The sequence below is a fragment of the Drosophila ficusphila genome, unplaced genomic scaffold, assembly GCF_018152265.1.
Source record: "Drosophila ficusphila isolate 14025-0441.05 unplaced genomic scaffold, ASM1815226v1 contig_580, whole genome shotgun sequence".
NCBI classification, from domain to species: domain Eukaryota; kingdom Metazoa; phylum Arthropoda; class Insecta; order Diptera; family Drosophilidae; genus Drosophila; species Drosophila ficusphila.
Genome location: NW_025064510.1, coordinates 949,618 through 1,014,363, shown reverse-complemented (window position 1 = coordinate 1,014,363; position 64,746 = coordinate 949,618). Strand labels below are relative to the sequence as shown.

Sequence of the window (64,746 nt, the reverse complement as noted above, 5' to 3'; positions counted from 1 at the left end):
AAGCACACGTCTAACAACATCCACGTTTGCCGATGACACAGCTATTCTTAGCCGCTCAAAATGCCCGATTCAAGCAACTGCGCAGCTAGCTCTTCATTTGGTCGATGTTGAAAAATGGCTGTCAGATTGGCGAATTAAAGTGAACGAACTAAAATGCAAGAATGCCCGCCGATTACATTAAACAACACCCTACTCCCACAAGCAAAGGAAGTAACATACCTAGGAGTACATCTCGACAGAAGACTCACATGGCGCCGGCACATTGAAGCCAAAAGAACACACCTAAAGCTAAAAGCCAGCAGCCTTCATTGGCTTATCAACGCTCGGTCATCTCTTAGCCTTGAATATAAAGTCCTGCTGTACAACTCGGTCCTAAAACCTATATGGATGCACGGCTCCCAGTTATGGGGGAACGCCAGCAATAGCAACATTGACATAATTCAAAGAGTTCAGTCGAAGATCTTGAGAACTATCACCGGGGCACCGTGGTACGTTCGCAACGAACACATACACCGCGACTTAAACATCCTACCAGTCAAAGAAGTGATCGCTGAACAGAAGGCAAAGTACTTAACCAAGCTATCGGTGCACCCTAACCACCTGGCGAGAGGTCTAACAAGGTTGAGCAACCAATCACGCCTTCGTCGCAACGACTTACCCACCCAGCGAACGACCTGAGGGACGCGCAACCAGAATGCAGTCTTAGATGTAGAGTAGATTCAATAAATAAACGCAAAGCTATAATAAAAAAAAAAAAAACTATAATCTGTAAAATTTTGAAAAGAAAATATTAAAAAATGAGCGAGTGAGAATGCCTGAATGTTGACCCCATCAAGTGAACGAAGGTTTTTTTTTTTATAAAAATTAATTTTTTTATTACGTTTTTTATAAAAACTGACGTTTTTTGCATACATTTCGGCCCTATTTCATCCTATAAAATAAGTTCTATTTAAAAATAAAAAAAAATCCTTCGTTCAAATACGAGAAAAACGTGTCTTAAAGAAGTGTTCAAAAGGAGAAGTCGATCGATGCAATAGTTTTCGAAAAAATTTGACTACCGACTTTGAAAAAGTCGTTTCGAGAAAAACGCGTTCAAAGTTTCAAACCCTTTGAAACACTCTGGAAAAACGGCGCTTTAAATTTCCCCCATTCCTACAGTTTTCCTCCGATCGACTTGAAATTTTCGGACAACATTCCTTACACTTTTTACTATTATATAAAAAATTTTGAAAAAAATGAATTTTTTGAAAGGTCAGGAGTAGGATAACCCCTTAAACATTCTACATGTGAAAGAAATTATCGCAGAACAGAAGGAAAAGTACTTTACCAAGCATTCTTTGCACCCTAACCTCCTGACGAAAGGTTTAACAAGGTTTAGCGACCAATCACGTCTCTGTCGCAATGATTTACCCATCCAACGACCGACTTGAGGGACCCCCAACCAGAATGCAGTCTTAGTATTCTGTTAAACTTTAAAGTTAAAGTGTTCAGACCTCGTAGTATTATTTAATATTTCTTTGTATTTATGTATGGATATCAAATCTCAAATCTCAATTCTCATGCGTTTCAAATATGTACACTTCAACACTCTTCCACTTGAACTATTTACCTTAGCAATTATCTTGTAAGCAACATATATTCCTCCCTTTGTAGAGTGCGAAGACTTTAATCTTCGACTCGAAACCAATTTTCCACCGACCAATTTCTACCAATTCTCTAAAAGACTTAAAATCAGACCAGCAAACATACATTTTGGAGACCGTGACAGGACATCGGTTCTATAATAAAGGTCAAGTTCAAGTAAAGGCTTACAATTTGCATAATTCTCAAGTTCGTTTGAGAAAGGTTAAATATAAATTTGACACAACGTTTGCTGCAAAATATCGGTCGCGCATCTATATTCCTATATCTAATTCGTGACATTTCGCCTTCTAAAACAAACTCATCACCACTGAGATCATTTCATCGTGGAGCACTCCAATGCATTTCTCACCTCGTATTACCTCAAACGGCAATTTACTTAACAATTTGATTTGATAACGATGTCGGATCTCTATTCAATACTCCATATTTTGACGTTATAATTTTTTTTCATTACTTCTATATATACTTTTCGATCTTTCCTATCGCAGCTATATGATAGAGTTATCCGATTTTGATCAAATTTAATCCGAAATTCAATAGTAGTTAGAAAACGCCATCTGGAAGAAATTAAGTCGATCTGATCAAAAACAACGGCGTGGAAATTTTATTTTATTCTCTTGTATGGGAGCTATCCGATATAGTCGGCCAATCCGTCCCGTTCCGACTTATATACTGCGTGCAATAACTACACAACTTTTGGGAAAGTTTCAGCAAGATAGCTTTAAAATAGGAGAACAGACGGACAGATGGACAGACGTAAAGACGTATTTCGATTCAGATCGTGATGCTAATAAAAAAATATATACTTTATGGGGTCTGAGATGTTTCCTTCACTGCGTTGCAAACTTCTGACTGAAATTATAATACCCTTGGCTCTGCAAGGGTATATGAGTGGCGGAGGGATAGATTCCACGCAAGTGCTCACATTTCAAGCAAGCGCCCCAAATCCAAACTGTTGGTTCGAACGAGCAGACTTAAAACCAAGGACAAAAAGAACCTCGATTAGCTTTTCGTAATGACCAAGGCAGCAATTAGCAGTAGCGCCGCCAAACTAAAAAGAGAGAGGATGGGGGATGGGGAAACTGATATACTGAGTGCAATTCTTATTGAAAGTGGATCAAGATACTCGACACGCCTACAATTGATCTCAAGATTACGGCACGTTGCCACTTTGGACAACTGCTAAAAAACGCTAAGCGAATTTCTGAAATGCAGCTCACCATGTACCACCAAAAGTCATTCTTCAAAAAGGCGCCAGGACATTAGTTACGCTCAGAAAGGCTGTCTCAAGTGCAAATCGGCATTTGCCCCTTGTTTGCTGCACATATGTAAAGTAGTGTTGCGTATACCAGGGGCGTACGCAGGAGGAGTTTTGGGGGCTGAAGCTTCCCTGAAGAAATTATTACACATACACCATGTAACATGAACTAATAAAAACATTGGAGACACGTACACTGTTGGGTCAATGAGCTTTTACATTAACCATTACCTTTGGTGGTGCCCAAATAAAATATACCCGCACAAATTTCACTTAAATATACACTTATTTATTTGAATGGCACCAAGGCTTCAAGCGAAAGTATATATAACGAAAGATTAGGCAGGCGATCAGCGACCGTGCCTTCTGCAAGCGAGTGCCGAATCGAACTCTATAGAAGCTGCTTGCCGTGGATAAAGGCAGCGATAAGCAAAAGTGCAAAAGGAGTTAGCAATTACAATATATGACAGTGTTGCCGCGCAGGGCAAATAGAAAAACAAGAAAGGAAGCTAGCTTCGGCAAGCCGAAGCTTATATACCCTTGCAATCATCAAATATGTCGAGCAAAATGCATAAAGGTTAAACAACATCGAAGCTAAGACGATTTTTCTATTCATTTTCCATATTTTCAACTATAGATCATATGGGAGCTATATGATATAGTTGTCCGATTTTGATCAAATTAATTCGTAATTTAAGAGTCGTAAGAAAACTCTGTATTCCAAAAATAATACTTGTCTGATGAAAACTAACGATGTTATAATTTTATTTCCGTTATTTCTATATAGATTTTTCGATCTTTTCTATGGCAGCTATAAGGTATAGTTGTCCGATTATTATGAAACTTTTTTCTCAGTATAAGAGTTGTTAAAAAACTTGATATTCAAAAAATCATGCTCGTGGGATAAAAAACAACGATGTTATAAATTTATTTCCATTAATTCTATATATATTTTTCGAACTCTCCTATGGCAGCTATATGATAGAGTTATCCGATTTTGATCGAATTTAATCCGAAATTCGCAAACAAATCGAAAACGGCATCTTGAAGAAATCAAGTCGATCTGATCAAAAACAACGGCGTGAGAATTTTTTATTTCATTCTCTCGTATGGGAGCTATCCGATATAGTCGGCCGATCCGGGCCGTCCCGACTTATATACTGCGTGCAATAACTACACACCTTTTGGGATAGTTTCAGCAAGATAGCTTTAAACCTGAGAGACTAGTTTGCGCGGAAACGGACAGACGGACAGATGGACAGACGGACAGACGTACATACATATTTCGATTCAGATGGTGATGCTGATCAAGAATATATATACTTTATGGGGCCTGAGGTGTCTCCTTCACTGCGTTGCAAACTTCTGACTGAAATTATAATACCCTTTTGCTCTGCAAGGTTATAAAAAGGCAAACATCGTGAATTTAATTTAGGTTACGATTTCAATTTAATCATTGGAGTTGGGCTGCGGCATGACCGAACATACACCATGTGTTAATAACCACCTTCTTCAACAAACCATGCAAGATTGACTCTCTAATCAGTACGAACTTTTGGAAGAAGAAAAAAATAACCCAAAATTTCTCACTTAGATGGCTGATTGGCGGCAAAATCGGGAAGCCTTTATGAAAAATGTGTACAATGAATTCATTCTATCACTCAACCGCATCCGATGTATAGATCGTTGTGACCTCTCCAAGCCACACTACTTTATCTTCCACCACAGAAGTATTCGACGCATCTGCTACCACATCGAGTTACGCGTCTCTCAATAATATTTTTATGGGCGGCCCAACCATCCAACAGATCCTCTTACTTTCCTTCTTTTGTTTTCCCTTCATAGATACGGGCTTATTGATGAAATCTTCAAAATTTGCGAGCAGTTTATTGTTCACCTCAGCGATCGCTAGTATCAACTTATATTTGGGAGGGCATCCCCTGAGCACCCTCTGGAAATTAACCAACTCAATACGGGTACTTATGACATGGCACTCACACTGTTCTTGGCACCCAACGAAAACAAGAGCATTTTTCTATTGGTGCATTAGAGGACATGTACGTCGGCGATCTGCTGAAAGGGGCAGATTTAAGTGAAGAGGTGCAGCAAAAGGTCATTGAAGTCACTTTCATATTTTCTGAATCTCGTTAAAGCTTGCTAAATAAAACAAAAGCCCCCTCTTAGAAACAATTATCGCGAAATTTGTGTTTTTTCAAAAATTATTTAAAATATCTATTTTACCCCCTTCAAAGTAATCCCCATGAGATATTATGCACTTGTGACAACGGTTTTTCCAATCTTCGAAGCACTTCAAAAAATCATTTTTTTTATCTCGTTCAGCTCCTCCTTTGATACCGTCTTTATCTCTTCAAGCGTAGCGTAACGTCGTCCTTTCATAGGCCTCTTCAGTTTAGGAAACAAGAAAAAGTCACAGGGGCCAAATCTGGGGAATTCGGTGGATGCGGCATCATTAGTGAGTTGTTTTTAGCCAAAAAGTCGCGCACAAGCTATTTTCGCTACTTATTGTCATCAGACGAAGAAATTACTTAGCGACGAATATTTTCGATTCTAGCTCGTCTCTACGATCGAGTTGTTGTTCGCTTCAAAAACTCTGGCTGCAAGGTCGTAGAAGGGATGATACATAACCATTTAACCTCAAAAAGAACTGGCGCCGACTTGAATTGAATCTTGATAACATAAACAAAATCAAAATACCGAGACTCGTCAACTCATCCCCCCAGCAGCCAGTACAAATTCATGGGTTTTTAGATGCATCAGAGAAAGCATATGGCTGTTTTATTTATGGAAAAGTCATACCACGATTGATAAATTCAAAGTCAAAAGTCGCACCAGCCAAAGGACTATCGCTACCAAGATTGGAGTTACGTAAGGCAAGCCTGTTGCCAAATTAAGCATATTCAATTCAACATTCTTTTGGTCAGACTCGCCAATTTATCTTTATTGGATAAACCCACATGCATCTTAGCTCAAGTGCTTTTTTGCCAATAGAGTATCCAAAATTCAACAAATTTCGGGCAATGTTACTTGCCGACATTTACCCGGAAAGAACAATTCCGAAGACATCGCGTCTCGAAGAGGCGTAGCTGCAAGATTTTGTTCTCTGGTACTCAGTTCCTAAATTCGATCATAAAGACTACTATCATCAACAATCTGTAAATTAGATTACCTCGACCAAGAGAAATGAAAAGCAGTTTCGTTCACACGCAGCAATATTGGATCTGCAAGTGACAAAACAACGACGTCGCCTAAGAATGATCAAAATTTCGGAAGCGCCATACTTTGTCATCTCTCACTTTGGATCCTGTCGGCGTATTTTGAGGACATCGGCTTAATTCCTTCGCGTATTAAATAGAGTTTCAGCCAACTGGAAATTCTCCATTCAATAAGCAATGAGAATCCCACCCAAAGAACTGCAGAAGGCGTTCACAATCAATGTTGTTGCAATTCAACATATTTCGTTCTCAATGGGAATCCCCCAACTTTCGTAATTTTAAAAAGTTTTTTATTATGAAAACAGATATTTTCTGAACAGCTTCGAATAAAAAATAGTATTTTTGTAGAATGCCCTTTCATCCAGTTAATGAAATGCAAAAAAAACTTTTCATTTATTGCCTTTTATTTCTGATTGCAACGGTAACACTGTCTTACAAAGATTTTGCAACGAAGATAGGGTGTATTTTTTTGTTTTGGGGACTACAAAAAACATCAAAAAAAAAAGGGTTAGTTAGTTGTAGAAATTTCGCAGTAGAGGCAATTTTTAATTTTTCCCCTTTTTCGAAAAAATGAACGTTATAATTGAAAAATTTTACCTAGTGAGATATATGGGGATGTTCGTAATAGAATTCTCTACGACACCAGAAAAGAATTTTTTTCACATTTCTTGCCCCACGGTACCGTTTTACAACGTCAAACGAGAATAAAAATGCTAAAATAGCGATACACCCCATCTCCGTTGCAAAATTTTTTTTTAATTTTGTAAGATTGTGTAATTGGTGATTCTTTTTTTACATTTTACTTGGAATTACTTAGGACTAGGCTTCGATGTGCTTTTTTTAATTCTTTTTTTTTTTTTGTGTTAGTTTCGCTGCGTTTATTAATAAGATTAGAAAAAATGGAACGTAATCAGGATTTATCCTTAGATTTGCGAAAAACTATCTTAAAACTGCATTTGGAGAAACGTAGCTACCGGGAAGTTGGTAGAATCATTGGCAAATCACCTTCCACAATACATAGTGTGATAAATAATTAACTGGACACCGGAGATATAGCTGCAGATCACAGTAAAGCTCGTAGGCCCAAAATACTGACACAACGCGAGGAGCGGAAAGTTGTATCTTCAGTCTTACAAAATCAGAAAACAACATCTTTAACATCAACAGCTTTGAATGAAAAAAATGTAATACCAACTATTAAGCATGGTGGCGGAAATGTGATGGTTTGGGGGTATGTAGTCGGCAAAAAGGTCTTCATAGATGATAAAATGAACAAAATTATGTATAAGGATATTCTAAACCACAATTTGATTCCCAGCATTATAAAACTTGGACTTGATCCAAAGAAATTCTTGTATCAACAAGATAACGACCCAAAGCGTTATTCCTATTTGGTGCAAGAATGGCTCTTGTATCACTGCAAACAGCTCAAAAACCTCCCCAATCTCCAAATTTAAGCACAGTATATCCTCAAAGGAATCCCTAAAAACAGCATTGCAAGCGGAATGGAATATAATAGGCGCTAACGAGTCATTCAATTTGGTGAACAGCATATTTGTTGAGTTATTAATGAACAAGATTGGAAATCACGGGTGTCCGAACAAATTGTGTGCTGACTTATTAAGAAGTCAAGAATCTGCATCGGACCAACATTCACGCCAAAGTCGAGGCGGATGGAAGGAACTGAATCCACTGCTACCATTACAAACCTGGACTTGCTAACTAAATAATGGTTTCGCTTACGCAGCAAGGTGCCATAAACTTATCTGGCAATCTATGCCTGCTTCTCATCAAATTCTGTACTTTCAACTAATACTTTCAAGCTGACGATCGCAATCAAGGCCGTAGACTTTCTGAATTCTCGGCCAATTAGTCAGCCACTTTGAGGATCCCAATCGTCAATCAAGGCATTTGCTAAACCAGCAATGTATGACAGCAAGTTGTTATATCTCATAAGTTTGCAACGCACCGCAATTACAAAACCGCACATATAGGGCCTGTGGAGACGTAACTACCTACACAGGCTCCAGATACGATCGAAATACATAGATTACTGCAGCAGCAATCATTAAGCTTGCTCTTTATTCCTTTGAATGCAAAATGAAATTGAATACATTTGTTTCACTTAAAGCTAACATAAGTTGAAAAATCATAGTGACCACTGTACTTGCCGGTTATGCACGAGCATCCGTTCAAATGCAAATGCGGCGACTTGGCCATTGCTGGGTACATCTCAATCATCGACTTTGTCTGGTTGACTTTAGTTAACTTGTACACTATCAACATTTTAGAAATTATGCTTTCGGCCACTTTTTTATTAATGTATAAGTTAATTAAGTTAACCGGGCGACGGCGATGGCCGATCGTACGAAAGACAGCACCAGCCAAAATGCTGACACAGCGTCTGGCCGGACGCTCGGTCATAGTCGCAAACACAGCATATTTGCGTGGCCGCTATGAAGTTCCATTTATGTAAGCTTTAGGTTCAGTTTACTCTGGATTTCCATACAACAAAGAGCACAAGCTAGTATTAATGAAACTCCGGCTACCAGCCGTTAAAATCTTATTATTTGAATACTGTCTGAGTCGCTACGCCTGCAGCTAAGAAGGGCAGTCACCCTTCCAACATAATCATCCTTATTTCTGGATTAGAAGATCACTGGCTAACCGGTGATTCATTACCACCAACCTTCATCCAAGGAGTGATACGAAAAGTGCGACCACTGCGTGGGACCCCCTGGCATTGACAAGCGTATCACACAAAATACAAACACACAATTATACTAATTTATAGGGCCCAGGCAGATCATAAAAAAAATTCTAGACCATGTTTAGCAAAAGCCCCTAAGCACATTTTTACTGAAATTACTTTTATTGTCTTAAAAAGGTAATGTGTATTTGAACAAACACTTAAATGGTTATAAGAGAAAAACAGCTATTGCTAGCTTAAGGGAACGTTCTCTTTGTTTCGGTCGAAATGAAGGCAAATATCGTCAATTTTTTGTGGGATAATGAAAAGGCGTACGAACTTCGGGTTTTGCTTTTTGAATTCGTTTATTATTCAAGATTTTTTAAAATTGGCTGCAAAATGGCGGCTTTCGTCTGCCACCGCGCGGCAAACATCGTCCAAAAATTCCGAGCCTGCAGCCTTTTGTAGTCAACTGAAATAGAAAATTGTTATCATTAGTTAAAGTTAATATACTTTTGTGATGCACTAACCTAATGGCATCAAATTGCGGCCATAAATTGACCGCGTAATGAACGTTCGAATTTTAAAGTTAGATTTTCGTACATTTTTTTTTCCGTTAAACCACGTTGAAAAATTATAAATAAATTATTGTTTATTTCCGGAGTAGCTTAGTGCCCAATAAAAAAAACATGGTTTCGAGAAAAACGCGTTTAAAGTTTTTAGAGCGTACCATAGCGCGCGTGACGCAGGTGTACTCGAGACGCTCTCATTCACAAACTATTCATCGTATCGAAAAATCCTTTCACACACATATTCTACATTTAATTTTTGCAAAAAAAAATTTTTGATCCAAAACAAAGAGAACGTTCCCTTAAGTAATAGGTTTGAAATCATATGATTAAATGTATTGTTTGTTCATTACCTGGCTGCATAGTGTGAATAAACTGAAAATTTTTAAAAACAGCAGTGACGTACTGACGTTAACTTGACTTTTTTTCGATGATTTATTAAATGGCGTTTTGACAAAATAAATTTACGCAGTTTAAATAAAAGTAAATAAAACATAAATGAGATACACGTATCCATATTTCCTCAATTTACGATCTATTAGGTAAAATCAATATACAAAGTAAAACATTTATTTTTTTAGTTTTTTACACAGAAAATGTGTAAAAATCAAACTCGGGGTGTGACATATGCATGTAAACAATATAATCTCAATATGCCAACGAAGAGTTTTTAATTAATATAAACAAGTATTAAAAGTTGCAGAAGTATAAGTGTAAAAAATGGCGGAATCAAATGCGAACGTATCACAAATTGAAGGAACCTTATCTATGGAAGCTCCTCATCCTAATGCTGAAGTTATAAGGGGACAAGTTTTTGAAGTGGGTCCCAGATATACTAAGCTGGCCTATATCGGCGAAGGTGCTTATGGCATGGTTGTGTAAGTTACTCAGAATATGCACCCTCATACTGCAGTGTCATAAAAACTATTGTTTGTTAGCACCAGAATAAATAAACTTGGCTTTTTTTTTAATTTTTTTAAATTTATACTCCATATGTAATTGTAAATGTTTATACTGTGCTATTATTAAAGTGTGTATTCTTGCAGAGGATGTTATAATTTTAAGCAGCAGTTGTAAGATAAGCAAATTTTTACCGAAATTACTTTTTATTGTCTTAAATAAGTAATGTCAAAGTAATTTTAAAAGTCTTGTTCAAAAGCTGCTAAACTATTTTTTTTTATTTTTAGGTTGATTCACAAACATTTTTCAGCTTAAGTATTTGTTAAAACTATCTAATAAATATGCATTTAATAAAGACAATTAATAACAACATAAAAACAAGAAAGGAAGCTATCTTCTGCAAGCCGAAGCATATATGTATACCCTTGCAGCCATCAAATATGTATGTATTTCCCACAAAATTCAAAAAGGCTAAACAACAACGGAGCTATGACGATTTTTCTGTTAAGGAAAGCCTGCTTTAGAGAGTTCAAAAAAATTGAATTTTTTTCAAATTCATATTATTTTTGGAGTTACAGTAGAAATAGTGAGCAGGCATCAAAGAGTATTGAGTCCTGAATATCTCGTTTCGATAGAAAGTTAAATTTTTTTTCTTATCCTTCCCGCCAATTAGGAAGAATAGAGAAATATAAAGCCGAGAAATTGCACATCAAAGTTTTAGTTGATACGTATGCCTGCTGCTTGATGCTTGCTCATTATTTCTTCTGTAAATCCGAAAATAATTTGAATTTATTTCTGAAATTTTATTAAAAAAAAAACCCATTTTTTTAAGCCTCTAACCAGGCTCCCCCTTTATTCTATACTATATTCGATATTCTATAAAATATATCAATGGCTGCCATAGGAGAGATCAAAAATCGATACAGAATTATCCGAAAAATAATCAAAATATGGTTGTTTTTTATCAGACAAGCAATATTTTCGATATATATAGATTTCTTACGACTCTCGAATTTCAAAATAAATAACATAAAAATCATAGTCTTCCAATTTTCATATAATTTCATCATATAGCTGCTAGATGATCGAAAAATCTATACAGAATTAACGGAAAAAAAAATTATAACATCGTTGTTTTTCATGATCATGATTTTTGGAATTAAGAATTTTTAATAACTCTTGAAATTTAAATAAAATTTAATCAAAATCGGACGTCTATATCGACGAAACATTGAAATTTAATAGAAAACACGTCATATCTCCGATGTTGCTTAGCCTTTATGTATTTTGTTCAACATATTTGATGACTGCAAGAGTGTATAAGCTTCGGCTTGTCGACGCTAGTTCCCTTCTTGTTAACCTAAGAAGCATGAAAATCAAATAGTTTATATTTATGTATACTTTTTTTGTATTCAAAGAAACAAAAGTTTAAAAAAAGTTTATTTTTGTTTGAACTTGTCGCTTTTTTTTGTCAAATATTTTCCAATTTTTTTTGTAACATAACATAACATAAAACTGTTCAAAATGTGCAACAAAGACTAGACTAAAATAAAACCGTGGGGCACGTCAATTGTCTACAATCGTTGATTAAAATGTTTGTTTGCCCCACGGTTTTATTTTAGTCTAGTCTAAGCATATGTTTATAATTCCCACGTCTGTATCTATTTTATACATATTATAAACATTGCAATGTATGTTTTACATAAAGCGGTTTAACTTAAAAATTTTGTTTACCTATTTGTTCCTATTATTATTCCGATTCTCACAATGTAAACGATTTTCATGAAATTCAGGATTCGTTAAAAAGCTCTATATTGAAATAATGCTTGTATGATAAAAAAAACGATGTTATAATTTTGATCGAATAATTAATTTTTATGAATTAATTATTATTAATTGTCGTTAGTCTGGTTGAGAGAAGGTTCAATAAATAAACACCGTAATTAAAAAAAAAAAAGTTTAAATAGATTTTTCAATCTTTTTCATGGCCGGTGTATATATAGTCATATATATAGTTATCCGTTTAAACAAAATTTCATTTCACATTCAAGGGTCGTAAGAAATCTCCATCGTGAACAAATCATGCCCGTTACTTAAAAAAAAAATGGCCTTATAATTTTAGAGCCGCTATATTTCGATCGTTCCTACTGGAGCTATCCTATGTAGTCGTCCGATCCGGCGCGTTCCGACATATATACTGCATGCAAAACTACAATATATGTATAGCTTTATCTAAGAGACTAGTTATAAAAACAGACAGGCGGAGCGACGGATCAAAAACATATGTATGTACATTATGGGGTTGAGGTGTCTTCTTCACCGAGTTGCGAACTTCTGACTAAAATTATAATACCCTTTGCAAGGACATTAAACAATGTGCATGCTCTTATCTAATGTCGTACCTTTTTACCTTATTAAAAAAAGTTATTTTGTTTCAGGTCTGCTGATGACACAATAACTAACCAAAGGGTTGCAATAAAAAAAATATCACCTTTTGAACACCAAACTTATTGCCAAAGAACTCTCAGAGAAATAACTATATTGACAAGATTTAAACATGAAAACGTAATATTATATGTATATATTAGTAATACAACAAGTTCTAAATATTAAATGAAAAAAGTTCTCCCGAAACGAAAATATGATTTTTAATTTTTCTTTCTTTTAAATAAAACTAATTTTTTGTAATAATTTTTACTTTTACAATCTTCTAAAGCATAAAAACTTAAACTTTTGTCAGAAGCTCCCGCCTTACAAGGATGCTTAAATTGTGTTTGCTGGTCAAAATGGTCATAATGTTTTGAAATTTTACATCATTTTTTAAGAACAATATCTAAGCAATCTTCTAAAATGTGTTAAAATGAGTGGGGAGATTTTAGTTATCAAGATTTGAGGAAATATTTTTGTCAATTAGTCCAAAATAAACGATTTTTACTGAATAAAATTTTTTGATACCTCGCACCGTTTACGAGGTATCGAGCCTTAAATGTCGCATTACAGTGCATGCGTTACACGTCATATTGCACATATTTTTCGCGGTACTTAGTTGTTTTTTTTTTTTTTTTTTTGATTTAATTAACTAAAAAAAATTACAAAGATTTTACTTAAAAAAAATCTAGTTGCCCGCCCGACGTGACGTGTAACGGACGCACTATAATCCGACATTTAAGGCTCGCTATCTCGTAAACGGTGCGAGATATCGAAAAATTTTAATTATTAAAAAGTGTTTATTTTGGGCCAATTAAAAATAAATAAATAAAATATGTCATCAAATCTTGGCGCCCGGGAAACTAAAACGTGCCAAATCAGTAAATCACTCCTTCTTGCAGATATTCTAAACAAAACGCGACGAAAAAGGTTTTTTGACCCCAAAATAGTTTATATGTATGATAGGAATTAGCATCTGAGTCGATGGAGATATGTATGATATGCCTGTCCGTTTTTAAGCAAACTAGTCTCTCAGTTTTAAACCAATGCCTCTTAAACATTATCTAAATATGTACATGTTGCTGCTAGAGGAAAAACACTTGGCCCACGCTTAACACGGGGGTTACGTTCCTAGAAACCCTTTGCTCTGCAATAATAAAGTCACGTATATGTTGTTAGTCAATCATGCATTTTGACACTTAATAATTTGTTACGATTATATTGTTATTGTTATTGTTATATAAGAATCAGCTTACTATATTTTATAGCTGCCATGCATTTGTAATACTATCATATATAGTATTTCTAATCCTATACAGTGTTTCTATTACTATACAGTATTTCTAATATTATACTGTATTTCTAATACTATACAGTATTACTAGTTACTATCTATTAAACTAACTATTGAAAAGAACTATATTACTATGGATTTGTGATTAATGTAGTACAAATTTAAATCCTAACGGTAATAATATATAGGCCAAAGTTTGCTGAACATAGCTTTCTTTCTTGTTTGAAGAAACTTCGGTTAAATATATGTTCGGTTATACATTATTGGGGTTGCCCGCGCCAAATCTTGGATTTGGACACGACAAGTTGTTGCAAAATACTTTTAAAAAAATATTTTAAATAGTTGTTTTTTCATTATCCTATTAAACTGATACTAGTATATCAGAACAAATCACATTTTCGTTTTAAAGGGAGTTTTATCATTTAAAAAAGGATTATTATTAATATATAATATATATGATGTTCCTAGATAATTGATATCCGAGACATTCTGCGAGTTGAGAGCATAGACCAAATGAGAGATGTTTATATTGTTCAGTGTTTAATGGAGACTGATTTATATAAACTACTTAAAACACAGGTAAGAACGTTCTCTTGTATTTAATAGTATTCATTTAAATTTGATAAAAAGATTAAACCGATATATTTTTAAATGGTTTTATCATCTTAATAAGGGTTTCACAATGATATGAATTCGTAAAGAGCATGGGAGAAGGGTATAAGCTTAAAATTGAAACAAAAGCAAATTTAAATGTGGTCGGCCTTTAAAAAGAGGGTTTTTACTCAGACTCCATTTTAAATAGAGTGCCATTCGTACATAGAATATTCATCTTTTATCCCAAAGATCACTGTCGGCGGACGTTGTTTTTCATGATCTGAAGACTGTTCACGACTTTGGCCCTCTGTGCCTGGACCAGTCGCTCAATCGCTGTTTGATTGCTAATAATTGATGCCATTTCTGCAAGAATGTCTTTGGATGTTTTTTTTGCGCGTAATCTCAAGGCCTACCATCCACAAACCGAGCGAGGGACGTAGCCGTGTATTGAACGGAAATTTTGGAAATTTTGACACCATGTAAAGAAGAAAAAAAATTGAAAAACGATACAAAAATATTAGCAAAAGTAATTTAAATAAGACTTGTAACGATCTGAACTTAACAAGTAAGCACTGCCAATAATAATTGCAATATATTGGAATTAGGGATTAAGTATAGGATTGCATTCCAGTTTAGGCGGGCTGGGGCAAATATCAAATTGTTTTTTTTTTTAACTGATACTGTTTAAAATATTAGAAGAAAATAAATTCTTGTTAAGGGGCACAACTAGTGTGACGGCCAAAAAAAAGGTGATTTTTGGGAATTTTTTTTTAAAAAACTACTTGATCAATTATTTTAAAATTTTCAGAATATATTTATACATGTTTGAAGAATATACAGTAAAATTTTTTAAGAAAAAAATTAAATATTTTATAAGTTAGAGCCGATCTCTAACGGCGCTAAAAAAAAAGTGCCTCAACTACTGCAGTGATTCCGGCCCTCTCCGTGGATGAAATCAAAATATGAAAAATTCTCGTTAAACTAGATGATATTGTCTATACAATGACCTACGATAAATAAAAAATATCAGAAATTGACAAAATGGCGGTGTTTAAAAAAAAAAAAGGAATTTTACCAAAAATTTTGGTCGTTTTTGGCCTGCCAAAATTCGATTTTTGATCGGATAAAAAAATCGATAGGTCATTGTAGGGAGAACTATATATAGAACATGTAAAAAAAATTTGATAGTGATCGGATCATTAGTTTTTGAGTTATCACTGAAGAAAAACGCGTTTAAAGATAAAATGATCGCTTGCACTGTTATGAGAGCGGCTGCTCTTAAAATTGCTATAACTCAAAAACTATTTGAGATATCGATTTGAAATTTTAATATGTTATTTTTAAGGCCAGGTTCCTCTGAACAATTTTGAAAAAATGAAAAATTTTTTTTTCATAAATTGCTACTATATACTTGTCGATATAGTATAGAATTAGTCCAGAAGGTCAACAAGACCGAGAAGTATGTATAAAAGAGTAAGGAGCGCTGCTGGTAGTCCGGCCGCTCGAACGCCTTAGAAACTTTAAACTGATTTTTCTCCGAACCACGTTTTTTCGCATGGGTGACACTCTCATTTCAAAACTATTGCACTTATCGATTTGACTCAAACGGCATTTTACTCTTAAGATGTCTGGCTATGGCCGGTACCAGAACCAGAAATATTCATTATTTTTTAAAAAAGTTATAAACAATTAAAAGTGAAAAAAAAGGTTAAAAAATTCAAAAGTCCGCCATTTTTTGATTTTTCATGGAAAATTTTTCATTCTGTTACCGGCCATAGCTACTTCGATGCAGAACACGAAACTATTTTGGTTTTTGCATTTACAATGGTGGCCGTAAGTATTTTGTCAAAATAAAAGTGAAATATACTCGAAACCTGAACTTGCTTCTTTTAACTTTTGATATCAATGGAAAGGTAATTCAAATGCCGTTTGAATGATACCATACTTTTCTCAACTCATTCGATATTTATTGAAAAGGGCAATTTAAAAAAAAAGTCAAAAAAACTTTTTCCCTCGGCTTTAAAACTAAAATTTTTGGATGCAAAAAGTTTCTTTAATCAAAAATAATAGGAACTGCAAAAGGAATTTTTCAAAAATAATTTTTCTTCTATTTTTGATGATTTTTTGAAGGTGACAATGTCGGAAAAAATTTGTATGGAAAAGAGATAAATATGGCTGAAATGCGTATTTCTAGTCATTTTCAAAAAATCATAAAAAATAGAAGAAAAATTTTTTTTTAAATTCTTTTTGCAGTTCCTATTATTTTTGATTAAAGAAATTTTTTGCGTCCAAAAATTTTAGTTTTGAAGCCGAGGGAAAAAGTTTTTTTTTTTACTTTTTTTTTTTAAAATTGCCCTTTTCAATAAATATCGAATGAGTTGAGAAAAGTATGGTATCATTCAAACGGCATTTGAATTACCTTTCCATTGATACCAAAAGTTAAAAGAAGCAAGTTCAGGTTTCGAGTATATTTCACTTTTATTTTGACAAAATACTTACGGCCACCACTGTAGATAATTATTTTTCAAGTAATCGTGTCACCCATCTACGAATCGGACGAGTTCAGCAGCCATTTTCAGGACCGCCATTTTGAAAAAAAAATTAAAAAAAATTTTTTAAAGTAATTTCATATACATACTTTCATATATAAAAAAATTGAACACTCAACATTTTTTGTTATAAAAATAAAATTAATTGAAAAAAGTACGTTTTTCAGAGGAACCTGGCCTTAAAGGTGTAATCTACCGAAATATGAAAGAAAAAAAACAGATTTTTTTGAAATGTCACACTAGTTGTGCCCCTTAACGTACAGATCATCAAATTATTTTGACCATCGTTTAAGAAATTCAAGCACTCTCCTAGCTTTATTAACCATGCTCAAAATAAAATGGGAGAACTTAAGTTTAGGATTGTAACGAACTGATTTTGTTACTTTGTGCTCGCTACGGAATCGTGCGGCTAGCTCAGTAGATTTTGTGCGTTGGTCCCACCAAATTTGTATTACGTGATTGAACCGGTAAATGAGAAAACATATTTTGTTTTCCGATCTCAGAGTATTTATTCGACCACTGCTTGATAGAATACTGTTCTCGATGTGTTTCTCCGGACGCATCCTCTGGGTGTGCCAGCTTTCTCGATGATCTCGCTGGAGTAGGGTGAACAGGTGCCGTATTCTCCAGGCGTATGCCTTTCGCAAACGCGACCTCTTGTCCCGGCCGGTCCACCGGGCGCTCACTTAATTTTCATCGGGGTCCTGGCGTACGCCAGGTATTCCTCGAATGAACCTTGCGTAAGACGACCATTTCAGACGAACGTTGCACCCCAGTCCCTATTACTCCGTGCTGGACTGTTCAGTCCTCTGCTCTCGGGGTTCAGCTGCTCCACAATTCTGGCGGACACTGCAGGGTTCTCGACGTATACGCCTTTAACACCCGTGTAGTTTAACTGCGCGTCCTTCGCGGCTTGTCATACCACAACAAAAACCCTCGACACGAGACGGACCAAGCGTACGGCGGATCACAATCTGGTAGACTTTACGGTGTGCGTCTGGTTCTTGACTCTTCCCCGCCGAGGCCATACTTTCTCAAAAAAAGGGTTCGTATGTTCAGACTCGGTTAGGACCCGCCGCACAGTGGTCGGTCTTGTATGGAGAAGGCGGCCACAAATACTTCCAGTAGGAATATCGACTTGAAATTTTTTTGTAGGTATATAATAGCGTAGGGGAGGGTGGTGCGATACCGACCCCCTAAATGGCAAAGGCGATAAAGGTGAGAAAAAAAACAATTTTTCAGTTCAGTTCAAAAATTTACTATGTAGAGGGATCAGTTTACTATACACCTAATTGATTAGTAAGTGCGTAGGTGGTTTGAAGCGTTAGATATCCAGGCAAATATAAAACTCCACTTTTTGGTCGTACTCAAAAGTAGTGGTCCGAAACCGACCCCCTATTTCTTAACAGAAAATTTAATAACATAAAATAGAATTTAATGATTTTGACGTTTATTAAGAAATATATTGAAGGTTCGTTCCAGAAAATAAAAATTAATGTATGAAATAAAGGACACTGTAGTCAATTGATGAAGTCTGAGTTGTCCTCTTTCTCATAGTAAGTTTTCGCGTTGTTTTTCGAAAGCCGCTCGTTGATGACTGTCTCTTCGCTTTCTTCTGAGGTTTTTGCTGTTTCTGTTACTTTTCTTTACTGAATCTTGTTTACTTTTTCATATTTTCCCTCAAAAATACGCTATGACATATTAAGCTGCCAATAAATGGGGGTCGGTTTCGGACCATCACTTTGCGGTCGGTTTCGGACAACCACAACCTTTTCTAATATACTGCTCGCCATTATCTAATGACGCAAAGAGCGATGTAATTCTTATAGCGTGAATGACAGCTAGGACTACCAACTATCAGAAAACCTTATCCGTATGGTACGACCGGTCGGTATGGGACCACTCTCCCCTATGAATATTATATTTTAAGTATCAGCACCATTAACGCCATATTTATCCCCTACCATCGTGTTTACAATAAAATCTTAAAAATTTGACTAACAAATGCATACTACACTTTTTTTTAAGTGTTACTGACAAAAATTATATTTTTTATACCCTTGCAGAGCAAAAGAGTATTATAATTTCAGTCAGAAGTTTACAGCTACCGAGTTACTAACTTAGGGACATTTTCGTTTGACTCTCTTATAAAAGATCTTCGCAACAATTAGCTCCTAGAATTTACTTTAGATTTACTAAAAATTATATTCCTTAGGTTAAAATCTTTGTATATCTAATTATAACGTGCATGAGCCTTTCAGAGTACTTTGTTCGGACTATAATAGACTGTTTGCTATAGTATCTACTTCTGACTCTCTGCAGCTCCTAAAGCGATCAATACTAACATTTCTGGTACGAAATTAGATCGTTAAACTTATAATTAAAATTTAATTTAAATGTTATTTCGTTTTTAAATTTTTTTCCTTTTTTTCTTTTAAATATCGCGTCCAAATTTTCGCGAATCGTGCCGTACAATACACGGCTCGACAGCCCCTCGGTCGGTTGGGCGGGTGGTGGACCGTAGGACGACGCGCGAAAAAAAGGGGTGTGTCCAGCCTACGCACGAAGGAAGAGAAACTTCTTCATCACTACTCATTTTTAAAATTGAAATTCTGTAGGAAACCGAATAAAAGCCTTTTTAGACGCTTAATTTTAGAGGTCTCGAAATGTGCTGGCGACTCTCAAAAGTTAACAAACCGATTGAGAAGAAGAAGACAAATTCATTTCGATATGTGTTTTCATTTCTAGGTCAAATAAAATGGATAGAAATTATGGTGCCAATTAATATCTGTATGCAACCTGTTCGATTTGAATTCCTTTTGACATTCACACCTCTCACCCCTTTTTCAACTGCAACCGCATTCTATTTTAAGATTTTTACGCTCTCAACTTTGTGCGAGCGCGCTGAGAGCGAGAAAGGATATAGGAGGATAGAGACATCGTTCGTCAGCGGTTAGAAAGGGATGGGGATCCTCGCTTTTTCGTGACGGTCATGAATCGGTTTTACTCCGTCCCCGAAAATCCATAACGCATAACAACACCGAATAAACAAAAAATATTTTTAATTCAATATTTAAAAACAATAATTAGTTCTTATAAGACATGCTGTGCTTTCTGGGGTAAATACAATACCTTGGTTCAACATTCATTGCGTGAATTGGGGAAAACCCAGAAAAACCCAATCAAACCAAGTAGATTTATGTATATACAATGGTGGTCATAAGTATTTTGACAAAATAAAAGTGAAATATACTCGAAACTTGAATTTGCTTCGTTTAACTTTTGGTATCAATGGAAAGGTAATTTAAATGCCGTTTGAATGATACAATACAAAAAGAATTTTTAAAAAATAATTTTTCTTCTATTTTGTATGGTTTTTTGAAGGTGACAATGTCGGAAAAAATTTGTATGGAAAAGAGAAAAATATGGCTTAAATCCGTATTTCTAGTCATTTTCAAAAAATCATAAAAAATAGAAGAAAAATTATTTTTGAAAAATTATTTTTGCAGTTACTATTATTTTTGTTTAAGGAAACTTTTTGCAACCAAAAATTTTAATTTTCAAGACGAGGGAAAAAATTTAAAAAGTAGATTTTCACAAAAAACGCACTTTTCAATAAATATCGAATGAGTTAAGAAAAGTATGGTATCATTCAAACGGCATTTAAATTACCTTTCCATTGATACCAAAAGATAAAAGAAGCTAGTTAAAGTTTCGAGTATATTTCACTTTTATTTTGTCAAAATACTATTGACCACCATTGTACTTATTTAAAAATGAAATAAAAATGAATTCAATTTATTAAAAAAAAAAAATCCAAAATAAGTCTGTATTTCATAATATGGGAGTGTTCTTCTATCTTGGCATTATGTTTGTTGTTCATCGACATCAATAAACTTTTGGTTAGAACATCAGCTAATTGGTTGTCTGTAGAAATATACTCAAGAACAAAAAATTTATTTTCAATCTGTCCCTAAGCAAAATGATACTTGGATCGTTTGTGACATGGGGGGTTGTTTGCTATACAAATGCATCATAACATTTTATACAATGAGAAACCGAATAAATTTCGACAGGGTGCATCATAACTTTCTTTTGAACTAAGGGCCTCATAATTAAATTTGCTTGGAAGTGGAGTGCTTACTGGGTTACATTCTTCCATGTTCAATTTCTTTAAAATGTTTTTAATATAAGAAGCCTGACAAGTTTGAGCTTGTTAGCTTTTCTCGCTATTTTTATTCCTATAAAATAAAGGATTTCAAATAAATCAGTCATTCTAAGTTTTAGTGTACCTTTAAGTCAAATTGGTTTGAAAGTGATAAAATCAATCTGAAACTGGAAATCCTAGGTACAGGTGCAAATGTTTCATCATAGTCTATTAAATGCTGTTGCGTGAAGCCTCTTGCAACCAGTCTTGCCTTGTACCTTATAATTTCACCAGCTCATTTTGTTTTATGGTAAAAACCTATCTACAATCAACAGTGATTTTACCATCTGGCTTCTCAACTTCTCACCTTCCGTATGCTTTCTCTGAAGCTCACCTTCCGTGTGCTTTTTCTGAATCTCACCTTTTATACCATCCTCCATTTCGTTGAGGATAAATGGCTTATCATTCTCAGTGCAGTTCTCTTCAAATTCAGAATTTTGTATTTCAGTCCTAGAACTTTTCATATTAGTCTCATCGAAAATTACATCTCTTGCTACAAGAAATTTTTTAGACTCAACATCCCATATTTTGAACCCATTTTGTTTATACCAAACGTGTATAGCCTTTTTAGATTTTTCATCAAACTTTCGTTTACGAACTTTATTATGTATGTATACTGTTGCAGCAAATTCCTTGAGGTATTTTAAACATGGCTTTCTTTCACGCCATAATTCATAGGGGGTCTTTGTTATTTCTTTCAATGCTTTGGTAGAGCTTCTGTTAACCAAAAAAGTTGCAGTTAAAACTGCTTCACCCCAGAAACGTTTATTTAAATTTGCACCATGAACCATGGATCTAGCCTTTTCTGTTAGAGTTCTTATCACACGTTCAGATACCCCGTTCAATTGAGGTGTATGTGGAACTGTCAGATGATAAGTAATACCTTTCTCCACACATAATTCTCTCAAGTCATTTGACAAATACTCTCGCCCATTATCAATTTACAAATTGACCACCTTTAAATTAAAATGGGCTTCACCTTTCGAAACGAAATCTTTGAATACGGAAATACTTCGGACTTTAATTTAAATATAATAATATGTAAAGTTGTTTTGCGGTGAACATCATAGGCCGTTAACGGATCATCTTAAAAATAAAAAGTGATATTGAAATTCCCGAGGTAATCAAGAAGAGTTTTTTTTTTGAATTTTTTTTCTAATTTTGAAAAAAAAAATCGCTGTTAATTTATTTTTTAAAAATAGAAAAATAAATAAAAATTAAAAAAACTCTTCTGGATTACCTGCGTATTTATGTGGAGCATTTGTTTTCAAAATTTGAAAAGGATCGGTTTTAGAAGATTTTGAGTTCTGATGTTCACCGACTTTCAAAATAACGTTTTCGTTAACGTGAGAATACGTCCAAATTCGGTCATTTAAAACGCTGTAACTCCGTTAGTTTGACTCTAATTGAATTAAAATTTGTACACAATATTCTCAACATATTGGTCTTTAGGAAAAAAAAAACACCGGTAGCACTCCGGGAGTGCCGGCAGAAGTGAAAACTTCAATATTAACGTTGTGTTTAATTATAAGTATAAAAGTATGTACTATCATTTATGAGGTAGAATACAATGTTTATTTATTGCGCTATCGTACACAAATATGACAATTTATATGTTGTTATTTATAATATTATATCGTTATTTATATATTAGGGTAAGATGGGGTAAAACCGCCGGTGGGTAAAACCGCCATTTGGATTTCAAATTCAAATGAAGCGCCGCAACGATTAACCGTTGATAATGTAGATTCTGATTGATAATGCGCGGTTTTTGCAGTCGGTCGGAATACTGCAGCTTTGTCGTGAAAATTTCTATTGCGCCATTTTTGTTTCACTCGACGGCAGCAAAAAATTTTTGTTATCAACATTGCTCAATCAAGTGTAAATAAACGGCTTGAAAAAAGAGGTAAGTGTCCGCTTATAGTAAGAACCTTGATACTGATGTACATACATCAAGTTAGCCAATATTTCCAAAATTGTACAAACTAAGTGACCTCGAAAAAAAATTGGCGTGTGGGGTAAAAACGCCGCGAAAAGGTATTGCTCAGAAGTTTTAATTTTTTAAACTCTTTAATATTTTACTTTTCTATAATATTGAAGCGGACACTTTGGAAATTCACTAGGCACTTAATAATTGTGAAATTGACTGTTGAAATTGTTAAATAAAAAGTTTTTGCAACATTTCAATGGATATAGTTTTTAAATAAAAAACTTCTGAATCCACATGTTGGAAATTTTGAAATTGAAGATTTTCTTCTATTCGGTATCAATATCTAAGATTTTAATATTTTATGATAATAATCTACTTGTTATTGACATTATTTGGGTACTTAACTACACTGAAACCAGAATGGCGTTTTTACCCCACTAGGTGGGGTAAAACCGCCGTTTTAAACTTTTCTTCTGAACGATCACAATTGTTTTAAAATAAAAGCTACATAAAAACTTTCTAAATGAATTATGTAGCCAAGGGATTAAACTTTCAGAAATATGGGTTGGTTCATTGATCATTTTATAAATGATAGCTTGACATCGTCAAATATACATTTTTGGCGGTTTTACCCCATCTTACCCTACATTAAATTTTATCTCTCAGAAAAATCAACTTCCATCCATAATTTCGACGACTTTTACACCATCGTTATTATCAGAATCATCATCGCAAATTTTTACAACTGATCAATTGGTTTATGATAACTGAAGTAAGAAACAAACAGTTTTGATTGGAACCTATTTAAGGGGGAAATACAATTAGAAGGCCTGAAATGAGGGCTATCTTTGGGAGTGGATTGCAAGTAGAGTATTAAATGAATCTTAGTGATTCTTTTTGCATGTTATTGGGTAATTATTGAGCAATAAAAATCAGTCAAGTTTTTTGAAAAATATTGTAATTAAGCCCATTTATGATCAATAATGTGGAGTCGTGTTTTTAGGGAAGGACTTTGCGCCGTGCAGTCTCCAGGTCCAGGATCACGACTTAAACAAAAAAAAGCAACTGGGCTTTAAACTTAAAGGTACAGCGCACACCACGAATTAAACCATATTTAAAAAAAATTATTTTTCCATTAAAAAATTTTAGGTTAAAAAAAATTTCAAAAATAACGAATTTTTTTTGACTTTGATTGTAAAAAAAACATGTTATAACAAACAAATATGAAAAACCGTTATATTCATGGCGTGGAGAATTTAATTTCAAACATAATGCAAAAAACCGCATTCGATTAAAATAAAATCTCTGACCTGTACATTGCACGGCGACTTTGAAAACACGACTTTTCAGGAGAAGCGTTTAAAGTTTACTTTTGTGCATGTCCGCCATATGACACACCCTCACTAAATTGCGTATAACTCTGAAAATAAGTACCGGACGGCTTTATGCTTTTAAAGGCTTACTTCCAGATATATTTGGAGTACATTAAGCCAAAAAAAAATTTTTCGAAAAAAAAAAATTTCTAATTGTATTTCCCCCCTTAAGTGTAAGTACAAGGTAGTCTCGTCGGCTTTTTTTTCCCCCTATTGGGCACTACAATGAGTGCGAGTGAGAGGGTGTTTTCCCGTAAGTGCGAAAGAAACAGAAGAAGATGATGTCGTTTTACCCTTGTGCTGTGCACGGGGTTTAAAAAGGACTGTTATATGACCATGAGTATTAATTTTTGCGAAATTTTTGGTTTTTACACAAAGCTGCCCTTCAGGACTCGTTCCCATATTGTTCACATTTCAAAATATTTTTCTGCAATATTACATGTTACGCCTTGTATGTGCTTGCTGCAATAATTGCAACAAGTATTTTTCACAAGCACTCAAGGGTTAACGTTTTGAGAAAAAATCGTCCGCAGACAACCTCTAACTTCGAAATCCCGAGCGCAATGAACCATAGGGGGAAAAAACCCGAGCGATTTTGCAGCCGACGAGACTACCTTGTATAATTGTACCATGAAAGAGTGGGAGATACTAGTTCCTCTCCCTTCCCCTCGATCTTACGCTTTTTCGATCAGCATAACGGGTCCCAAAAAAAGTGCTCAGCGCCGCTAAAGTTTTCACTTCAAAAATTAAATAAAAAAAAAAAAATTTTTTTAACCCTTAGCCCTCCAAACGGAAGATCAGTCGGAATCATTAGTATTCGAGGAATACAAACATTTTCACCTGCGTACTTTCCGTTTATAATGGTTGCTTCAATGAAATTCGGCATAAGTCTTTTTACCGAAAGTCCTGTCTTGTTAACTTTTGGAAATTAGCTGTAACAATTAGACCATTTGTTCTTGCTTGCCACGTGTTCTTTGATTTAATCGACAGTCACGGACCAGTTGCGCATAATAAGTACGTCGCCCAATATTTTTTCTTCCTCTGCGAAGACGCGGCATTTTATATCTTTGTAAACGTACTCTTCTGGTATTCACTGTACTACGACCTATGTCCGAACAACGTCGTCTTCCAAACATGATTTCATAATTTCTGTACAAAACTTACTCAGTTCTAGACTTGTATATGTGTGTATGTATGTTTAAGTTATTTTAATTGCGCCTGGCATAAAATGAATCAAGGTTATTATAATCACAACGTGCATTCACGCGATTGGCAAGTGCGCTTCCGGAAGCCTCTCCGCCCATAAAGTAGATTTGTAAGAATTTATGTGGTTCATTTGGCATTGGCAGCAGTGAGCCCATTTTATGATAAACTTGGCCTATAATTTTGAATGTAGAATTGTAATTTTGACCATTTGCATTAGTATTTCATTTGAAAGCATGAATTAAATGTTCGAATTGACTTCAGGAACACGTTAGAATCTGGATCCGTGCCGATAAGTAAGTGCTATTTGCACTTTTCCTGATGCGCAACACATCCCAGGTGGCTTATTTTTAAATTTCAGAGCATGACAATGCGGACATTCCTTGTCCATAGCACCAATTACCACTTTTAAGTGAGCATAATACTCAATATCGTGCTCATACTGGAATGCTAGATGCAGTAATGAATCATATATAAATGCTCGATGTACCTGTTGTCGTTGTTGGTCTTTTGTTTTTTTTTTTTTTTTTTTTTTACGCGCGTAGTCCCACGGCCCACAATCCCGCCCAACCGACCGAGGGGCGACCGCCGTGTATCGTACGGCACGATTCGCGATAAATTTGACGCGATTTTTAAAAGAAAGAAAATTAAAAAACGAAAGATAGGGAAAAAAGCTAAATTTTATTTTAATTTTAAATTTACCGATCTTATTTTGTGCCAGAAATGTTAGTATTGATCGTTTTAGGAGCTCCAGAGAGTCAGAAGAAAATACTATAGAATACAGTCTATTATAGTCCGAACAAAGTACCCTGAAAGGCTCATGCACGTCGTAATTAGATCTACAAAGATTTAAACTAAAGGAGCATAATTTCTAGTAAATCTACTTGGTACCGATATACTGTATACGGTTATGAATAAATACAGTACCAAGCATCGTTTGACGGTTAGTAAGGAAGGGCAAGTTAATGAGGAGCAATCTATGAGGCGGCGTAGGGAAAAAATTAAAAATTTGTTTTGAACTGATTCTATGCGATCAGCATGTACTCCGTATTGAGGACTCCAAACGGGTGCCCCATACTCAAGGATTGGCCGGACCAACGATATAAATAAAACCTTGGTAACGTAAGGGTCCTCAAATTACTTCGACCATCGTTTAATAAATCCAAGCATTCCCCTAGCTTTATTAACTATGCTCGAAATATGAAGAGTAAATTTAAGTTTGGGGTCCAATAGGACGCCAAGATCGTCAACAAGCGCTATTCTTTCCAAGGCACCACCACTTAGCGAATAGGTGACATTATGCGGATTGACCCGACAAAACGTCATCAGCTTGCATATAGAGCTGTTTAATTTCAGTAAATTGCGTCTATTGACTGTGAAACGGCGTGGTTGTCGTTGTTCTAATCTTCTGACTTCATTGCGTTCAGCTCGTGTATCTTCTGGCTCTTCTCTGACTTCATTGCGTTCAGCTCGTGTATCTTCTGGCTCTTCTCTGACTTCATTGCGTTCAGTTCGTGTATCTTCTGGCTCATCTTGATGCAATAGCGCTATTCATTCGGATCTTCTATTTCGCATGTATCGAGATCTACTTCTATCATGGCTCATATCTCCCCCTTTGCGTTTTCTTGGCATTGCTCACTGGTCAAAACACTCATAAATAGAATTAATGAATCAGTGTGATGAGGCAGTAACAAACTTTATATGCGATTTTAGGTATGTCGAACAGGATTTAAGAGGATGAAAAATAGATGTTGGTTGATTCTTAGACCTATGCAATACGCTTACAAAATTTCATTAGAATCGGTATAGCCGTTTCGGAGGAGTACGCCACGAACGGCGAATGCTGCGCACGAGCGGGAAACGCCAAGCGACCTCAGCCACCGAGGGGCGGCCAGGGATCGCAAGGTGCTGCCTCTCGAAACTAATGGGCGTCCTGAAGGCGGAAGAGATGCAGCTGTCCGCCACAGTGCTCATAAACCAACGAAAAGTGAAGGCCACGGTGGACACTGGCGCCACGGCGAGCTTTATAAGCGAAGAGTTGGCGGACAGGCTGCAGGCCGCCGGTAAGGTCGTGCCTACGAGAAGGCAGGTGCGCATGGCAGACGGAAGGTGCGGGAGCATCAAATAAAAGCTTGAGATATAAGTCGGTCTCGGAACGAAAAAAGTTTGGATGCAATTACTGATCCTCCCCAAGGTGAATGACGCCCTAGTGCTAGGATGGGATTTCCTAACGAAAATGGGAGCGGAGGTAAAGTGCGCAGGACTCGAAGTGGCGATACCAGCAAGGAAGCGTACACAAGGAATGCTGGAGGAGAGACTGTCGGTGGCAGCAGTACAAACACCAAAACAGTTCTCGAAAGAGGATATCGCCAAATTCCTGAAGGAGGAGTTAAAAGCTCTGGAAGAGTCAAGGGGAGCGTCAAACATAGCCATTCACAAGATTACGATGAAGGATGACCAGCCAGTGAAGCAGCGGTACTACCCAAAGAACCCCAAAATGCAGGGGGAGATCAACGAAAAGGTAGACGAGCTGCTGGAAAAGGGATGCATCGAGCCGTCAAGAAGCCCGTACAGCTCTCCAATCGTCATGAAAAAGAAGACGGGAAAATGGAGGCTGTGCGTAGATTTCCGACAAATCAACGCAAAGTCGGTAAAGGATGCGTACCCAATGCCTATGATCAACTACTTCCTGGATCAATTAAGATAATAAAAATATTATGTCAAAGTGCGTTTATTCTATTGACCAAGAAAAATGTGCTTTATTTTAAGTTGCTTGAAGAAAATGTTTGAAAACACAACTAATGTTATATTTTTATAATATTTTGAATATTATAATTGAAGCATTATTAAATAACCAAGGTTTTTGCATATTCACTTTTTTTCAATAATCATTAAAATAATAAATATAAAACAAAATTGTTTGAAAAACTGAGTGCGTCTAACCCAAGACCAGCAGTGCATATTGTGTATTTGTCGAAGAACTTCGTATTTAAGGGGCACAACTAGTGTGACATTTCAAAAAAATCTTTTTTTTTCTTTCATATTTCGGTAGATTACACCTTTAAAAATAACATATTAAAATTTCAAATCGATATCTCAAATAGTTTTTGAGTTATAGCAATTTTAAGAGCAGCCGCTTGTATAACAGTGAATACGATCATTTTATCTTTAAACGCGATTTTCTCGAAACAGCATTTTCCGAATTTGCTGCAGTGATAACTCGAAAACTAATGATCCGATCACTATCAATTTTTTTTTTACATGTTCTCTATGTAGTTCTCCCTACAATGACCTATCGATTTTTTTATCTGATCAAAAATAAAATTTTGGCAGGCCAAAAACGACCAAAATTTTGGCTAAAATTCTATTTTTTTTTTTTAAACACTGCCATTTTGTCAATTTTTGATATTTTTTATTTATCGTAGGTCATTGTATAGACAATATCATCTAGTTTAACGAGAATTTTTCATATTTTGATTTCATCCACGGAGAGGGCCGGAATCACTGCAGCAGTTGAGGCACTTTTTTTTTAGCGCCGTTAGAGATCGGCTCTAACTTAAAAAATATTTAATTTTTTTCTTTAAAAATCTTACTGTATATTCTTCGAACATGTATAAATATATTCTGAACATTTTAAAATAATTGATCAAGCAGTTTTTTTTTAATAAAAATTTCCAAAAATCACTTGTTTTTTTTGGCCGTCACACTAGTTGTGCCCCTTAAGCCTAATGCATAAAATTTTCCAAAATAATTTAAGGAAATAGAGCCCCATGCTTATTTGAGAGCTGCAATTAGTTCGGGCCCACTCGAATTTCTTTGACCAGATCCATAAATATAAGGTGTTAGCCCCACATATTCCCAATTCCCAAAAATAGCGATACAAAATGTATCTTAATAAAAATCACTACGTTGTTTAATCCGCCATCAGGAATAGTGAACTCTTTTTATACCCTTGCAGAGCAAAAGGGTATTATAATTTCAGTCAGAAGTTTGCAACGCAGTGAAGGAGACACCTCAGACCCCATAAAGTATATATATTCTTGATCAGCATCACCATCTGAATCGAAATATGTATGTACGTCTGTCCGTCTGTCCGTCTGTCTGTCTGTCTGTCTGTCTGTCTGTCTGTCTGTCTGTCTGTCTGTCTGTCTGTCTGTCCGTCTGTCCGTCTGTCCTCCTGTCGGTTTCTATGTAAACTAGTCTCTCAGTTTTGAAGCTATCTTGCTGAAACTTTCCCAAAAGTTGTGTAGTTATTGCACGCAGTATATAGGTCGGAACGAGCCGGATCGGCCGACTATATCGGATAGCTCCCATACAAGAGAATGAAATTAAAAATTCTTACTCCGTTGTTTTTGATCAGATCGACTTGATTTCTTCCAGATGGCGTTTTCTAACTGCTATTGAATTTTGTATTAAATTTTATCAAAATCGGATAACTCTATCATATAGCTGCCATAGGAGAGATCAAAAAATCTATATAGAAATAACGGAAATAAAATTATAACCTCCTTGTTTTTCATCAGACAATCATGATTTTTGGAATATAGAGTTTTCTAATGAGTCTTGAGTTACATATTAAATTTTATCAAAATCGGAAGACTATATCATATAGCTGTCATATGAACAATATGGTAAATAATAGAAAAATCGTCATAGATTCGATGTTGTTAGCCCTTATGTATTTTGTTTGACATATTTAATGACTGCAAGGGTATATAAGCTTCGGCTTGCCGAAGCTAGCTTCCTTTCTTGTTTAAACAATTCACAGTAAGCTCTGAACTGATCCGACGTTACATTACACAACCAATTATAATCATTCTGCCAATTTGTACTGTATTTCGTCCGGAGATGTTTTTCTAGTTTGACTTTCTTCTTGGGTGCAAAGTTTTCCAGCTCTGAGCAATAAAATTTATTTAACACCACTATCAGTTTCATTCATCTTTAAACGATTCTAATAAGTAAACTCCAATAATTAATGAACAAAATCACGTTTAAACTAAACTTTTTTTTTTTTTTTTTTTTTTTTTTTGAGCTTTATCTTTATTTATTGAATCTTCTCGTGAAGAGACTTACAATAAGAATTCAGATCTTAACCTATACTATGTATTATTAATGTATATTATTTATTATTATTTATTTGTTATATTATGATGATTATTAATTGGTCGACAGCCCTCAATTGGGCAGGAGTGGGCGGTCGTTGCGCTGTAGACGAGAGTGGCTCCTGAGCCGCCTGAGCTGCCTGGCTAGTTGGTTTGGATGTATTGATAATCTATTTTCGTATTTCAAAACTTTACTATCAATTTCTTCTTTGACGGGTTTTATATCCAGGTCCCTGTGGATGTTTGCGTTGCGAATATACCAGGGGGCCCCCGTTATTGTTCGCAGTATCTTCGACTGCACACGTTGGATGATTTCTATGTTGCTGCTGCTTGCGTTCCCCCAAAGTTCAGACCCGTACGTCCAGGTTGGCTTTAGACATGAGTTATATAGTAGAACTTTGTATTCCAGCGGAAGAGGTGAGCGAGGGTTGATGAGCCAGTGGAAACTATTGGCCTTAAGTTTTAGGGAGGTCTTCTTCGCTTCAATGTGCCTTCTCCAGGTAAGCCGCCTGTCTAAGTGGATGCCAAGGTAGGTGACTTCGTTGACTTGGGGGATTTGTTTGTTGTTTAGGGACAGTGGTGGGCAGGTTTCCCGATTAAGTGTAAACGTAATGTGCTTACACTTTTGATCGTTGACTTGTATGCGCCAATCTGCAAACCATTTTTCCACGTCGATCAGATGGTTTTTTAAGTGAGCTGTTGCTGTTTTTGGATATTTTGAGCGACTGATTATAGCTGTGTCATCAGCAAAGGTGGATAGAATTGTTTGACTGCTTGTAGGAATATCAGCCGTGTACAGGACATACAAGATCGGTCCGAGCACACTTCCTTGGGGTACTCCAGCCTTGATTTTGTGGTTTTCAGAGAAGAAATTTTTGCATCTTACAGTAAAAACTCTATCTTTGAGGTAAGATTCAAGCAACTTATGGGTGTTTTGTGGCAAAACGGTCTTGATTTTGTAAACTAGACCTTCAATCCAAACGCGATCGAAGGCTTGAGACACGTCCAGGAATATGGCACTGCAGTATTCCCTGTATTCAAAAGCTGTGCGTATTTCAGCTGTTATGCGATTTACCTGTTCGATAGTTCTGTGCTTTTCCCTAAAGCCGAACTGATGCAGGGGAATCGCTCTGTTGTTTTGGAGGTGTGTTCTTAGGTGGCATGAAATCAGCTTTTCAAATAGCTTTGATAAGCACGGAAGGAGGCTAATGGGCCTCTATGACGAAGGTTGGGATTTGTCCTTGCCTGGTTTCGGTATCATTGTGATAACGGACTTTTTCCATTGCAGAGGAAAATAGCCCCATTTGAGAATTGAGTTGAATATGGTGGTGATGAATTTAACTGCACATGCTGGCAGTTCAATTATCATTTTAGGCGAAATTAAATCATGGCCGGGGGCTTTTTTTTGGATTCATCTGTTCTACAATGGCTTTTGTGACTGTACTTGTTTCAAGAATGATTGTGGAGGAAGGCTCTGCTGGTGGGATGTTTGGCAGAGTAAATTGATTCGCCGGCGGATGAGGTTGGAAGACGTTTTGTAAGTGAGAGGCGAAGATGTTGGCCTTTTCCTCGTCACTACGCGCCCATACACCTGATGGTGATCGAATTGGAAAATCGGGCTCTATAGGTGGTTGAATGTTTGGGTGCGCTCTCCAGAGTGGAAATTTGTTGCTAGTGGGTGAGAGCTTTGCTATATACGCGCGTTGAGCCTGATTCTTCTCAGTTATTAAGGCTTTAGATAGCTTCCGACAGGCTTCTTTAAAGCTTTGTTTAGTGGCTGGGGATCGGTGTGTCTGCCAGTTTCGGCGAAGTCTACGCTTTTCTTGAAGGAGCGATTGGATCTGCATGTTTGTACGGATAGTATTTGGGAGGGATGTAGCTAAAGGGTCAGGTGTAGAGTGTTTGGCAGCTGAGGACATTACATCTGCTATGTGCTTAAGTGAGTTTTCAATGTCAGCTTCACACGAGATATTGGGTTCGATTTCAATGTGAGAGCTGATATATTTTTTATACTTTAGCCAGTTTGTTGTATTGGAAGTCAGAAATTGTGGTCGCTTTACAAGCTGTGGGTGTTCAAATAGACAGAGAAGAACAGGCGAATGGTCAGATGACAGTTCAGCCAGTGTTTCAACGCGTACCAGCCTGGGCGGCACTCTCCTAGTTATGGCAAAATCGATAATGTCTGGTTGTTTATTCGGATCTGCTGGCCAGTATGTGGGCCTGCCCGGTGAAACAAAGTCTAGCTTATTACTAGGTTTGATGATAGCATTGTATAGTTGTCGTCCTTTGGGGTTAATAAGACGAGAGCCCCAGTAGTGGTGTTTTGCATTATCGTCACCGGCAGCTACAAAGCAGTTACCTAGTGAGTTGTAGAAGCCCAAAAATTCATTTTCTGGAATATTGAATCGTGGGGGACAATACACAGCTGATAGTGTGAGTGGGCCGCTGGTTATATTGATACGTATGGATGTGGCCTGCAAGTAGTTAGTAGCGAATGCGTCCTGAGGATGATGCTTTATGCGCTGTTTGACGAGAATGCCGGTGCCTCCATGCGCTTTGCCATCTGGATGGTTGGTCGCGTGAAATACATAGCCGGTGAGATAAAAATAGTTTTTATTGGTTAGGTGTGTTTCCGAGAGAAGCATGATATCGATATCATGGTTGTTTAGGAACTGTAGGAGTTCGTATTTGTGTTGGGAAACGCCGTTGGCGTTCCAGAAGCATATTTTTAAGGGATTCATTTAGATTGTTTAATCAAAAGCTCCAAAAGAAGATTTTGGTTTCGCGTTAGGTCTTGCAGGGTACTTTGTATCGATAGCATAATTTTTGTAAGCGTAGCTAGTGTGTGTTCAAGTCCGCTATGTGCTGGTGGGGAGGGAAGCTGGTTTTGCTGAGTAGTGGGTTGAGTTGTTCGCTGGGTATTTTGCTCTGGCAGCGAGTCATCTTTTCGATTTGGTATAGGCTGGAGAGAATGCACAACTTCAGGGTGAGAAAGACTTACTGGCACTGGCGATGCTCCAGAGTATCGAAGAGCTCTGGCAAAGGAGACCCCGGGTGTTGTTACTGATGGCGTGAAGTAGTTTGGTTGAACAACATGTTGAGCGGTAGTCGGTTTGCTGCGCCTCTGAGTCAGACGAGTCTTGAGTTCTTTATAGATAGGGCAGCCCCTATAGTTGGCAGTGTGGTTTCCACCACAGTTACTACATTTCCTCGTTGCAGGATCTTCTTTGTTTCTCAGACATGCATCTATGCAGTGCAGATCACCACAGGCGACACAGACTGATCGCAAGGTGCAGTAGCTCCTTGTGTGCCCAAACTCCTGACAGTTAGTACATTGTACCGGGCCGTTTCGCTTGTGTGGTTCCTCTACGGTAATTCTTCGGTGAAGGAGATATTGTAACTTGTAAATAGGGTGGACTGCATTTTTCTTAAGAGGTGCAGTCTCTGGCGCCAGTTCAATCTTAAATAGAGGCTGAGGGATTTTTGCCCTGTTGATTATATTGGTTACATGTTTAACGTTAAAACCTTGTTCTTTTAGTCCCTCGGCTATGTCAGCTACTGGGACGGTTGATTCTATTCCTTTTACTACAACTTGCAGTCCTTTGCTACTTTTGAGCTGGTAGGTGTAGTAATTTACCGGCACATGGTCGAGGAAATTCGTCACAGTGCGGTAGTTGCTTTCATTTTTTATTTGGAGTTTGGTTTCTGATATATTACCTCTTTTTAGGTTGGTAATGTAAAAGTTATTTGGCCCGATTTTTTGTTTAAGATTGTTAATAAGCTCCGAGCAATTGTGTTCCCTAATGTAGATAGGGGGTGGCTTTACATCTTTGGTGGGTTGAGGCGGTTGACCCTCATCTTCTCCAAGGTCACCAAGTATAGAAAATCTATTTTCAGAAGTTGCCTTGTTGTTGTTGCCTGAGGTTTTCGATACTTTTGGCAGGTTTGCATTAGTTTTTTGTGGGCTAAGCTTTCTTTTTATTTGTACATACCGATCGATCCCGGTCTGTACAAGCGTAGTTTGTGGGAGAGAGGCAGCAGAGACACATTTTAATTGCGATGACAATATCGGCCACAAATTTGCCACCGACGTTGAAGTTGTTGTTGTCGTCGTCGAAACAACAGTTGTAATAGAGGGCACCGTGCTGGTCAGCGCAAGAGCTGACGTAGTCAGTGCAATGAGTGGTGAGAGTGGAGATGGGCATTGGGAGCTCCACGACTGGGCCATGGCAGCGCTGCTTGAGCTTAGGAGTGCAGGTGACAGTGAGCGCGCTCTCTCGGGAGCAGTCAATGACATTGCTTTTGTTGTTGCGTCTTCGTTACTTACTGTCTCCGAAACAATTGCTACATAAGCATTATTCCGGGCAGAAGACAGTCGGCGTTCGTCTTGCTTTTGTTGTTGTTGCATTCGACTTTGACTCGTGGCTTTACTAGTTGCACTTATTATTGATTTGCCCGCAGGCATTGTATTTTGTTTGAGATTAATTGTTTTCTTCACTTTGATCTGTTAGAAAACTAGGTAATGGAGCTAATATGATTTGGCATTGCTGCCAGCGCCTTTTCGCTACTATTTCAGTTTTTATTTCACTTAAATATCGAGCTAATTGACTCGCTTGGCGGAGCGATCAAGAAACACGTCTGCACGGGGCAAAAGTAGAACTTGACTAGTAAACTAAACTAAACATGCAATGCAACTCACTACAAGCTCACTGCTTCCTAAGCACTAAACCAAACGGTATTCGTTATTCTTTCGTAGATAATCGTACATTTTCGTGAAATAGAAATTTATAAGCAAATTAAAATAAGGAAAGAGCGAAAGAGAAAGAGAGGAAATCGCGGTCGCACGCGCCTCTTTCACTCCTGCGCGCTTCCTCAGCCCGCTGCACGCACGGTCGAGTTATCCTCGAAAAGCGGGACTGAGCCTGTCCCGCGAGGGACATTTAATTGAAATTTAAAAATTGAGACGTCCCGCCAAAATCGGGACGTCTGGCAACGCTAATGAAGATGGTGTGGTTCTTTTCGAAGATCATAAAAAATAAGCTTTAACCATTCCGAGCCTCCAAATTAAACTGTTTCTCGTCCGAAAAGACGACTCGTTGCCACTTCAGGTGACTTGGGCACATGCGGATTCAAAACGTTTCAACTTTCGAGACGGGTTAAGAGTTTTCATCTGAAACATACAAAATACATTTTTTATTATTCAACAGGGTTTCCCCGAGTGCATGAATTTCTGCAACTTCAAAAAATTCGATTTTAAATATATTGAAATCACGTCTTGAAAAAAAGTGCCATTTTTTCGTCTTTTTTTTGTTGCTGAATTGGGCTGAAAAGTGTATAAAATAACTTTTTTTCACAATTTCAGATATTCATGCACTCGCTCAATGTATAATCTGCAAAACACTTTTTAGAAATCAAAAATCGGTTCAGTAGTTTTTTCGTAATCGTGTACCGCGTTTTTAAAATCATAGTTTTGAGAAAAAACGATTTAAAGTTTTGAGTTAGTGGGTCTTGAACTTGTTTGCGCGCTCGTTCAATCACTCATATTTTCCATAATATTGAGAGTTGAGTCATAAAACTTCGGGAATATATGATACTCTCAAGACGTTATTATATCGATCTATGAAAAAAAATCGATATTTTTCAAAATTTTACATGAGAAGCCCCCTTAAAACGCATATCACTTTTTTTAAGATGATCCGTTAACGAGTTAAACAACTATTTTGAAGATTGACCTTCACAGGTTTATTTCTAAATATTTTTAACTAAAAAATTTTTTACTAATATTCTTTAAAAGTTGAACAATAATATGTCATCAAACTTAATCAAATTAAATTACTCATTTCGAAGCCAAGGAAACACAATTAAAATTAAAAGCGAGAACCCTACACTGGTTAATAAATGCCCGCTCTCCGCTTAACCCTTATGTTAGTAACCAACTTTACCGACGTCTTTTAGCAACCGGGTACCCGGGTACCCATAATTCTGAATATCAAAAATTTTGTTTATTTTATTAAAAAAAATTTTTCCGAAATATTTTTTTCCCAAAATATTAATAGTAAGTGACAATATAAGGAAAAAAAATAGTGATGAAGCTAAAAAGAAACCAGAAATAATAAATTTCTATAATAAATATAAAACTGGAGTCGACACAATGGACCAAATGGTGCGGAGATACACCAGTCAACGACGATCCTCGAGATGGCCAATGGCAATGTTTTTCAATATGTTAGACATTTCTTCACTTGCGACATATATAATTTATTATAAAAACAAGAAAGGAAGCTAGCTTCGGCAAGCCGAAGCTTATATACCCTTGCAGTCATCAAATATGTCGATATAGTTGTCCGATTTTGATCAAATTTAACTCGTAATTCAAGAGTCGTAAGAACACTCTATATTCCAAAAATCATACTTGTCTGATGAAAAACAACGATGTTATCAATTTATTTCCATTAATTCTATATATAATTTTCGATCCCTCCTATGGCAGCTATATGATAGAGTTATCCGATTTTGATCAAATTTAATCCGAAATTCAATAACAGTTAGAAAACGCCATCTTGAAGAATTCAAGTCGATCTGATGAAAAACAATAGAGTGAGAATTTTTTATTTCATTCTCTTGTATTGGAGCTATCCGATATAGTCGGCCGATCCGGCCCGTTCCGACTTATATACTGCGTGCAACAACTACACAACTTTTGGGAAAGTTTCAGCACGATAGCTTTAAAACTGAGAGACTAGTTTGCGCGGAAACGGACAGACGGACAGACGGACAGACGGACAGACGTACATACATATTTCGATTCTGCTCGTGATGCTGATCAAGAATATATATACTTTATGGGGTCTGAGGTGTCTCCTTCACTGCGTTGCAAACTTCTGACTGAAATTATAATACCCTTTTGCTCTGCAAGGGTATAATAATAAAATGATAAAAAAAAAACGACAGAACGTCGTCAATTTATGCGTAAGCTAAGTGAGGAACTAGCATTGCCGATGATTGAAAATCGTACCGCGAATCCACAAATAATGCGTCACTTTTCAACAAAGATTGCCATTAAAAGTATTTTAGGCCATGCATTGACAGAAACAGTCGTGGTAAATCCTGGTCCAGAGATTCCAAAAGATAAAACCGGAAGAAAAATGGTTATAGGATCTTGCTATGTCTGCAATGCTTTGCCAATAAGAAGACGGCGAAAGACACGCAAGTCTTGTGCCAATTGTCGCCAACCTGTATGTGACGAACATTCAGTAAATCGTGTCCAGTGTGTTCAATGTAATTAATTATATTGCATGCATTTATAAAAATTTTATTCACTTTATTTCCTATGCTTTCCACTGTGGGTACCCGGGTACCCGGTTGCTAATGAGGCGATGGCTGAAGTTTAAGCATAAAAAAAAATAATAAAAAAAATAATATAAATTAAATGAACTCGCAACTAGCTTTCTTTTAAGTTAAAAAACGACGATTTGAGAGCTTAAAGTGAAATATTGAACTTGCTTTAAGCTTTTCACACAGATATACCGCGGGGGTACCCGGGTACCCGGTTACTAACATAAGGGTTAAGGGGGGCTTCTCATGTAACATGCCAAAAAGTAGTGGTTTTTTGGGAATTTTTTTCACTTGGAAAATGAAAACTTACACGAATAATTTTTTGCACATATTTGAAGACATGTTTAAAGTATGAGAAAAACATTTTTTGAAAATTCTAAAAAACAAAATGGCGGACTTATTCAAGGTCGCGTGTGGCTCGACGCGGCTGAGGGACTTATTGCGGTACAGTGTGGAGCAAAAAGTTTTCATCTGAAAAAAACAAAAAAATTTTTTTGTATGCAGCAAGGTTCAACCGAGTGCGTGAATGTCAGCCACTTCAAAAAATTCGATTTTAAAATATTGAAATCACGTCTTGAAAAAAAAAGTGCAATTTTTTCGTCTTTTTTTTTTTGCTGAATTGGGCTGAAAAGTGTATAAAATAACTTTTTTTCACAATTTCAGATATTCACGCACTCGTTCAATGTATAATCTGCAAAACACTTTTTAGAAATCAAAAATCGGTTCAGTAGTTTTTCCGTAATCGTGTACCGCGTTTTTTAAAACATAGTTTTGAGAAAAAACGATTTAAAGTTTTGGGTTAGTGTGGGTCTTGAACTTGAGCGCGCTCGTTCAATCACTGATATTTTCCATAATATTGAGAGTTGAGTCATAAAACTTCGGGAATATACTCTCAAGACGTTATTCTATCGATTTATGAAAAAAAAAAAATTTAGATTTTTTTAAAATTTTACATGAGAAGCCCCCCTTAAATTAAAGTACAAGGTACTTCTTAACAATTCAGTTCTCAAATCAAATTTGAAACATGGCTCCGAGGTATGGGGGAACACATGCATTAGTAACCTAGAAGTAATCCAGAGAGCCCAATCCAATACTGCGAACTATAACTGGTGCACCGTGGTGCATACGGAATAAAAACATTGACAGAGATTTAAACGTGGGATCTGTTAAAGAGGAAATTGACAATGTAAAAACTTGCGCGGTCTTTAACCTGTAACACTAGCCACACACGACTCCGGCGAAGAGATCGCCCTACCCAGCAACAATTGCTAGGGCCGTTAATCCAAGAAACTTAATTTTTACTAATTATTTATATGTATTAGGCTAAGATTTTATATACTTGTCGTCAGTCTTGTAGAGAGAATATTAGATAAATAAAGACTGTAATTAAAAAAAAAATTGGCACAAAAAAAACACATATACAGACAAGCTCCGGTTTTCACTTTCACAAGATTCTCTCGTTTTCGTTTTCAAAAACGAGAATAGGTGCTCCCGTTTTCACTTTCACAAGATTTTTTCGTTTTCAAAAACGGGCTAGTTTTTTTTGTCGAAATGAAAAGTAAATGCTCTTTTCTACATCAAATCGGTTCTTAATTGCAAAAGGAAAAAAATAGTTGACTCCTTGGACTATTGATGTTCATTTCACATCATCAGTAGATCAGTCTAATTCGTATGTATTTTTTAAATAATTTTTTTCTGGCCCCATCATGATTTCATAAATAAAATATTTGCCGTCGGCAACCACAACTTTCGTTTTGCTAAGGGGTCGATAAATCTATTGCCAAAAGTTATCGTCAATGCTGCCGTACTTGTAGTGGTACGAAACACCCACTTAAAAATACTTATAAAATGAAAACGAAGAAAAAAATATTTGTAAAGAAAAGTTAAATACGCTTTTTATAAATAAATATGATAAATTTCGTTTCTTGAATGACAAAAGTGCAGTAAAAAAGTGGTTGAGTATAGTGGAATGAAAACTGCAAAAAAGGTGGCAGCCCCTTATTGTAGGAAACACAAATAAGACAACTTATTTTGTGTATTTAAAACTAAATTTTTTTTTTAGCTTTGCTTTGTTTATTGAATCTTCTCCTTACGAGACGTTGGAAGGTTGGAAGGTCGTTACGTTGCAGGCGGGTTCTTCTGGAAACCCGAGTCAGATCCCTTGCAAGAGGATTTGGGTGTGCTGAGAGTTTTTTGACGCTTTTTGCTTCTCTATTTCATCTTTTACTGCGAGAATGCTAAGGTCCCTGTGGATGTTTTCGTTTTGAATATACCATGGTGCCCCAGTGATAGTTCTCAGGATCTTTGCTCGAGCGCGCTGTATGATGTCTATGTTAGTTTTGCTCGCGTTCTCCCAGAGCTGGGAGCCATACGCCCAGATTGGTTTAAGAGTGGAGTTGTAGAGCAGTACCTTGTAGTCCAGACACATGGGCGATCGGGCGTTTATAATCCAGTGGAGGCTGCTGGCTTTTAGTTTAAGATGTAGTTTCTTGCATTCGATGTGTCTACGCCATGTTAGGCGTCTATCAAGGTGGACGCCGAGATACGTTACTTCGTTGACTTGGGGGATTTGTGTGCTATTTAGGTAGATCGGAGAGCATGTTTGTCTGTTGAGAGTAAACGTTACGTGCTTACACTTCTGTTCGTTTATTTTGATACGCCAGTCGGATAGCCACTTCTCTACTACCGTGAGGTGATTGGCTAATTGGGATGTTGCACGGACTGGGCATCTGGAGCGGCTGAGGATCGCAGTATCGTCAGCGAAGGTGGATGTTAGTAGTCGGTCGCTCGTGGGAATATCCGCTGTGTAAAGGACGAATAGAGTTGGTCCAAGTGCGCTTCCTTGTGGGACTCCAGCTTCGATTTTATAGTTTTCGGATGTTGTTGTGTTGCACCTCACTGCGAAGACTCTGTTGTAGAGATACGACTCGAGTAATTTGTGAGTGTACCCGGGAAAGTGTGTTTTGATTTTATGCATAAGACCGTTGAGCCAGACGCGGTCGAATGCTTGGGATACGTCGAGGAATATCGCGTTGCAGTATTCTCTATGTTCGAAGGCGGTGCGAATCTTTAATGTTATTCTGTTTACTTGCTCGATAGTTCCATGTTTTTCTCTGAAGCCAAATTGATGGGCTGGGATAATGTTATGAGCTCCCATATATGATAATATGCGTGTTAGAAGGCATTTTTCGAACAGTTTGGACAGGCATGATAAAAGACTTATTGGTCTGTAAGAGGACAGAATCGTGTGATCTTTTCCGGGCTTTGGTATCATTATAATTATTGACTTTTTCCATTTTTTTGGATAGTAGCCAAGACTTATGATCCCATTGAAGAGTTTACAGATGACCTCATTAGCACAGTTTGGAAGTTCAATTATCATTTTTGGAGTTATTTCGTCACCGCCGGCAGCCTTTTTCGGTTTTAGCCTCCGGATGACTTTGGTGATCTCGTTCGGTCGAAACGATGGTATTGTAGATTCGCTTTCAGTTTGGATTTCCGGTAGAGCAAAAGGACTTGCGGCGGGATTCGGTTAAATGTTCCGGCTCTGTCTGTGTCGCTGCGCGCCCAGCCACCTGAAGAATTTCTTATCGGGGAGACGGTTTCAGCCGGAGAGCTTAGATTTGGGTGAGCCCTCCACAAAGAATGCTTTGCACTTGTTGGAGAGAGTTTCTCGATATATCTCAGTTGTGCGTTTTTGGCATCTTGCTTCAGAACCCGGTTTAGTTTGCGGGTGGCTTCCTTTAGTCGTTGCTTTGAGCATAGCGATCTGCTGATTTGCCACGCCCGTCGCAGACGCCTCTTTTCCAGAACGAGCTGTTCAATTTGCAGGTTGGTTTTGAACTTCTTTATTTGCACATCATGTCGTTGTGGTGTTGAGATCCTGGCTGCTGTGACGAGTACCTCTTCCAGGGCGGCGGTAGAGCAGTCGATGTCCTCTTCGATATTGAGCTGGGTGTTAAGTTCTGAACTGACGTACTTCCTATATTTCATCCAGTCAGTTCTGTGCGACGTCATCCTGTAGGTGTAGTCCGTAATTTCTGGGTTTTGAAGAAGGGTTATCAACAATGGAGAGTGGTCTGATGAGAGATCGGGTAGGGCCGTGGCGCTTATTAGGTTCCGTGGGATGTTTTTTGTAACCGCAAAATCAATTAGATCTGGGATCTTTCTAGGATCTGCTGGCCAATATGTGGGGCTACCAGGAGAAACGTAGTCCAACTTATTTCTCACATTTATAAGTGCATTATAAAGTTGCCTTCCCTTGGGAGTAACGAGGCGTGATCCCCAGTGCGTATGCTTTGCGTTGTAATCTCCAGCAGCTATGAAGCGATCCCCTAGTGAGTTGTAGAAGTCCATGAATTGACCTTCAGACATTGTAAAGCGGGGTGGGCAGTAGACAGCGGCGTTGCAAAGGTTGTCATTTCCTGACTGCACTTTTATAGACGTGGCTTGCAGGTAATTTGTTGCAAACCTTTGGTGAAAATGGTGTTTGATGCGTTCTCTAATTAAGATGCCGGAACTGTGGAAGTCTCCGCAGACTACACAAACTGACCGAAGTGTGCAGTATGTCCTGGTGTGCTCAAACTCCTGACAATTTGTACGTTGCACTGGTCCGTTCCGTTTGTGGTGTTCTTCCACTGTGATCCTCCGGTGCAGTAAGAACTACAGCTTGTAGATCGGGTGCACTTCATTTTTCTTTAGGGTTTTGCTATCTGGCTCTAGCTCGACCTTAAAGAGTGGTTGCGGCTTTTTATTTTTGTTGATAATAATGCTAACATTCTTAGCAGAGAATCCCTTGTCTTTAAGGGCTTCTAGTATCTCAGAGGGGGCGACGTCGGGTTCGATTCCTTTTAGTACTACCTATAGCCTTTTGCTGCTTTTTAGTTGGTAGGTGTAAAAATTCTTTTTCGTTTCCTCCAGGTATTTGGAAACAGATCGGAAGTGTTCTTCATATTTCGTCTGAACTTTAATTTCGTGGATGTTCCCTTTAATAAGCGGAACAACATGAAAATTTTCGTCCCCGACCAGCGCAACAATTTTGTTGACCAGGGCATTTGAGCTTTTTTCCCTAATATAAATAGGTAGGGGCTTTGATTTCTTTAGGGTCACTTGCTCCGGCTCAGCTTGGTTCTCACCATCTGCTAAGAGGGAAAATCGGTTGCTGTTGTTTGAAATCCTGGTTTTTTCTTTGGCTTGGATTGAACGGTTGATCTTTGGTTTGTTACCAACCGTGTTTTGCGGACTAAGCTTACGCTTTATCTGGATGTAGCGATCCATACCGGTCTGTATGGCCGGAACCGCTTGTTGCTTATCAAAGCTTACGGTTTTTGTTGCTTTTGCAGTTTGCGATGGAGCCGTTGACACCGTTTTCGCAATATTGGTCGTTGCTTTAGTTGTTGCCGTTACTTTTGCTGAGGTAGTAGAAATTGAAGCACTGCTTGTTATTGGTGCGTCTCCCATAGAAGCCGGTGGTGGTGGGGTCTGGCATTGATAACTCCAAGATGTAGGAGTTGGGATGAGTAGGGCTGGTGATAGAGAGCGGGCTCTCGTGCTTTCGACGGCCAGTAGGGCCGGGTTGTTCTTTGTTTTCTCTGCTTCGGTATCGCGGGTTGAGAAATAAGCATAACAAGCGTTTCTTTGGCTTACGGAGCTTCTACGCTCATTATTTTGCTCGCCGCTCATTTATTTGAGCTTATCGCGCGTGGCAAAATTTGTGAAAAACTGTATTATATCACTTATATTAGTAATTTGATATATGCAACATGAGCAGGAGTACCCACGCGTACCCTGAGCGAATTTCGCGAAATAGAAATCGGATATTTTCGATGTATTTTTAGTTACTCGGCGGAGCGATATAAAAACACGTCTGTTGTCATTGACAGTTCACTTGGTGGACCCTAAATGCAAAGCTATTGTTTTCAAGGGGAAGAATAAGTCAACGCTCCAGGATGAAATCATGCTGGGTTTTATGAAAGACAAGCCAGATATTGCCTCAGGGTTTGTCAACCATTCCGATAACGACGATGACAAAAAATTTGTGAAAACCGGAGCACCTAAAACGAAAACGTTCGTTTTCGCCCAAAAACGAAAACGAAAAAAAAAAAGTGAAAACCGGAGCCGGCCTGATAGCCTTTTTTGGCCCTTAAATCATTGCCATAAAACCGTAGAAAAGGTATGGAGCATGCATATAACAGTTCGGCTGATAAGTCCCAGTAAGAAGAAATCCTAAGTAAGAAGAACGCATTTTTTTTGAAAATTCTTTTTTATTATTCAAGGTAGTTCCCTTCGAGGGCGATACACCGACTATAACGATAAAATAACTTCCTCATTGGTCTTGAATTTCTTCCCAGTGAGCATTCCTTTTAGATCTGAAAACAAGAAATAGTGAGTGGGGGCTAGATCTGGGGAATATGGAGGGTGCTGAAGCAATTCAAAGCTCAATTCATGCAATTTTGCCATCATTTTCGCCGATTTGTGACACGGTGCGTTGTCTTGGTGAAACAGGACTTTTTTCTTCCGCAAATGATGCCGTTTTTCTGCGATTTCTTCCTTCAAACGCTCCAAAAACCCAATATAATAGTCGCTGTTGATGGTTTGGCCCTTCTCAAGGTATTCCACAAAAATGATTCCATGTGCATCCCAAAATACGGACGCCATAACTTTGCCAGCTGACTGTTGCGTTTTTCCACGCTTTGGAGTCGGTTCATCTCGCTCAGTCCACTCCGATGATTGCCGATTCGACTCTGGGGTATAGTGGTGGAGCCACTATTATTTCGCTTGATCAGTGCCAAACACTGCTCGGAAGCGTCAACTCGTTGCTGTTTTTGGTCAATTGTGAGCTGGCGCGGCACCCACTTTGCACAGAGCTCGCGCATGTCCAAATGTTCATGTACGATATGCCAAACACGCTCCTTCGATATCTTTAGAGTATCAGCTATCTCTGCCAACTTTACTTTACGGTCACTTAAAATAATTTTGTGGACTTTTTGACATTTTCGGGGGTAACCACCTCTTTTGGGCGTCCACTCCGTTCAGCATCATTTGTGCTCACACGCCCACGCTTGAAATCAGCAAACTATCGGCAGATTGCTGTTTTCGATGGAGCAGAGTCTGGATAATATTCGTCAAATCAAATTTTTGTTTCGACGGTATTTTTACCCATCAAAAAAAATTTGTTTGATCAATACCCGAAATTCGTTTTCTTTTCCATTTTTCTCGGAGTTGCAAAAGTAGCTTCACTCACGCGGATATAATTTGCAAACGGATTGTCCAATTTTTTTTTTTTTAATTTTTGTATGTTTCGTTTAAAAGCTTGTACCCAACAGGAAAAATATTGAAACAATTTTAGTGGCGCCCCCTATACATCAGTCCCGGGACTTTTCAGCCGACCTAATACTCGTACAGGGCCCTGTTTTAAAATGTTAAGTTGAACTTTTGCAATATTACTTTAAAATGTGTTATTATCCGAATTTAGCAGGGCTGCAATTTCAGTAACGAAATTGCGAATTTTAAATGCAACGTATATTATTCTACGGAAATAAAAAAGTTTTTTTTCGTAACTTAAAAAAAAAGTGGGTTTTTGCAAAAATATTGGGCATTGGGACCAGTGTGCAGGGGTGGTTAAAAGTATTTTCACAAAATAAAAGTGAAATATACTCGTAACTTGATCTTGCCCCGCTTAACTTTTGGCATCAATGGAAAGGTAATTTAAATACCGTTTGAATGATGCACTACTTTTCTTAACTCATTCGATAAATATTGAAAAGTGCGAATTTTTGTGAAAATCTACTTATTAAAATTTTTCCCGTTCCGACTTATATACTGCGTGCAATAACTACACAACTCTTGGTAAAGATTTAGCAAGATAGCTTTCAAACCAAGAGACTAGCTTACATACAAACAGACAAACGGGCAGACGTACATACGTATTTCGATTGAGATCGTGATGCTGATCAAGAATATATATCCTTTATGGGGTCTGAGTTGTCTCCTTTAATGCGGTGCGAATTTCTGACTGAAATTATAAACCCTTGCAAAGGTATAATGAACAGAAAAATCGTCATAGCTTCGATGTTTTTCGATCTCTCCTATGAAAGTTACACAATGTAGTCGCATATATGGCTTATTCCTACGTTTATATTGCGTTTTAACCAAGTTTCAGCGAGATGGCTTTAAAACTAACATGAAAACATAGACGTCAAGATCGATTCAGATAGTGATGCTAATCATAAATGTATATTATATATATTAACTTTTTTGGGTAAAAGGATCTTTAACCACTGTTTTGCAAACACTACAAAGCTTAAAGACTTTTTATAGATAAACCATAAACGCAATTTTCTAATAAAAAGTGTTTCTTTACATTTCAGAGGCTGAGTAATGATCACATCTGTTACTTTTTATACCAAATATTGCGCGGATTAAAATATATACACTCAGCAAACGTCTTACATCGGGACTTAAAGCCAAGCAATCTTCTGTTGAATAAAACATGCGATTTAAAAGTATGTAAATATCATGTTTATTTTTAAAAATTCCAGCCAAACTGAAAGTTTATGTGTTGGTTAAACCCAAATCTTACAGTTTTGTAATTTTAATTGACGTTTATTAAGTTATTTTAAATGTTTAAGTTTTATTTATTGATTGTATTGGGTCAAATACGCGGTATAGAATTTCATTAAGCGAATTAAATGTCTCGCGTCTTCTGACCAACGTCATAGGACTGTGTTATTCAAAGGCTCAAAATCAACTCTTCCCGCTGAATTTCGTCCTTCGTTTTATTGTTTTCAGCTTCTTTTTGTCTTTTACGTTTTTTCTTTTTTCGTCTTTACGATGTTGTGTTCTGTTTTTGTCTAGGGGAAAATGTATGGGGTGCTTGCAGCTCAGAGCAGACACACCCCACAAAAATTTATATAGGTATAATTATTCCATAGTATTAGAAAAAATTTTGTTTAAATTCTTCATATGCATTTCCATCTGAGTCGATTAAATCTTGTACGTCTATTCGCCTACTTGTTTTTATGTAAACTAGTCTCTCAGTTATAAAGATTTCTCGCTAAAACTTTATCAAAACGCAGTATATTAGTCGGAATCGAAAAAAGAACGGGGAACGTCCCACTATCGTGGGAATGCCTAATTCAAAATTATGGTTTAAAAAGTGCACTAGCCAATTGTAATTATTATTGGCCAACAGTATAAAGGCATCAGTGATGTTAAAAACGACGACCAGCGAAGAATATCAACAAAAATGGCAACTGCAGCATAAGCGGTGGCAGCGATGAAGCGAATCTTAGTTATAATCAATTATTTAAGATAAATTTGTTCCTATAACCAACTCAATAAGAGAAGTTTAGTTATTTTTACTCAGACGATCTAATCAAACTTAAATATTCTTTTTTTAGGTTTTAAATGCCAAAAAAAGGGCTATATTTGTTTTTATACCCTTGCAGAGCAAAAGGGTATTAAATTTTAGGCAGAAGTTTGCAACGCAGTGAAGGAGACACCTTAGACCCCATAAAGTATATATATTCTTGATCAGCATCACCATCTGAGTCGAAATATGTATGTACATCTGTCCGTCGGTCCGTCTGTCCGTCTGTCTGTTTCTATGTAAACTAGTCTCTCAGTTTTAAACTGAAACTTTCCCAAAAGTTGTATAGCTATTGCACGCAGTATATAAGTCGGATCGGGCCGGATCGGCCGACTATATCGGATAGCTCCAATACAAGAGAATAAAATAAAAAAATCTTACGCCGTTGTTTTTGATCAGATAGACTTGAATTCTTCAAGATGGCGTTTTCTAACTGTTATTAAATTTCGGATTAAATTTGAACGAAATCGGATAACTCCATCATATAGCTGTCATAGGAGAGATCGAGTTTTTTAACTAGCCTTGATTTAGCTGCCATAGGAAAGATCGAAAAATCTATTGTTTATAGAAATAACGGAAATAAAATGATAACATCGTTGTTTTTCATCAGACAATCAGGATTTTTGGAATATAGAGTTTTCTAATGAGTCTTGAGTTTCAAATTAAATTTAATCAAAATCGGACGACTATATTATATAGCTGTCATATGAATAATATGGAAAATGAATAGAAGAATCGTCATAGCTTCGATGTTGTTTAGCCTCTATGTATTTTGTTCGACATATTTAATGACTGCAAGGGTATATAAGCTTCGACTTGCCGAAGCTAGCTTCCTTTCTTGTTTTTGTTGTATTTTTCAATGAAAAAAAAAAAAAACATTCTCCTTATTTATTGCCATTAAGGCGGAACAAAGTTCGCCGGGTCGAACTAGTTTTTTTTATAATGTTACAATATCTGACCTTAATATTATATAAATACAATATACAATATTACAATATTGGCGTACAACAACAACATTAACAACATTCTCCTTTATTTTATAGATTTGTGACTTCGGGTTGGCGAGAATTGCAGATCCTGAGCACGATCATACTGGATTTCTAACAGAATACGTTGCTACTCGTTGGTATAGGGCGCCCGAAATTATGCTGAATTCAAAGGGATACACAAAATCTATTGATATATGGTCTGTTGGGTGCATTTTGGCGGAAATGTTAAGTAACCGACCAATATTCCCTGGAAAACACTATTTGGATCAACTTAATCATATTCTTGGCGTATTGGGTTCACCATCTCGGGAAGACTTGGAGTGTATTATAAACGAAAAGGCGAGTTAAAAGTCTTTATTCAGTTAACCTTTTTTTTATTGTTTTTAAATTTTTTGGCTTTCAGGCACGAAACTATTTGGAGTCCTTGCCGTTTAAGCCTAATGTTCCCTGGTCAAGACTTTTCCCAAATGCTGATGCCTTAGCTTTAGATCTTCTTGGAAAAATGCTTACATTCAACCCGCACAAACGGATTCCTGTGGAGGAAGCTCTAGCACACCCTTATTTGGAGCAGTATTATGATCCTGGAGATGAGGTACAAGGCATAAGTTGCATCAGTTGCAACTTGATTAACAACAGTTGATAAAAGACAAATACTTGCTGAAGTCAACTACTTTTTGTTTATCAAACGCCGTGCCGTTCATAAGCACAAGGAATTGTACTTTTGCTAAATGTTCAATTTGGATTTAAAGGAAAATCTTTTCCTTGTTGCATAGTAACATGATGAAAAAACTAATGGCTCTGACTCTCATGACTAAAATCATGCAGGATAAGGCTGCAAACATAGTGCGCGCTGAGACGAAGACGATACGCAAGCAATCAGCTTCAAACGGTGCAGTACTGCTTTTGAAGACGAATCGCTTGCCAATTTGCCTTTGTTATTATTTCTCTCTCTTTTTACCCATGCTTTGGCGCAGCGCATTTTACAATTCACACAGGTATAATTGGGGTTTTGTTAAAATTTGTCCAATTTTTAAAATTTAGCGGTTCAATTTTTAACAGAATGTAAACAAATGTGCTGATTTTCATTCTAGTGTACTCCACAATTTTTTTTTCATCTTTACGCAGCTCATTAAATAAATGAATAAATTCGCCAAACGCTTTTCTACCCAAATTGGGTGAATTCTTTCATTCACTTTTTTGTTGCATTTTAAATTTTAAAAAAATAAACTTTCCTCCAACAGCAGCTCATCATCTGATGAGAAATCATCACAAAATCGCAACAAATTCGTCTTGCACTATGCAACTTATTAGCTTGCTAGCAACGCAAACAATTCGTCTTCAGCTTAATCTTCGTCTCAGCGCGCACTATGTTTGCATCCTTACACAGTAGCTGCTCAAGGCACTTAAAAATATTTTTCGTTTGGTCTTTGGGAATTTTGGTGGTGGTTTTTATACCCTTGCAGAGCAAAGGGTATTATAATTTCAGTCAGAAGTTTGCAACGCCGTGAAGGAGGCACCCCCATAAAGTATATGTATTCTTGATCAGCATCATGATCTGAATCGAAATACGTCTGTACGTCTGTTTGTCTGTCCGTTTCTCTTCGAACTAGTTTCCTACCTTACCTATCTTGCTGAAATTTTGTAGTTATTGCACGCAGTATATAAGTCGGAACGGGCCGCATCGGCCGGCTATATCGGATAGCTCCCATACAAGAAAATGAAATAAAAAATTCTCACACCGTTGTTTTGATCAGATCGACTGGACTCTTCCCGATGGCGTTTTCTAACTTCAATTGAATTTCGGATTACATTTTATCAAAATCGTATAACTCTATCATATCGACGCATTTCCGCGAAAGTATCGTATGTCGCTTTTTTTTCGAAATTGAGATTTTAATGCTAAATTGATAGGCACCTAATGTCTCATTACCCTGTGAAATATTATAACTGAAAGCCCTATAGTTCCAATAAAAATTAAGTTTCAATTTTATCGTATGTTACAATGCTTTTCAATGTCCGCGAGAAATTATCGTATGTCCATACAAATTTTTTTACATTTGCATGGAAATACTGCAATCGCAGTAATGCGTCGATATAGCTGCCATAGGAAAGATTGGAAAATATATATCTATACTAATATTATATATGGGTGATTCCATATCAGATTTACAGTCGATATCGGGAAATTCGATGAGATATTTTTTTTCATGCTCTTTATCGAAAATAAATCGACACGTATTTTTTTATATGGCTCAGAAAATTTTTTTGACAAAGTTATGATTTTTGAATTTTTGATGAACTGCCCTTTTTTTGATGACAGTCGCGTTTTCCAGCCCCAATAACTCGAAAACCGTACGTCGCAGAAAAAAATGAATAGGAAGTAAAAATTTCATCCTTCCTTCTTCTTTGCAAAACTTTCGTGAAAAAATTTTTTAAACAATTTTTCACCACAAAAAGTTCAAATGTTTATAACAAATTAGTTTTTCTCCAACTTGGACATTTTTGATTTTTTTTTTTTTTCACAATAAATCCCTCAATTTCTTCTGATGAACATACTAAAATTTCAGAATGGTATCAAAATTAGTTTTTGAGTTATAGAATTAAATAGCATTAAAAATTCATTTTATTGACCCTTACTATGCGCGCGCGAAGCGAATTGACGCTCGTTAGAGTCGTTGGTCGGCGCACGCCCTGAGACCGAGCGCGCGGACCGTGCATGATAATCTTTAAAATTCTATAACTCAAAAACTAATTTTGATACCATTCTGAAATTTTACTATGTTCATCAGAAGAAATTGAGGGATTTATTGTGAAAAAAAAAAAAAAAATCAAAAATGTCCAAGTTGGAGAAAAACTAATTTGTTATAAACATTTGAACTTTTTGTGGTGAAAAATTGTTTAAAAAATTTTTTCACGAAAGTTTTGCAAAGAAGAAGGAAGGATGAAATTTTTACTTCCTATTCATTTTTTTTCTGCGACGTACGGTTTTCGAGTTATTGGGGCTGGAAAACGCGACTGTCATCAAAAAAAGGGCAGTTCATCAAAAATTCAAAAAATCATAACTTTGTCAAAAAAATTTTCTGAGCCATATAAAAAATACGTGTCGATTTATTTTCGATAAAGAGCATGAAAAAAAATATCTCATCGAATTTCCCAATATCGACTGTAAATCTGATATGGAATCACCCATATATTATAAAGATTATAAAGATTTATAAACAAAGTTTGTTTGCAGCGAATAGGCTCCGGAACTACTGGTCCGATTTAAAAAATTCTTTCACCGATAGAAAGCTATATTATCGTGGAATTAAATAGGCTATAATTTATTTTGAAAAAAATTAGGGATCCGTAGAAAATTGCAATATTTTGTGGCATATAATGTGAGTTGCTACCTCATCACACTGACAAACACGCTCCCGTAGCATTTTAACTCAATTTTTGTGTTCACTGTGAAATTGTGAAAAAAAGAAGTTTTTAATCAATTTAAGTTGAACTGTGAAAATTAGGTGGATCGTGCATTTGAGGATAAATTCACCACTCTGTCCATAGTCCAAAATGCTTAGAGGACGACGTGCAAACATTGGCCGCAGACATCCAAGCCAGCAACAAGTATATTCACAAAACTTAAGCGAAGAAAGACAAATGAGCACATGGAGATTATTGGCATCATTCAATCGCTTGGCATTCCAATATGACCCCACTGCGAACTTCAGTGATAATGAAAATTTAGATATTGGACCAAAGGCGACTATATACCGATATTGCAGTGCTTTAAAGTTTAAAAGAGAAAATGCTGGATTGTGCTGCGCAAGTGGAAAAGTCAAACTGGAAAAGTGTTAAATCACCATCTTTCTATACTTCCATATATTTGAAAAATGTTGCAACATTGACTTTTATGTTGTTAAATTGTGTTGACCAGCGAAGCGGACACAGGACCTCTAGTATAATATATAAATATTGAAAAAAAATTATAACGTCGTTGTTTTTAATCCCACTAGCACAATTTTTAAAAATATAGAGCTCTTTAAAAACACTTGAATCGAGAAAAAACTTCATTATAATCCGACATCGTTATCATCTTGATTCCATAGAAGAGATCGAAAAATTTATATAGAAATAACGGAAATAAAATTATAACGTCGTTGTTTTTCATCAGTCCGGCATTATTTTTGGAATATAGAGTTTTCTAACGACTCTCGACTTATAAATTAAATTTCATTAAAATCGGACAACTATTATATATCATAAAGCTGATAAAAACATCGTCATAGCTTTGATGAAATCCACTCAAATTTTCTCAATAAGGCGTTAGCATTAAATCTTTTCGAAACGACAAGCAACAATATTGATCAAGAATATATAAGATTGTTAAATATTATATTTTCCTTCCGCCTTTTGGTTCACAAAACGACGCTACGCTATAATTAGAATGGGTCTTGCCTTTAACATTTATAGACGTGTAAACATGGAGTTCACTAACGCCGAAATTTGCGCCATTTTAAAGTTTTTGTTCGTTGAAGCCTAATCTGCTAGATCAACGATCCCCGTGTTTTGGGGGATTGTACTCAATCACTTCGAACCACGGAAGAATGTATTCCATGTATTCCATGATTTGATCAGTATTCTTTTCCCAGGGCTTTTGCCGGCTGGCTTATCCATGGTGTCGGTTTCGCCGGCTCTAAATCGTTGAAACCGACACCATGGATAAGCCAGCCGGCAAAAGCCCTGGGAAAAGAATACTGAGCAAATCATGGAATACATGGAATACACATGCCACATGCTCATCTCGTGATATCGCTCAGGAGATGGGAGTTAGTCACCAAACCAATTTAAACCATCTGCAGAAGGCTGGATACAAAATAAGGTTGATGTTTGGGTAGCGCATGATGTGACGCAAAAAAATATTCTGGAACGAAACAATGCTTGCGATATGCTGCTGAAACGGAATGAACTCAACTCATTCTTAAAGCGGATAGTGACTGGCGACAAAAAAAATTCATTACATACGGCAATATCAAGCATAAACATAAGTGGTCGATGGCCGGTGAATCTTCACAAACAGTGACCAAGCATGCGCCATACAGACCGAACATAGCGCCAAGTGATTACCACCTGTTTCTGTCCATGGCGATCGCCCTTGGTGGTGTAAAGTTTAAATCGAAAGAGGCTTGTGAAAAGTGACTCTCGAGATCCTCGCAAATAAGGAGGAAGCTTCTACGAGGTGGTATTTTGAAGTTGCAGACTAAAAACCTATTATCGAACAACATTGCATATTTGAAGTAAATTTTATAAAGCAGGAACATGTTTGACAATCTTATATAATATATAGTTTACAGCATGGGTGCTCAAATCCGTCTAACGTCAGAGCATTTACTCACAACTAAAAGAGAACGTGCAGGTTTAAAATCCAAAACACTGGCTCTGCTGATTCACTACGATTTTATCATGCAAATGTAAGCAGAAGCGCTTAAAATAGGTTCCAATGCAATGCAAAAAGAAAGAAAGGAAGCTAGCTTCGGCAAGTCGAAGCTTATATACCCTTGCAGTCATCAAATATGTCGAACTAAATACATAAAAGCTAAGCAACATCGAAGCTATGACGATTTTTGTATTAATTTTCCATATTTTCATATTTTAGTCATCCGATTTTGATGAAATTTAATTTAAAATTTAAGAATCAATAGAAAACTCTATATTCCAAAAATCATGATTGTCTGATGAAAAACAACGATGTTATCATTTTATTTCCGTTATTTCTATATAGATTTTTCGATCTTTTCTAAGGTAGCTATATGATATAGTAGTTCCATTTTTATCAAATTTTTTTCTCTATTCAAGGGTATTTAAAAAACTAAAAATCATGCTCGTGTCATTAAAAAAGACAAAGACAATATACTTTTTTCCATTATTTATATACCTATACGTCGGGGTTTCGTTAGACTTTTCCATTTTTAATCGAATTATTAGCAGCAAGTTTTGCTCGTTTGCTTGGCGCTTACTGAACTGACTTTCCAAGAGTCTGCTTTCCAAATTTATACTTTCTACTCAATTCTTTTACATTGTTAGTCATCTCTTTCTAACATGTATGTCAGCGCTTAACGAACAGACCTCACTTGGCAGCAGTCTAAATCTGTCCTGCTCTGCCATGCTTTCACTCAATTTCTAACTTCCTTTTTTAATTGTCCCTGCTTCACATTAAAGAAGGCCCCGCTTCACCTGTTCTGACCAAGAGAAAAAAGTAGGCCCCGTTTCATCTGATTCGACATATATATATAATTAAATGTTTGAACCATAAGTTTTCAATAAAAAAAAAAAATTATCTTTATTTCTTATATTCAACTGGTTACAAATATTCTTTAGTGGAAGAACACCGACCTGTCACTTGCAAGTCTCAAACTGAACTCAACTCATAACTCTGACTTCCTTTACGATCATACCTCGGTTGTGGAGCTTTCGAGCTTTACTTGAGTGTGTTTATTCTAACTGAGTGTGTTTTATTGTTTAGGCTAAGAACTTTCCCGATTGGACTTTGGATTCTTGGGTTTGAATTTGTTTATGGCCTTGGTCCCGAAATTTGAGTTTACGACTTTGGTTTGGGAATCTGAATTATGGGAACGTGCTGAATGCGCGTTTCTATCGAAAAAGTTTAGTCTGAGGATTGGTTTACAAGTACTTTTCCATCCTCAATTATGTTTAGGTTTAATTTGGTTAAGGATCATATTCGGTACATTTGCATATTTGAATCTAAGTGTCAAGGGTAAGTTCTAGCAAGTATTAGATGTGTGTGTGTGAGTGTATGGGTGTGTAGACATGTACATAGTTTATGTGGTGCTATGGATATGTCACTATATATATTTTGATCTATCCTATGGCAGCTATATGATAGAGTTATCCGATTTTGATCAAATTTAATCCGAAATTCAATATTAGTTAGAAAGCGCCATCTGGAAGAAAACAAGTCGATCTGATCAAAAACAACGCCGTGAGAATTTTGTATTTCACTTTCTTGTATGGGAGCTATCCGATATAGCCGGCCGATGCGGCCCGTTCCAACTTATATACTTATAGCGCCGAGAAGAAACGCTTATAGGCATTGACAAAAAAAAATTATTGTGTGCCTGGAGTCTCTACGCTCGAAAGAAGTGAATGTTCCAAGAAACGCTTATCATTTCCTATGAAAGAAAAATAGTGAGAAAAAAGGGTTGAAAACATTGTGGAGTGATTAACACATTTTATATGGTAAATTTATTTTTATTAACGAAGCGATACTCTCCTTGTTATTGCACAGCTTTTTCCTCTTCCTCGATTGACTGACAGCTATCATCTTCAATCTGAAGACACGAGCTGTACTTTTTTTTCCGCTGTAAAATCAAAACATAAAATTTTGAACAATCCAATATATATTAATTTCCAGATATTTTAATGCAAAAGGTGCATATGTTATGGACAATTTAAATATTCAAGAGAAATACATATTCTATAAAAAGCAATGGTACGAGGTGGCTTCTTTGTGGTACACCAAAGATAACTCTGAGGAGACTATTTAAGGAAAAGCTTGCGTATCAATAGAATCTGTCTAAATGACATCAGTTTGAAAATGATTTGACTGATCTTCAAAGGTCCTGCAAGTGAGAAGTTATTGCTCGTTCAAAAAACTTTGAAATTGCTGACAATTTAAAAATACCTCTATAATTGCTTGCATATGAAGGGGAATAACAAATGACTTCTTCCAAACAAGGGATGAGGTAAACAGCTTGAGAAGGCGTTTACACAATGCATTAGCGCAGTGTTTAAAAACATACCCGGGAATCGTGTCCGGTCCTGGGGAGTAAGGTGGTGTAACAAGTTGAAGATCGAAAAGTAGGGAGCTTTCGTTTAGAATAGGACAAAATATTAGGTTCGTCTTAGGTATGGCGTGTAAATATTGCTCACTTGAATGAGACAGTGTTGAGTAAGTTGTTAGCGGTCATGCTTTCAAACGAACGCGAAGGCAGAAAATAACATGATCTTCGCTTAGTGTTAACATAAAATGAATTGCCATAAGATTATCTTTCGAATAAAAAAAAAATCATGTCAATCGAATAATCCATCGTGGTTTTATTGCAACTTAAAGTTCTATACCTCTAAAAAAAAACACCCGATATAACATGATTTTTTGAATATCGAACTTTCTAACGACTCTTAATTTTTAAATTAAATTTTAATTTCAAAATAGGACGACTGTTTCATTTACCAGTCATAGGAATAATCGGTGAAAGCTAAGAAAATGAATAGAAAAATATTCATAGCTTCGATGTTGTTTACCTTTTCTGCTTTTTGCTTAGTAAGCTTGGGCTCGAAGCCTTTCCTTTCTTATTACAATTATAATATTGAAATTTTTAACTACAATAATTAAATAAAATTATTACTTAATAAAAAACATTGTATTTCGCGTTTAGCCTGTCGCTGAAGTCCCATTTCGGATCAATATGGAAAACGATGATATATCTCGAGATGCCTTAAAGTCATTGATTTTCGAAGAAACTTTAAAGTTTAAGGAACAACAACCAGAAAACGATCTATAAAGGTTAAAAGTGTTTAGCCAATACACCTGATCCATTATTGAAAACGTTATTTTAAGATCATGTTCTTTACGTATTTTTGACATTGTAAGGTTGTCAATCATTTTTAGATTTGGCTATCACATACATAAGGTCGCATTGGCTTGGGAAATCCACTACATTAAACATGCCGAATAAACCAATGCAAAATCAGACTCTTTATAATAATTTTCGTTGTATTGTAAACGCAGATATTTCCTATTATGCACATTTTATAGTAAATCAATATATATGCCCGTACCAACTATGGCAGTACTATTATAAATGTGAAATAGTTCTTTTTTCTTTTTCTTTATAATAAAAATGTTTAAAATTATGCGGGAAACCTGAATAAAACTTTCGAAACAATTTATAAAATGTTTAAATACAAAATATTAAGGTTAGCAGGTGTAAACGATAAGTATACTATTAGTAAAAAAGTTTATTTTATTAAGTACAAGGCCAACCAAAATGCTATCCAAAATATTAAAAATATCCATTTATGAACACCTATAAATATAAAAAGATGTTTAGTTTTAATCTAATCAAACTTTTTAACTATACTTTTTCTAAGATGACTACAATATTTTTAAAACAATATAGAAAATACCATAACTGTTTTTGTAGTGAGTCGTGACAGTTTGTTAAAAAAATGTTACATTGCTAAGAGAAGGTTATATAAAGCTCTGCACATTGAGCGAATTAACAACAGAAATCAAAATTGGTTCAAGAAATTTTCTTAAAACTAAGAAAAAACATGTTTTTAAACAATTTTCAAAACACATTTGTAAAATTTTGAGTTAAGAGCTAGTAATTGGAAAATTTATCATAAACAACATATGTAGGCATTAATTATTGTAATACAAATAAAGTCAAAAGCCATTTCCAGTAATATAAGGAGGTAATTTTTTAATTTTTATAAAAAACCAAAGGCACATTATAATATGCACTAATTTCAGTTTCTTGCTAAGAACGATATTGAACGATAAGAGCTTATTGTTTGATCCAGGGGTGATTCGGAGTTGCAAGCTTTTTATACCCTAGCAGAGCAAAAGGGTATTATAATTTCAGTCAGAAGTTTGCAACGCAGTGAAGGAGACACCTTAGACCCCATAAAGTATATACATATATTCTTGATCAGCATCACCATCTGAATCGAAATATGTATGTACGTCTGTCCTTCGGTCCGTCTGTCCGTCGGTCCGTCTGTCCGTCTATCTGTTTCTATGTAAACTAGTCTCTCAGTTTTAAAGCTATTGTTTGGTCCAGCCCAAACAACTTAAATAACATCGCTTTTGTTTTCCTAACATCATAACTAAAAACTATTGTAACTGCCCTGCGAGGCAAACTCTCTTAAATTCGCTTGCCCTGCGAGGCAATTCTCTTAACCATCGCTTTGTTCTTCGCTTATCATTTATCACTTCTTACTTCTTCGTTAATCTCATGCAGCTGCATTGCATCGGCATTGCCAACAATAGTCATCATCAGTCGTTGTTAGCTAACAGTCGTTAATAGTTGTCGTCGTTATGAAGATCGTTGCTAGATCGTTGCATTTAACGCTCAAACCAATTCGGGTTTGTCTGCGCATAATTTCGTATTATTTTGTCGCCGCCCTTGTGCCGCTAAATAAACTCTATTGTACTTAATAAACATAAGTGAAATAATTGAAACAAAACTTGTTATAATTTCTGTTGGAGCTAATTAAATACACCCTTATAAAACTAAAATAAATCTTTGTGTTATCTTGCCAAAAATAGTTAGTGAAAAAGCTCGCTAACTCAACATTTTGGAGGCCCCGGCGAGATAATCACAAATATTCGAAGTGACTTAATTATAAATTAATACAAGTTACATATCGGTGTAATTCGGAGGTCGTTGGCCGTATGACATTTTGCCGTCTGTGCAAGTCGCGCTTGCGGTATTATCGGATGTTTTTTCTTCCTTTTGTGCTACGTTCGTTTGGTTGAATACAGGGTGTCTTGCCTTAAGTGAAACATGTCGGTCGAAGACAAAATCCTTTCGCCACAAACTCAAGCTACCTTTTTTAAGCTTAAAGCCGAATCAATTTGGCAACGAGCCAAAACAATAAATAAGCAATTAACAGTGGAAATGCTTAGAGCAGTATTTCCCAAAGTGTGGGTCGCGACCCACTGGTGGGTCGCGGGTAGATTTTTGCTGGGTACTAATTGTCATATAGATCTTGCAATTTTTTGTGTAGGTGGGTCGCGGTCCCGAAAAGTTTGGGAAACACTGGCTTAGAGGCTTGTGTGACAATGATCTTAGTGTGCGAGAAGACCTTGTTAACAAACTAAGTGATTGTTTTTGCCTGGCTCATGACAACCTAGAAAAGGAAGACTATAATGAAATCGGTAGCTCATTACGCGATAATTTCGAAGAGCTTATAGCCACCCTAAAAGTTCGCATCCGTGCAGAAATTCGCAAACGCAATTCGACTGTGACCTTTAGTGGCGGCTACACACAATGGGCCGATTTTCATGCCATGTTTTCGACGATCATCGACAAGGATCCTGGACTCTCGAACATCGAAAAACTGCAGCACCTGCGCTCCTGCCTCAAGGATGCGGCCCTCGACACCATAAAATCATTGGAAATCTCTGACAGCAACTACCGTATTGCTCTTGAATTATTAAATAACAGATTTAATAATAAACGCATTGTTTTTCAGGCACATGTTGCACAAATCTTTGGCCTAAAGACGATCGAAGCTGGGTCAGTTGGCAAGTTAAGAGAACTTTCTGATAGGCTTATCAGTCACATGCGGGCTCTTCAAGCATTGGGCGATCAAGAGCAAATTGCAAATTGCTTCATTGTTCAAGCCTTGGTGCAGAAGTTGGATCCACCTACCCAAGCCAAGTGGGAGGAGTCGTGCTCGGTTGATAAAATACCATCGTGGGAGGAGTTTTCGAAGTTCCTGGAAAGACGTTGCCAGACGCTAGAAAATGTGGAGCTTGCCATGGCTACCACCTCATCCAGCCACTCATCTGGAAGGCAAAATCGTTCGAACAAGGCCCTACTAGCTGCCAGTCCATCACGATGCCGATTCTGTAGCGATAGCGGTCACTCCATATATACATGCACGAGATTTGGTAATCTTTCCCCAGCACTAAGGCTGAAGGAAGTGAAGAAGATGTCCCTGTGCATAAATTGCCTTAAAGACGGGCACCAATTGCGCTCGTGCAATTCTAGCGGCTGCAGGAAATGTGGATCCAAGCATCACACATTGCTTCATTTGGGAGACGCACCATTTCCAACGTCATCTGTAATGCCATTGCCAGCTCAGCCTGCGCTGGCCCCAGCCAATATGGCTCAAGGTTCTTCAAATCAATACTCACTGGCTTGCACGCTGCCCTCTGACTCAGCTTCTTCCTCTTTCGAAGGACCTCAAGTTTGCAACTTTGTGCTCTTGGCAACTGCCAATGTTTTTATTAAAAGCAGAGCTGGTAGTCTAATACCTTGTCGTGCCATACTCGACTCAGGTTCGCAAGTGCACATTGTAACATCAAGATTCGTACACCTTCTTCAGCTCAAAAGGATTAAATCTGCTGTTGCTGTATCTGGTCTTGGAGATTCTAGCTTCAAAACTACAGGATATGCTGTCCAGCTGAGTTTATCATCCAACTCTACCAATTACTCTGCAAGTATTGAAGCCGTGGTTGCATCCTCAATCGTCAACGATCAGCCTGACTTCAATTTCGACTCATCGCCATGGAATATCCCATCAAATCTACCATTAGCTGACCCGGAATTCAACAAATCGAAGAGGATTGACCTTCTCATAGGAGCAAGTTTGTTCTATGATTAGTTATGTATCGGACAAATCAAGCTTGGCCCCCATCTTCCCACTCTTCAAAAAACTCGACTTGGATGGGTGGTCTCTGGTGGCACGGCACAAACTTGCCACACTCTCGTTGCCTCTCAATCTATTTCAGATAATATGCCAGAGCCTGAAGATCGAATTGATGACCTTCTGCAGCGATTTTGGGAAGTAGAATCCTGTCCTTTGGAAAGCTCGAAATTCACCAAAGAAGAAACGGAATGCGAGGACCATTTCCAAAACACCTTCGTTCGGCTACCCACTGGTGAATACGAAGTTCAGCTACCGAAAACTGGAAAAATCGATGGACTTGGAGAGTCATACCAGCAAGCATTTTGCCGTTTCCTCAGCTTGGAGCGAAAATTGGAACGCCGTCCTGATGTCAAGGAACAATACTCTAACTTCATAAAGGAGTATCTGGAACTCAACCATATGTCGCTTGTACCTCCAGAGGATAGAATGCACTGCAGATTTTTCCTTCCGCATCATTGCGTCTTTAAAGACGATAGCACGACCACCAAACTACGTGTCGTATTTGATGGATCAGCAGCTTCATCTGGAATTTCGTTGAACGACACGTTGATGGCAGGACCTACCATACAGGCTAAGCTCTTCAATATTCTAATCCGTTTTCGTACATTTGCAGTTGCTCTCACTGGAGATATTGGGAAAATGTATCGCTGTGTTCGAATAGCCAAGTCAGACAGCTATTTGCAATGCATTCTTTGGCGCGATTCTGATCAGGATGACATCAGCATCTACAAGTTGGACACCGTAACATACGGTACCAAACCCGCCGCATTTCTATCAGTTCGAGCGATGCATCAGTTGGCCATGGATGAGCAGTCGACATATCCTGTAGGGTCTCAAATCGTCAGACGCGATTTTTATGTTGATGACTTGATCACCGGAGGCAGTTCCATCGAAGAAGTCGAGGAGATTCTTCACCAAACAAAGGACTTGCTATCGAAAGGCCACTTCATGCTTCGAAAGTGGTGCTCCAATATCCCAGTCGTTCTTGAAAATGTTCCAGAAGAGGAGAAGGAATCTTTCCTGAAGTTTCACGATGGAAGCGACATAACCAAAACTCTCGGATTGGCTTGGGATCCTGCATCAGATGTCCTTCTCTTCTCTTACTTGCCTACGCAGGCCACAACCAAGCCAAACAAACGTTCTGTGCTTTCGACAATATCCCGATTCTATGACCCGCTTGGACTCATAAGCCCGGTTATAACCAAAGCCAAAATCTTCCTACAGGAGCTCTGGAAGGAGTAGCTACACTGGGATGAAAGCTTGCCCGAATCTTTAAGCTCAACCTGGTCATATACTTATGCCTTCAGTTTCGCAGCGTGGAAAGGACGACATTTCCCAGATTCGCACTACTACCAAAGGGATCAATCGAGATTCATGGGTTTTGCGATGCTAGCATGTCTGCCTATGGAGCATGCGTGTATATTGTATCCAGATCTGCTGACAAAGCCAATGCCCAACTATTGTGCTCCAAGTCTCGAGTAGCACCCCTGAAGACTCTGTCGATTCCGAAGCTTGAACTGTGCGGAGCGCTTCTGTTGGCCAATCTTCTGAGCAAGCTTCAAAAAATGGATATATTTTCAGGTCCATATTTCTGCTGGTGCGATTCAACCGTAGTCTTAGCTTGGCTGAATAGTGAGTCATCCCGATTCACAACTTTCGTTGCTAACAGAGTAGCATCCATCCAAAGACTGTCTGCCGGAATGGAATGGCTTCACATACCTACTGCACTAAATCCTGCTGATATCATATCCAGAGGAGCCTTGCCCATGGAATTGAACGCGTCCGATCTCTGGTTTCATGGACCCTTGTTCTTGCTGCTACCGCGATCCAGCTGGCCGCCATCCCCTGCCCAAGAGCAGTGCATACTGGAGCTGCGCAAGGCAACGTGTTTGGTTTTGACGTCTCCCATTGATCTGACATCTAACTGCAAGTTTGAAAATTCATTTCCTGCCATGCAGCGAATTTTCTCATACATATACAAATTCTTGTTTCGACTTAGATCACCCACTCTGACTGTTTCAGATTTACAGAATGGTACACGCCTCCTAGTTCGAGTTGTGCAGCGAGCTACCATGTGGGCTGACTTAAAGGCAATTCAGGCCAACCATGTCCTGAAGTCATCAAATTGCCTGTCATCGCTGTCTCCATTTGTTGACGATTTTGGTCTTCTACGAGTCGGAGGTAGACTGTCGAACTCAAGTCTGCCCTTTGACTCTCGACATCCAATGATCCTGCCCAGGAAGCATCCAGTTACTTCGGCTATCATTAAGCACTTCCACAAAGAAAGCCTTCACGCAGGACCTCGGACGGTGCTGGCCAGAATCAGACTCCACTATTGGCCCATCGGGGGAGAAGAACAGTCGCTGCTGTAGTCACCAAATGTATTCGCTGCTGTCGTGCTCGGCCACGTACACTTCAGCATGTTATGGCAGACCTGCCAAAGGAACGCGTGGATTCTTGCAAAGCCTTCACTGTCACTGGAGTGGACTACTGCGGCCCATTCATGTACAAGCCTGAAGGACGAAAACGCCAGCCGTTGAAATGCTACATATGCATTTTTATATGCTTTGCAACCAAAGCAGTTCACATGGAACTAGTGGCTGATTTATCCACACCAACATTCTTGGCAGCCCTCAGACGCTTCATTGCAACAAGAGGTCGTCCCAAATGCATTTGGTCTGATAATGCAACCAACTTCACCGGAGCCAAGAACGAGCTTGCCGAACTTCGTCGTTTATTCCTAGCTGAGGACCATTTGAAGGCAATCGAGAGCTTCTGTCTAGCAGACTCCATCGAATGGAAATTCATTCCACCCAGATCGCCCCACTTTGGAGGTCTTTGGGAGGCCTCAGTTAAGACAGCCAAGCATCATCTTTATCGCACTATTTCGCAATCCACACTAGGATTTGATGAGTTGCGCACCATCATTTGCATGATCTATCATCAACTCTAGACCGCTTCTGCCCCTATCAGAGGATCCAGCAGACCTTGATGTCCTGACTCCGGCACATTTTTTAACTGGCGGTCCTGCTACCAGCTTCAGCGAACCAGATCTCTCTAACCTAAATGTCAACCGACTTGATCGTTGGCAGAAAATTTCTTATTTGCAGGAAACCTTTTGGAAACGCTGGCGTGAAGAATATCTGACGCTCCTTCACCAGAGATCCAAGTGGCGTTCTCCCCAACCCAGTCTGCAGGTCAACGATGTCGTCCTCGTCAAGGATGAAAATCTACCACCGCTTAAATGGCCATTAGCTCGTGTGCTAGAGCTGATAAAGGGGAAGGATGAAATCTGTCGAGTCGCTGTCCTGAAGACCGCAACAGGAATAACCAAGAGAGCTGTCGCCAAATTGTGTCTTTTGCCTACGAAGGATGATGTTGAAAGCCCTGGTCTTCCAACGGGGGGGAGAATGTTTGGTCCAGCCCAAACAACTTAAATAACCTCGCTTTTGTTTTCCTAACATCATAACTAAAAACTATTGTAACTGCCCTGCGAGGCAAACTCTCTTAAATTCGCTTGCCCTGCGAGGCAATTCTCTTAACCATCGCTTTGTTCTTCGCTTATCATTTATCACTTCTTACTTCTTCGTTAAGCTCATGCAGCTGCATTGCATCGGCATTGCCAAAAATAGT

At 37.3% G+C, this 64,746-nt stretch overlaps 4 protein-coding genes across 9 annotated transcripts; all 4 read left to right on the top strand.

The window, feature by feature from the left end:
* Positions 1-9,801: 9,801 nt before the first annotated feature.
* LOC108101718 (mitogen-activated protein kinase ERK-A) lies at positions 9,802-58,137 on the top strand. Of its 6 annotated transcripts, none has more exons than XM_043208607.1 (8): positions 9,802-9,935; positions 10,091-10,271; positions 12,732-12,858; positions 14,483-14,593; positions 46,677-46,811; positions 48,721-49,005; positions 49,070-49,258; positions 57,105-58,137. In XM_043208607.1, the coding sequence occupies exons 2-8, from the start codon at positions 10,114-10,116 to the stop codon at positions 57,228-57,230; spliced, it is 1,131 nt and encodes a 376-aa protein (XP_043064542.1). In that variant the 5' UTR covers positions 9,802-9,935; positions 10,091-10,113; the 3' UTR covers positions 57,231-58,137. The 6 variants fall into 6 exon arrangements, with proteins under 6 accessions (XP_043064542.1, XP_043064546.1, XP_043064543.1 ...); XM_043208608.1 differs by having other exon boundaries at positions 9,818-9,935; positions 10,097-10,271; XM_043208609.1 differs by having other exon boundaries at positions 9,866-9,935; positions 10,082-10,271.
* Positions 58,138-59,745: 1,608 nt separating this feature from the next.
* On the top strand, positions 59,746-62,355 carry LOC122320482. Its single transcript, XM_043208590.1, has 3 exons — positions 59,746-59,875; positions 60,038-61,051; positions 61,196-62,355. Exons 1-3 carry the CDS (start codon positions 59,746-59,748, stop codon positions 62,353-62,355), a joined length of 2,304 nt encoding a protein of 767 aa, XP_043064525.1.
* Positions 62,356-62,507: 152 nt separating this feature from the next.
* Positions 62,508-63,485, top strand: LOC122320481. Its single transcript, XM_043208589.1, has 2 exons — positions 62,508-63,043; positions 63,113-63,485. Exons 1-2 carry the CDS (start codon positions 62,508-62,510, stop codon positions 63,483-63,485), a joined length of 909 nt encoding a protein of 302 aa, XP_043064524.1.
* A 53-nt stretch (positions 63,486-63,538) lies between these two features.
* Positions 63,539-64,066, top strand: LOC122320480. Its single transcript, XM_043208588.1, has one exon. The coding sequence runs from the start codon at positions 63,539-63,541 to the stop codon at positions 64,064-64,066; it is 528 nt and encodes a 175-aa protein (XP_043064523.1).
* Positions 64,067-64,746: the final 680 nt, after the last annotated feature.

Excerpts from the sequence above, each read along its gene's own strand:
- LOC108101718 (XM_043208607.1), top strand. The coding sequence starts at position 10,114 with ATGGCGGAATCAAATGCGAACGTATCACAAATTGAAGGAACCTTATCT. Across the intron at positions 10,272-12,731 it reads GGTGCTTATGGCATGGTTGT|GTCTGCTGATGACACAATAA; the intron begins GTAAGTTACTCA and ends ATTTTGTTTCAG. Across the intron at positions 12,859-14,482 it reads CAAGATTTAAACATGAAAAC|ATAATTGATATCCGAGACAT; the intron begins GTAATATTATAT and ends TGATGTTCCTAG.
- LOC122320482 (XM_043208590.1), top strand. The coding sequence starts at position 59,746 with ATGTTTTCGACGATCATCGACAAGGATCCTGGACTCTCGAACATCGAA. Across the intron at positions 59,876-60,037 it reads AATCTCTGACAGCAACTACC|CATTGGGCGATCAAGAGCAA; the intron begins GTATTGCTCTTG and ends GGGCTCTTCAAG. Across the intron at positions 61,052-61,195 it reads TGACCTTCTCATAGGAGCAA|ATAATATGCCAGAGCCTGAA; the intron begins GTTTGTTCTATG and ends AATCTATTTCAG.
- LOC122320481 (XM_043208589.1), top strand. The coding sequence starts at position 62,508 with ATGTCTGCCTATGGAGCATGCGTGTATATTGTATCCAGATCTGCTGAC. Across the intron at positions 63,044-63,112 it reads GATCTGACATCTAACTGCAA|ATCACCCACTCTGACTGTTT; the intron begins GTTTGAAAATTC and ends GTTTCGACTTAG.
- LOC122320480 (XM_043208588.1), top strand. The coding sequence starts at position 63,539 with ATGGCAGACCTGCCAAAGGAACGCGTGGATTCTTGCAAAGCCTTCACT.